General features: G+C 30.5%; 1 protein-coding gene across 1 annotated transcript; it reads left to right on the forward strand.

Moving 5' to 3' along the window:
* Window positions 1-4,177: 4,177 nt before the first annotated feature.
* Window positions 4,178-36,338, forward strand: LOC113550880 (homeobox protein abdominal-A homolog). Its single transcript, XM_026952823.1, has 3 exons — window positions 4,178-5,509; window positions 10,293-10,325; window positions 35,632-36,338. Exons 1-3 carry the CDS (start codon window positions 4,882-4,884, stop codon window positions 36,087-36,089), a joined length of 1,119 nt encoding a protein of 372 aa, XP_026808624.1. The 5' UTR covers window positions 4,178-4,881; the 3' UTR covers window positions 36,090-36,338.
* The last annotated feature ends 35,751 nt before the right edge of the window (window positions 36,339-72,089 follow it).

The following is a 72,089-nucleotide window of genomic DNA, read 5'->3' on the forward strand; positions in this document are numbered from 1 at the left end:
TGCAATAACCTACTCGTCGTGACTTTCTGTACATTCAGGCATAAATTAGTATAAAACTATAAAATATTATGTAGAATGTGCTTCCAATATAGTTTCTATAAATACCTATATCGACATTTAATATCTAAAAGTATTTATCAGTTCGTTTGTAATTTGTACGCTTAATTTAATTATTATTTGTATATATATAAACACATAAAATATAATATATATAGTAAATACCGTTTGTTATAGGTACCTATGTAATATGCGGTTTTTATTATACAACGCTTGATTATAAACTCGCGCATACTTAAAGGTCAAATTATATTAGTTAAAAGGACGTAATCTTCTGTATGAGTGACAAACAACAAATCTATATAATTGTATTTTCTATTTAATAATAGATTAAACTATATTTATATTTATACTTATTATCTACACTGTACATATCTATTTTTTAAGACTTTAAAATACGCTATTTCAATTTAATTTGATTAGTTATAAGTAATTATGCTGTATTATAAATTATAATATAACAAAAACACCTATAAAATTAAAGTATATTTAAAATAAAGCACACAATTAACATCAATAATGTGACTAACACGAGAAAATATAGGGTAATAATTAATGTGGATCATAAAATTAATTCTCTCAGGGGACAACGGGACATTATCATGACAATAATTGTTTGGTCCGGCGCATCCCAAACGTCTCCCGTCCATTGTTTGCTTATTCCGAAATGGCTCCCGTTGAAAAAGGTTTTACAGGTAAATTCCTAAACGGCTCCCATCGAAAAAAATTTACAAACAGGAAAATTCCCAAACTGCTAACGGTAATACCGGTATACTAATTTGAGCTTTTCTAAGTCTCTGGTATAATAGTAAACGAATTTTATGAAAATAAAAACAGGAGCCCATTACGCAAATACTCGACGAGTTTTCATTAAACAAAATAAAACGCATTGAGTTTATAAAAAAATTTTTCCAAAAAAATTTACCAATAATTTAAATTTTTGATTTTTTTTATATATTTATATATACATACGTTTTAAATTTTTTTAACTTGTTCTAAATTTAATTCACAATAACGCAATAATATAATATGCTTTTTTATATTTTTTTAACTTTAAAATGTAACTCATAATAATATGTTCTTTTTTATATAATTTGTATACATTTTTTTTATAATTTACTTAGTGTTCACCTATACATTTTTAACCACATCTCTTTTGAGACAGTCCTAAGTCTGTATGAAGTGGGAAAGAATTTGTGTTGTAAAAAACCGGAGTTGTTTAGGAATTTACCTTTTTTTAAAACGGGAGCCGAATGGGCTACGTACGTTTGGTCTTTATTGGATAAATTAAGAATTCCGGGTACAAAACTATAATCGAATAAATGTTTATAATTATTATTTACAAGGTAACTGCAGATATAATATATAAAGTATACAAATAAAAAAAAATATTATAATAAATAATTGTTGATGAAATTATTAGATTTACTGCTTAAACTTGTTTATTTTTTAAAAAAAATTTCTTGCGAGGATGGACCCTGGAGCCGCACGTTTCGCAAACACTCAACAGTAACCGTCTTAGTAATAGAGATGGGTTTCGATTTTTTCTATTAGGAAATGGAAAGGAATTTAGTGCGTGTAGGTGAGTCATTGAGGCATAATTAGTATGAGTAATACATGTTTGTAAACTATAAAATCGATAAAATTACACTAACTTTAAAAATGGCCAAGTGGCAAAGTAATAAGTAAAACGCTACAATAAATAATAACAGAATTGAGTTTCCTATAAAAATTATGTTCCATACATTTTACCATTTTTTCTTGCAATTTCTTACTGTAAATTATTTCAAAAATAATCTTTCGGTCCTCAAGTACACAATCTGTGATCATTTTCAAATCTATTGATAGAGCTACAGCGTGCGTTTTGGATTACTTATATGTATTGCCCAAAAAAGTGTACACACATATATTAATAAGAAAAAGAACTAAATGTAAACATTTTTCTTTAAAAATACAACATTGTATAACCAATAATATTAAATTAAATCACAAAAAATAACAGGCAGTCGAGGTCATGTTCTTTAAAGAACGATTTCCAAGAACGCGTCTTATCGACCGGATCTCTGTAACTCACATAGGTATGCCATATTTCCTTATTAAAATAAAAAAAAATCTGTTTACAATCAAATATTCATTCCTTTGTTCGTTGTACCGACAAGTGTACATACTAAACGGCCGGATTTACTGCATATTAAATAGATACGGAAATTAATCTCGTTCACATCTTATTTTTATATATTTATACAATGTAATGCGTTAATTATCAAAAGTTATTATATTATTTTTATAATTTTTCAATACAAAATAAATCGTTGATTAAATTATTTAAAAAACGTAAATTGGTTTACTCTTGATTTACACATTCATAGAATATCGATGTATTTGGTAATTGGTATACAATTTCCAATTAGTAGATTAGAAATGCAGTTTTAAGAATTTTTTACAGAAAAAAGTGTATTTTCATGAAACGATTAGCTCATTTGCTTCGCTCAGAAATTCAAGCTATGGTAGCTTTACATTATAAATATATAATATTAAAATATTAGTTTATAGTATTGTTGAAATATTGATTATAACATTTAAAGATATCAACTCTACACAATACTATTATGTTGTAGAAACACAATAAGAATAAGATTCAATAAACATTTATATGGATTTTGTCAATTCATCACTCAATTATGATCTATCATAGATAGTGAATAACTGTGGTTCATTATTGATAATTATTGTAAAGTACACGTAAATAAATAATTCAATGTACGATTCAAGGTATGGCAGGTAATATATATCTAGTAATTTAAACAAGTATATGATTTGACGCTTATACTCTGTGTCTCTATATAATATATGCGTATACTTTACAATAGTATAGTAATACAATTAATAATAATACCCAATCGTAAAGCGGGTGATGGTCCAAAAAATATTGTTTTCATTTTACATCTCAACAGTGGGTATGCTAACAGAACAAAAATAGTCAATTCAAAATGATGTTTTTAAGGTGACAATAACCGAATGGTTAAATTACTATTTATACAGTTATAATAATATGACGTCTATATCTCAGCCTTAGCCCATCAACTGAGATGAAATCATGAATGTAGGAGTATTGTGAAATTAAATGTTCGTACACGTTGTACTCATTAATAAACAGTACCTACTTACTAACATATACATTTATTATTATGCAAAATTATACTTCTATGTTGGTATAGTTGATATAACTATATAGACCATAATAATATTTAATTAATTATGTATTATTTGTGTAATTCCGTTTGAGCTGTTCAAATGTTCCCGTCTGGTAATAAATTTATATCTATAAAGGTTACCTATCATTGTACAGCAGACGGCGGCGGTGTGATAAATTATTATCGTTTCGCACCTACATTATTATATTAATGTAAAGGACACGCGTGTGGTTATGCATACAAGGCGACACGTTAAATATCCCAACGCGGCGATCACATAATAAGCTACGACAGGTGCGTGTTTATAGTTTTATATCGACGTAGTATCCCGACGACGATTATTTAATGTGTTGGCGAATAGAAATAAAGCACATATCTCCGGTGTGTGTAATTGGTCGCGGGCGATGAATTCGGGTCGAGTACTCGAGTAGTCGAGTGTACTAAATTTACGATTTATACGCGAAAAACATAACAACTACAAACGGAGCGAAAATAAAAAATCCAAACCGCGACGTATAATAACAAAAATAATGTTATATTATTGTTGGAAATCATTTATTATTAACACATTAAGTGCTATTATTGTTAATTATTATGATGACGATCATAGACCCGCGTGCGCGCGGCCAAAAGGAAAAGTAAAAAAAACGATCGGTCTTATGCCGCTTGAGTGCGCGGTCGCCGGCGGCGTTGCACACACGAGACCTGCGCGGTCGTGGATTGGCCGTTGCCGCGGAGGGGACAAGTCTCCGGCGACGGGGACGACGCCGCCGACCCGCGCGCCACACCCCACCCGTTCCAAGAGCCGGCCACCACGGCCGCCGCCGCCGCTGCGCGTGTGCACGCGGGTTCGCGCGCGCGCGCGCCCGTGTAAGTATTGCCGTGTGGTCGTGTGCGCGCGCGTGTGTGTGTGTGAGAGTGTGTGCGCGCGCGTCCGGAGAGAGGTAACGCGACGACTGCGACGCGGACGACGACTGCGACGAGACGACGACGGTCGACTGGGCCACGCCAATACCCTCCGCGCGCCGCCCGGGTCATAAACGATCTCACAAACAAGTGCTCAACGTTCGGGAAATTACCCGCGCCGCCATATAATATTATATCGCCAAAGGCCGCCGCCGTCGACAGTGATCGCGTCGCCGCCGCCGTCGCGCGGGTTCTTTTTATTTTTCCGCCGCTATTACACACGGTTTGAAAATATTATTTCGATTATACTGCAATATTGTCCCGTTCGTTTTTTTTTTTTCATACTGTATACTCTCGTCGATCCGCGGTTTTTATATCCACACGCATTGCCGTGTCGATCGTGCAGTGCCCGTACAGTGTGCGTGTAGTCGTCCGCGATATTTTCGGGCTCTGAATAAAAATACGTCGACAAAGTACGTTTTAAATATTTTAACGCCGTGCGTTTGGTTTAACGACGACGATACACGAACCGCGTCACGACAGCATAATGCGGTGGCGTTGACCGACTCTCGCACGTATACATAATATTTTTGAAGACCTCAAAAAAAAAAAAAAGGACTGGTTTTTATAAAACCGTGCGCAACACGACATTATACGGACGTGCGACCAATAATCGCACCGCTGTGTACCGATCCTGTTCCCGGTCGCAACTTACGCGCCCGTCATGAGTTCAAAGTTCATCATCGACAGTATGCTGCCCAAGTACCACCAACAGTACCACCACCAGCTCTTGAACCCCGTCATCACGTCCGGCGGCGGGCTGGACTCGTCGGCCGTCAACTACAGCTTGACGCCCAACAACTCGTCGTCGAGCAGCGCGGGCGGCTCGCCGCCGTCCACGTCGTCGCTGGTCTCGCCGGCCGCCAACCGCATGTACCCCGCGTACGCCGTCCACCATCACCAACAGCAGTTCGGCTCGGGCGCCGGTTCCATGGCGTTCACGTCGCCCGGTTCGGCCGCCCTGGCCGCTGCCGTCCAGGACGCCGCGGACAAGACATCGTCGTCGTGCCGGTACGGCGGTGGCGTCGGCGGCGTGAGCGTCGGTGGCGTGTCTGCAGCCGACACGATGGTCAACAGCTACGCCGCTTTGCACCATCACCACAACCAGAACGGCGCTGGCGGGACCGGCGCCGTGTCGTCCATGGCCGCGGCCGCTCAGTTCTATCACCAAGCGGCCGCCGCGTCCGCCGTGGCCGCTGACCCGCTCAACACCGCGTGCGCCGGACAGCCGGGCGCCCCCGGACCGCAACCCATGCCCGACATACCCCGGTATCCGTGGATGTCCATTACAGGTAAGCGCATCACTATTTTCAACGCTTACCGAAAAATTATCCAATTATGTCCCGTGTTTTACACCGTTTGTCGCTGTAGAAAACCTGTTGAGCGCGTAAAATTTTCATATATATATATATAGGGCCATACTCCGTTCTGTAGATTTGTGTTTAAACACTCCCCCGCCCGACCCCATTCGTAGTTTCCTATATGCTGAAATCCCGAATGCGTAAGGGTTTACGGTACAGAGAGACGTTAACGTAGGTATCATAGTAATACTCTATCGTATGATGAACCTGATGAGGTATTTTGTTTTTTGGAGTATAAAAAAAAAATAGGCTTTTCTTTCTGTTGCGTATAATTTTACGATTCCAAACTCGGCTTTTAATGGCTTCAGCGACTCTGTAATACGCTAACCGATTAATTGCCATCGAGAAAATCGTGTTTAATCTGCAACACTATTTTTCTAGCTTTATTATTTAGATTTGTGGTGATGAAACGCATAATCGGATAGTTCGATATCTTAATTACACGTATTGTTTTAATTTATATAAATTGTTTTAAATGTTCTATCGTTATACTTAGATGCCTGTAATAAACTAAAATTATGTTTTGGCACTGTGGTAGATATAACTAATATGTTGCTCAAATCAAATATCAACATTATGTGTATCTACGTAAAATAATGTAATTTAACATTTTAAAAAAACCGTAAACATAAGTATATGTACCTAACTATTATTATTCATATGAATTCATTATTTTTTACTATATTATGGTGTTCAAGTTGATAGTTCAAGTATGTGTTTATATTTATAAAACTAGGTTAAATAGAACACATGCTTCTTAAGTAATATTCTTCATATTGTATAATAATATGTAGGAATAGGTACTTATATAATAGACGTTTAACAGTTTAAATAAATATATCCTTTTTTTTTGTTCAAAATGTTTTCTTATTGAACGTGATATTTCATATTTTGATTGCATTACATTAGGTAGTTAATTTATTATTTAAACTACGGAAATTATATTAAATGAACAATTTTATATATTTACACTACCAAATAATATTATTTAAATATATTAATGTCCCCATCATAAAGTAAAGACCATTAAAATTTAATTACCCTATAAATTATATGTAAATAAGCAATAAACATATAAACTTAATTATGTGTACAGCAATTACCGTTATATTTATACTAATATAAATTAAATATTAATTATAGTGTAATGTATATACATATTTTATTAAATTAAACACTATCAAACAAATTATTTATTTAATCATTACAAAGACAATAAAAGTGTTTAAAATATTTTTAATTATCTTTTTTTGTAGTAAGTATAAAAAGGTAAACAAAGTTTGCATTTTGTACCAAAACTGTGTATCGTATATCTGAGTAACCTACTCTATCAAAAAATTGACTATTAAGTTAAATAATAATCTTCATACCTAACGTTTAGTCGATATTTGCCAAAAAAAATTTGCAAATACATAAAATTCAACTAGTGCCAATAAGTTGTGTGTATGTGTTGATGGCATTTTATAAATAATTTACTTGAATTATGTGCATATTTTCTTGGAATTCAACCAATTTATTATTGCCTAAATCTTATACTATCCATTACGTACGCTACGCACCCGCATCTAATTCTAAGACAAACCGCCTATTATTTACTACCCACACAAACTTGGTATTATTTTATTAGACTATTATTTCATCGCATATTTAAATTAATTGACCGGAATGTTTAAATAATATTTATTTTAATAGTGTTAGGTCATATTTTATATTGCATGTTTTCAAGTTTTTGTTTCTACATTTGTTTACGAAAAAAAAAAATAATAGCCGTTCGAAACCTAATTTTGTGAAATTAATTACTACAATTCTTAAAATTATTTGACCAATAGTTTAATAAGGTTTAAATATAGTTCATATTATAAATACCTACACTAAACAAAAATACCATATGTCTTGTCTACATGTACTCGTGTTTCGTGATAAATTTAATTAAAAATATTTGAATTACCGTGAATATTGTTTAATTAGTAATTAATAATTAAACCTAACCTATTGTATTATTCATATCTATAGACATAATAATAGTCTTAATACTTTTATTTTTACTTTTTGTTGAATAGGTCATAGATTTTAATATAGAAATCAAAGATTTTTAACTAAACCAAATTTTTATTTAATACTGTTCGTTTTAGATGATATTATTGTTAATTTTATTTTGATAATTAGTTACGTTAAATTCATATTAATAATAAATAATTACAATTAATCAGATCAATAATACGCTTTACACACATCTGTGCAGGCGTATGGTGAAGATTTAAATATACAAATCATGTGATAAAATAATAATGATATATCAATTTTATAATATCTAAATTAAAGCTAAAAAAACTGTACATACACGAGAAACTATACTGCAGTCGATGTAGTTCTATAGTTACAACTATAAATTATAATATCGAGGAAACAAACATAAAATAGCGACCACCAATCGTGGATACAAACATTTATTGCGAATTTAAATGTTCATATTGGTACTGAAATGACAAAATCTGTTAATTTAGATAAAAATATAGTATATTTATGCAGAACGAATGAATACGGTATATTGAGGGTCTTGCACGAATTTCTAATAAATACTGACATGGAAATTAAATAAGGAAAACTATTTATGTACAAAACGACTGTACAATTCATTTTTCATTATATATCTTGAATTGTCAATGATATCATTATATAGCAATCTAATAATATCTCTTTAGATTGGTTTTATAATTTTGCGAATTTTGTGCTTCGACGTAACAATGAAATCGTATATAGATACCAAACGGTAGATATTTTAAAATATACCCACGTTGGCTGTCCAATTTTAAAAATAAAATGTTATCAAAACCAATGATTTATAAATTATGAATTTATCTGTGGGTGGTCGGTCATGGCTCTAGTGGGGGACTTAGCGCGTCATGTGAATTTATACAGGATTAGCTTGAGCTTGTTGCAATCTTCAGAATAACTTCAATAACTAATTAGTAGTTACTCATCGACCGTATGAAAGAGCGTTCATAAATTCGCTTATGACTATTGTATAGTTACCGCAGCGTGAATCCATCATAATCAATTTTATATACGATCTTTAATATAAATCAATGAATAGTCGTATATCATTTCTAACGATAGTTTACATAAATAGGTAGACACACAGATAGCTAATAGTAATCCGCGACTGATATATGTTGTTTTAGACGTCGTTTATTCGTTTATGTGATCGACAATCGTTTGTTAAAAATATTTTTGGCGTGCACGTGAACCCACGAATATTAAAAAAAAAATGTATTATATTTTAGTTCACCTCTTGTGCGTCTGTTGGTGCGTGTACTCGATGGACGGCCATTTGCATAATTATTGAACAATAGACTACGAGCAGGCACTAGTAGGCGGGCGGGTACGGCCCATCGCTTATAATATGATACCTCTGAGAAGATCATTTAGCCGCCAAAACCGGTTCGAGCGCACGCCGAATTTTGGCACTAACTAGAAAAATAATTTAGCGTCCCGCCAATTGATCTTTTGAACACCTTTCGAATTCGTCGCCGACCGGTGGATACGGTGGTAGTCAAATAGGAACAAGTACTAACGGTTTGTCCAATTTTCTGAACACTTAACGACGCATACTATTTAGAAGTATCTGAAAGGGTGCGCTGACCAGATACCATATTATACCTTGAACCGCTGAACCTTGCAATGGCGTATAGTTGGGGAGTAGCTTTACCCTCGTGGGCAATTCTTTCACATAGGGTTTTTACCCTCCATCACTCGCTTCATCGCTATTTGGAATAGCATGGTAGCAATCGCATTTCCACTTGCACCGGGGCGCCAAGACGATACCGATTGCACACATAACAAATGATTTATGTACAAGTTTAACGAACATGGTGATATCGATGATATTTTAAAAATACAAAGCGACTAAAAACTACTTATGTGCGGTAGCGATTTACAAACAATCTGTCGCTCTTTTCCGTTTAAAACAGTTTTTTGTAATCAATAAAGGTATTAGTTATGTATTATGATTTATGATTGATAAACGGTTATAATAGTCATATTATTTACTAAACTCGGTATATTATTATAGATTGTTGTTCAGATTTTCATCGAGTGAAAATGTGTATAGAAAGTCCCAAAGGTCACTATTATTATGACGTACAATGTTGTTTACTATCCGAGTATAGTCGATACTTCACTCGTAGTGTAGACAATTCTAACTCGTTTGATGATCAATAAAATCCACACAATAATTAGCATATTAAAAATGTATAAATAATATTTAAATTTTCATGCACTCCGTTAGCGCCGCGACCACAGTCACACGAGACTGTTTGTCAATTAAAAATAAATAAATAAAAAAAAACTGTCAATAATAGATGCGATAAAACGCAATTTATATATTATATTTATTGATTTACACGCTGAGTCGACAGAATAATCAACGATAATACACACAAAAGCTTTTTCGTGTCTTCCCCGCGATTTTGATTTTTAATGTGAAATTATTGTATAGACTAATATCTACGGTCTTTTTATTAGGATATAATTCGTCGTAATAAACCGTAGTTTTAACTATATTTTTTAGGAAAAAAACTTTAAAAGTCTATCGAGCTCTCCCTACAAACGCGTGTACGAAATAATAATATAATATGTGTATACGTACAACTAATATCATGATATTATGTTCGTAATGTGACTTTAAAACGTTTTCTTGTTTTTTTTGTTTCAGATTGGATGAGTCCGTTCGACAGAGTTGTTTGTGGTGAGTACCAAACACGTTATTTATTCATTCATCTAAGTTTACACGTACTAACTATTAGCTATATTATTATTGTCGTTAATCTTATACTATAGTCGATAAAACGATTTTACAATCGCCTCCCACTAAACAGTCTATAAACTGTTAATATATTACGGCGATTGTATTTTCCGCCCCCCCCCCCCCAATATATACCAACACCGGGATGTTCGTGTAATTTTCATCTTCGTACCGGTACCGACGCGGTTTTCTCTCGTTTGCATACTCTGTATACGAGTGTCTACTCGAAAAGCTACCTCTCTGCGCGTAACACGTGCACGCAGCCGCATCAGAGCCGTCGCACACGGGTTACATTAAATATTTTTATGGGCACACACTCGCGGGCCGGCCAGTTAATAGGTTTTTATTGGACAACAATAAACGTTATAACAGCGTGGTATATATATATATATATATAAGCATATATCACTACTACTATCCCTCTACTCTCCTTTTCTCATTATTATTTCTCCGTCGCATTTCTAGTGGTATAAATTATGATTTATCGTCTTGTATGTGTGTGTGTGTGCTTGCACGTTGTTTGTGTATTGTACAGCCTACCGTCGTGCGGACGGGGCTGACTCCTCATTACCCTTTTTTTTTGTCGGCGTGAGATAATTTCACCCCTTTTTCAGGTATATCCCCGACTCCCCGCCATTTTAATATAACATATTATTTTCATAACTCGTCGCGTACATGCGCGTCGTGTACACATCATATCATTATAATATAATACATACCTTTATATATACCTAATATATACACCAGTGGCGGTGGCGGCGGAGGTATTTACCAATGGCGACGCCCGGAACGTAGGTATACATGTAATATTATATCGTAACGATAATACGAGCGGATTAATAATACTATAATAAACGCGAGTTAAAAGAATAAATAAATAAACGGACCGTGGGCGCGCGTCCGTGCAGATGGTGCAACGCGAAGAAACGATGAAAATCCTATTCATATCGCGTGAAAAAAAACCGTACGCGTGTGTAATCCTCTTCGTCCGAGTTTTATGCAAATCGCGCTTGACTATAGCGTCCATCATGGCGCGACGATCCATCGTCCCGATCGGAAGTGTAGAGGGGAGTGGTGGTGGTGGGTTTGGATCTATAGACACCATCCGCTCATTAGCATACCGTAATGTACGCTATGATATTATACGTACACTTTTCGCTCGTAGGGGTATTTATCATTTTATCGTATAGGCACGTCGCGATAAGCGTATAATAATATAATGTTATTATTGTAAGTCCGCGCGCCGCCATAACGCCGCGCGTTGTCAACGCGCGTGGGACGCATCCTAGCCGACCGATACGTTTAGTAGTAATGATATGTCGGTTGGTACCTATTTTATTGTGTATAGAGGTGCACACGCCGTCGGTCCTAGTGAATAAAATAACAATAAATGTATCAATTTACACCGCCGTCTAACCCATTATCGTAGGTATATAACATACTATTATTATTATAATAACCGCGTGCTATATGTATGCAAACTGTAAATGTTTCCGTTCGGAAATGTATTTTACACGCGTCGCGATCGCCGCCGACGCTGCTAGACTCTTCTCCCATGCTCTTCTACGCCTCTTAATATAATAATAGAATATTTTGTGATACCCATTATGTGCTTATTTACGACGTTAATAATATCGCTATCGTTATTCGTCGCGTTCGGATAGAATTTTTTCCCAATTCTGACGGACTGGGGAGAAAACGACAACGCCGCGGCCGTTCTCGGAAGGAAACGCACTTTTTTAATCCTGGACAATTTATTATTATTTTTATTCGAAAGTTGTACCGACTTACTATTGCTCGCGTCACCTATTGTTATTTATACATGGTTTCACCCAAAACGGGATAATGATTTAGAAACGACGGAATATTAGAATATTTATGTATGCTCACCCTATTGTAGTATTATATCCGTTATGTCAAACAGTTAAATATTTTATAATCCGAGAATGCGCCTGCTTGGCTGCGGTGTAAGTGGTAGAGGTATTATGTATCTATTATTTTAATAGACCCGTCATTTCCTCTCTCGTGGCTCGCGTAGCCCGAAGACACGAACAACAATGTCTTGACGACGAACGTTCATGATTTTTTTATTGTCCACCAGTAATGCGTTGAAAACAATAGTCTCAGTGGCGACTGTTCGTTATTTCAGTGGTAGCCGGTAGATACCGATATCATGCACGAGTCGTAATTTAAGAAGACAATAATATTGTCGTCGATAATGTTTGTAAATTAATTTACTTCACGCACGCCAATATTACACGTTTCAAGGTCTTCGTGGTGTATAATGTTGTATATATTTTATTTTATATGCATTTCGACGACAGTTGGTGTCGGGATAATGCGTATTAATTATATTAAACTGGTAAAATTGTGTTTTTTTCATATACACGGTAGTCATATTATATTTGAATTATTCCGTCGAAATTATTTTTAAAAAATTAACGATGTGTTGGATTAGTCATAAGCTTGTAATTTATTATGAAAAAAACAGCATCCAACTATCTTGATTGGTGCTCAAATATCGTGTATACAATAGTAACAACTAGCAACTAACAACTCGATTGTCGAAGTTTCCACTTTTCGATATCGAATAAAATATTATAATATTACTTGTGTTTTTTTCACCTAAAATATTACACGCTAACCACTACATCGGTAACCTTTAGTTGCATGTTAACCGCTATTCGTATTCTTGAAATAGTTTTTTCTTATAATAAAAGTTGTCTAGATACGATTAAAAAAAATATACTATCAATCGCGAACTCATAAAATTAAAAACTGAACTGAAAATAAATAACGTTTTTGTAGTGATGGGATGTTGGGAGATATTGTAGACTCGTGTGAACGTGGTAGCGCAATACGTACATAACTTATTAACCGGTGGCGCTATTTCTGCCATTGTTGCGATTTGTTTTTATTACATTATATGAGCCGTCGTCTCGAAAGGCGCGGGGGTAGCTGCTCCAAACAAAGGCGTTGTGGTTATAACAATAATAATAACATAAAAATATATTATAATTGTGTATTCGTTGAACAATTATAATAATAGACGTGTCAAAGACATTCAACAGCAGCAGCCCCGATGACGGGACAGGCCAACTAAAAAGTGACGTGGTAACGTGTCGAAGAGGGGCGGATAACTTACTACTTAGTATGTTAGGGCGGTGAGTAATCTTCGAGCACAACCCTATTATGGTGCTATGGTGGTGTAAATTGTTAAGTGTGTTATGGTCGTTTTTTCAGTAGTTCTGAGACATTTGTAATTATTATTTATTATTATGTCCTCTGTATAATAATATCCAATAGCGAGAGAAGTCGACAATTCTTGAGAGAGTGAGTGTGAGTGAGCAGTCACTTTAAATTAACTAAATTGAACCAACGCGCGCGCCGCAGTACCGACTATCGACTATTCTAATATTTCAAAGTCGGCCATAATAGACGTTTGAAGTTATATTATTATTATGTGGTGTGCTGCTGTCGGTTTATCGTTGGGTTGGCCTCGTAAAAACGGTCGGAAAATTGACAGGTTATATTGGTATTCCGGCCATTCGGGGTAATAACGCCGATTTTCGTTGCTGCACTTTCGACCGTGATGATTGAGTCTAGTGATGGTGCTTACACCGATACTGTGCCTTATTATCGTACGTTTTTAAATATAGTAAACACACGTAAATATTATCGCCCGACGACTATAGTTCCAATTGTTAAGTAGACATAATTACGATGTGTCATTGTTTCGCTATCTGCAGTTGATAGAATTATATACAGTGATTAGTTTATTCTCATCTCGCTTGAGCGTTATTCGGAAAATCGTCCAGCCGAACGCATTGGCGGCATCGTTTGTAGAGTGCCACAGACGTTTAAAATTAGTACTGATTAGTCTAAAATTTTCCCGGTATTTTTAAAATAACCAGCTACGTGATATTCAATATAATATTGTTTGATATTGTCCACACTACCTATTAATTAGCTACCACTTGACCGTTAGTTCGATTCAATATTTCGAGAGAAATTATATTTTATCTAAAACAAAAATAAATAATATTGTTTTACGGGATGTGTGCGCTATGCTAAAACTATTAAATATTAATACTTTAAGAAATATACAATAATAATTTTATTCTAAATACTTTTTTTCAAAATCCGTTCATTAATTATTTACAGTACATATAATTAATAGATTCTAAGTCTCTTGAATAGTGATTTTTCATTCTAATTTTATATTAGATTTAGTTAATCTTAAATTCTTGTTAACTTTTATGTGATAAAATTAAAAATAGTCCATATAAATTACTATATGAATTACTAATATTTTGGAGGCTGATTCCGTTACGGTGATACCGATTTGGTTGGAATTTTCACATTTCCCACCTGATTATGGACATCGTTATTCATACAGCCGTTTTTTCCTGATGGCGGTTGAGTGAGGGGAGGAGGCAAGAGGAGACGCGTATATTATCATAAGTATAATAACCCGTTCCGTGACATCGCTCGGTGAGACCGCACGCAAGTCTTCGGGTCGATCCGGTTTATCGTTATGATGGCGGCACACACATGTGTACACGTATTATTTAGTAGACGCGGATAAAAAGATATATGCGTGCGTGTAAAAAAAAGGGGAAAAAACGAGTATCCAAGATGAATAATAATAATGGTCGTTGTGTTTAATCGGAGGAGCGGCGGCACAAGAGGGAAAAAACAACCCGTGGACAATGGTGGCATGTTTATTATACATACACATATTATATATGGACGGACGGGTCGCTTCTTGTTATTGTAATACGTGTTTTATTGTGTTGTATGTATTATAGTATATATTTGTGCGCATTTTTTTTTAAAACATAAATAGACGCGCACACGTATCGAAAAGAAGAAACCTCTTCGGCGACGACTGAGAAAAAATCAGCCGTTGTCGGGCGTCGAGAAATGTATTTTACAGGAATGCAGCTGCACTGCTACAGTGTGTACAGCTATCGAGTAGTTGGACTATAATTATAGTGGTCGAGAGTAGTAAGGAAATGAAATGTGTTGAGATGGCTACAAATCCCGTTTACGTATTATTTATTCAACGTACATACATTGATGTATTTATTATAAATGTGTTCTATTCGTTTTTTATATATAAAAAAAAAATCATGGTTGTACTTTAAATTTTTGTCAAGAATAACATTTCTTTGTGTGCAGATGGTCAGGTGCATTATAATAATATAGGCATTGGCGGGCGGACGACATGCGTAATAATAATAATATAACTTATTATTAAACGCGTGCTCGTTGTTCTGTGTGCGTGTGCGTTTGTAAATCGCAATATTATTATAACGAGAAAAAAAAAACGTTTATTCGTATAATATCATAAACATAATTATATATTACACGATAACAGTACAGTAATACGCGTTGAGGTAGGTCGCAACTGCAACCGTACGCAATAATATAATGCTATATACGACTGTTGGATATAATATAATATTAATAATATGGTGTGTGTGTTTATTCCGGATACACGTCGTAGTGAACGCGTTAAGATAGGTAGGTAAATCCGCGTGTGAATTATTTACCGGGGTTGGGTATCATTACGACGGAGGCGGTGCCTACCATATCCGTGTATAATAATATTAATTAAACAAATTACATTCGCTATCTCTGTTTCGTTAAACACAATAATATGGTAATTTCGTATACACTAGAAAGTATCATACATTCTAGTGTATACAATTAAACGGTAGGCAAATTAATAATCAGCCGGATATATTGTTGTGAATACTGAATTGTTATCGACGCGCGACGTCGTCGATGCGCGACAGCCGAACGCATATTATTTTAATCTAAATTCACTTTTAAACGGCTTGGTGTTTGACTTCAATATTACAACATTTATGATGGATTATTCTTGATTTAATATTAATTATTACAGTTCGTCCGCTTCTACTATTATCTAATTTAGATACATATACCTAGTTATCAGCACTCAGCAACTATACGATGAGTATAAGCATAATATTATTCATCCGATATCCGATTTCTGATAAATGATTTTGAGGAAACGTCACTTTAGTGATCATGATATATATGTATGATATGTAACTAATACGTTATCTAACCTAACCTAAAAACTAATAAGTTTTTATTTTCATTGTAATTTTTTTTAAAAAAACGTCTCGACTTTATTTTGTTGTCTTCGTCTTCGAGTGCATAATAGAAAATTTATATGCTCTGATGTTCACGTTTTTAGTTTCTTTAGTAAATTGGTCAATTATATAAACACTTAGGTTTTTGTTACCTTAGCTTAACAATACATTAAAATTTAAAATAGAATAAATAGAATTGAGACGATTTGTACACTTTTTCTTTGTATTAAAAAAAATTTAAATACAAATTATGTTAGAAAAACATAAGTATTTTGCTAGCCTCAATTTTTCATCTTGAATAAATAGCTTGAAATGATTATTGTATACAATGACAATTTTATCAGTCAAAAGAACAAAAAGTAGCTTTAACAAATCAAAATCATTCTCTAGATAAGAATTATTTAAATTATTAAAAGTACTAATTAATAAAAAATAACACAAAATAACAAGCATTATGCTTTAATTCATAATAATAATTTATTTAAAACTAAAAATCAAACTTATAGTTTTTGAAGAAAAGGTTGAAATACCATTTATTAGTACCAAAAAGTTTTGTCATAATCAAGTTTAGGTATTAATTTTAAAAAAAGGATGTCTCATTCTAAAGGAAAATAAATACGTTATTGTTCAAACTATTTATATTTTAAATATAAATAAAAAAATTTGCTCCAAAATTCATAAATTTCTGTAACAAAATTAGAAAGGTAGTGATTTTAGAGTAGAATCGTTTAAAACTAGCCGTCGTTAGTCTAGAATAATCTCTAGAGCCTTTTTATTTAAATAACGGTTTCACAGTGTCAGTGTTGTCCTTTTAAACAGGAAAAAAATACTAATTGTGTAGGATAATGGCTCTGTATTGACTTTTCTAACAACGGTAGTTTTTTACGATTTATTATCATTAATCCTTGGGTTGTTGAGTTTCCTTAGTATTCGTTTTTACGATTAATAAAATTGAACGTCGTCTTATTTTATATCATTGCGCTATTATTGTTACTACTCGTAGAATAATATTATTATACATAATATATACTTTGTGGATAATCGGGTGCTATCCGTATTTTCGTATTATATATTATATGCAAAATAATAAATATGTATATCATGTGTTGGAATAAAATAATTTTAGTAATACTGCGTAGAAAGGAAATTGTACAATTATTCAATTATTGTGTATAGATTACCTAAACGATATTTTATGTAATGTTACGTACGACTACCCCATGTTTTGTATTATTATATAGGTATATCTAAAAACGATGTACTTTTTTTATTAATAAATCTTATAACTTGTAGTTCAAAATAGTTTGTCAATGCAAATGTAACTCTGTTTTTAAAATGAAATTTGTTTGAATTTGCTATTATTATTTGTTTTTGTTTTTTTCACAACTCCGATTTTTACGATGTCCCTTCTGAATAAGCATACTAGCTTATCTCTATCGACAATCGTTGCAGAGATGTTGTATAAACCGCGTATAAGCATATTATTTTGTGCAGCTGATAACGAGATGCGAACAAACGGAAGGTCAAAATCGATATCGAAAAAATATCGCTGCTGCAAAATGTACCAATGAATTATGAAACGAATATCCAAAGTCGAATAAATAAACCTATTTTTCGAATTCTATGTTATTTTTTCCGTTTATAATTATACCAAATAATATTGTAGATAAATCGTGATCGTTCATGACATATTATATTTTTATTCTAATCTCAATAAATATTGTTCCTGCAATATATTACACGAGTATTAAGCTACGATTTTTGTAAAATAAAATACAATTATGTTTTTGGTGTTTTTTTATTTCCATTCTAATTTTGAGGCAATTATTTTAACATATTTATGTTTAGTCTAATTTTTTTCCCGTTCTAACAATGCGGACGTTTGTTCGTAGTTGTACATGTTGGCGCCATGATAATGGCTGTTAGTGGCGTGTTGTTTATGTACTCGATTCAACATCAATTATTATAATCGATATTTGTGCGTAGGACTGAGAAGTTTTTTTTGATTGCTGCTAAAAAAAAAAAAAAAAAAAAAAAAAAAAAAAGAGGACAAGAGTACAAAAGTATGGTTTATACCAGTGTTAAAACTATATAATATGGTCTGAAAAGGTTCTAATAAATAACAGGTTCACCTTGGCGAGAATTAACAAAGACAATTGGCAAAAATTTCGAAACTCCTTTATTTTATTATACATTTTACTAATATTTTAGGTCATATGAATGTTAATATATTATCGATATTATTATTATTTTAATGACCACTTTGCGATGTGTTTTTATGGTACAAGTGGATTCAGTGAATACCGGCGTGTATATGTAGAAATAAAATAAAACTAATAGACTAATATATCGGCGAAATATCAAAGACTGGAAAAGAACGGTGTAATTTAAATATTGATAAACGCACAATTCAATTAACACAGATTAAATTACAAATATTGCAGTTATACAAGTTAAAACACACGTATAATTACATTATAACGGGTTATAACGTTTAATGATAACTGATTAAAATGAATTATCTCAAATTGTGTGGTCCGTTATATTTTAACATTTAACCCTTTTTTAAATATCAGTTGTTAAACATATAATCATCTATTTTTAATATTGCACACTTCAATAGCGTATGTATGTACCGCTATTATATTATTCGATAAACTCACCACTAAATCGCGCAATATCATAATAATATTGTATAGTTCGAAAACATACCTTATTATAATAAGAACGCGCATATAATACACATATTATAATCGAGACGTAGCTACTATGGCAAAAATATAGTTTGTGGGTACGTCGATCGATATGTCGAGGAGGAGAGATCAAACGCGTTTTAATTATTTACATTTATATCGTACATGTTGCGTGCTAATGGTTAATCACGTGCTCGTTCCATTTGTATGGAAGTAATATAATAGATACCCAAGGTATAGTTTGACTATACTATATCAATTTACAATTGTTTTTCATGGCCAATATTAGAATCATCAGCTTCAATAAAACACGTTATACACATATTATATTTAGTTGTATTATATTCTAAACGTTTATGTACGACAATTGAAGTTAATATGTCTAGTAATTTTGTGTGTGTGGGTGTGTGCATGTCCGTTTATTAACATAGAGAACCGATTATATCTTACTGCTGATTCACACAGTGTGATGCTTTTATATTCTGTATAGATATTTGAAGTATTCAAAGTATATCTATTTTATCAAAAGTCTGTATACCTTTAACATCTATTTTGATGCAAGTAAAAACAGCGATTTATTTTTAAAATTTTTTTTCTTGTATATTAGCGCGTAATTATTATGTTAATTATGTGTATAATATGTATCCAATACATATATTTAAATGTTGCGTGTACGGTAAATCTCTTATTAGTCTACCAGAAATCGTTTTCAAAAACCGTTTCAACGATCTTGTATTTCAAAATCACCCGACGGCTCTATATTTTTAAAGTCTATACCGCGCCCTCCCTGGTTTCTAAATATTTTATTCGCTGATCGCGCCATACGATTGCTATATGCAGGTAGTAGCAGTATGTGCGTGTGTGGTTTAATGACTGATAATTAATATACTATTAGCTATAGCTATACCCTCTTTTTCTGGGTGATCCATTTCTCCTTATCGTTAAAAACTGTGTTAAGTTTGTGTACACAACCTACTTCTTAGCTCCGGCGCGCGTGTGCCCCCAAAATCGTATTGTTTATGCACACGCGAATGGAAGGTGCAGCGAGAGTTAGCGATTTTACTGCCCGCCTGTCATGTCGAAACGAAATAATGTTCAAAAACACTTGCAACAGTCCAGGACGTAAACTACCGCCACGATTTTTCGTGGTGTAAATGATGCAGGAGGAAAGTCGTGCGGAAAAAAATAATACATACCGCGAGGAAGAAAATAAAACATCGTGTTATTTATATACATATTATATAATATATAGGTAGGTTTATCCGAACCGGTCTGGCATTATTCTGGGTGTGTGTTGTTTGCGAATCCGCCCATCTCCCTCGGTTTTTGTCGTTTACAAAAACGACAAAAATAAAATAAAATAAGATACAAGGTATCTTTTTATACGACTTTTGTCAAATACAAAATTAATACAACGTCCAACGTATACTAATATGAAATAATATAATTTCGAGGGTCCAAGTCAGTCATTTCTTTATGACGAATGTATTGATTTCACTATGCAGTAGTGGATCAAACAATGTAATCTTTAGGTCAGAAAGTATATTATGGTAGTAGCTGTTGATTTGGTACTCGTATTAATTGTCGGTGTCGATACTTACAGTTGATACTCATATGAAAACAATCTGCACTGCGTATCGGACGTTACGAGTTATACATATAATTACATAACTGCAAAGATTTTGAAATTATTTTGTTTGGAATATTTCACTATATTATATTTATTCATACACCAACTGGAATAGATTGTTATCATTTTGCTTAATTTCATAACATTTTATTTCGTTGAAACTTGGAATATCATAGATTTCTAAAACAATTTGATAAAATCTTTTTTTAAATAAATATCTTGTACATCACATACCTACAAGTTTTATTTTTTGAAAATTTTTCATTCCTGAATATATAGTGCAATGTTAAATTAAAATATATACGAACATCACTGTACGAGTGTTGTTTGAGTTATAGTCATGTTTTTTTGTGTATTGACTATGTTAGCAGTAATTTAATGACACAATAATTTTTTTTTCGTTTTTAATACAAACAAATTTTAAAACACATTTATCGTGCATTTAGCATGAGTTATATTATTTTTAGAGTTTCAGTCTAGCAAACTGTGCGTAAATATTGTAATTTAAAGTCTAAATAGTGTTTTACTACTCGTATTATAAATTTTATAGATCATAACTGTCCCATTACACATAACTTACTGCTTACACATTTTTAGCATATAATTTTAGTACAATATTAAAAAATTTAAAAACCTGTTCACAAAATAATTACAGTCTTGCGGATTGTGGACTGTGGTAAATGTCCGTTGTATGATTTTCTTTCAATTGAAATTGTACTCTACTTGTGTTATTTGTATACAAACATATAGTTTTTGTCTTAAAGAGTTGTATTGTTAAAAATGATGGAAACTATTTTGAATGGCTTATTTTTGTATTGTATGAAGTTATTTATAAATATTTTTCACACCGGCTGTTTTGCCAGGTATATTAGTGAATTTACATGCAGAACCTCGCGTAGTTCTTCCGTTGTATCAACAACATACAGAACGAGAATTCAATCCAGGAGTCGTGTCGTAAGTCGTAACTCGTTTCAGTTCATAACTTATCCCATGTACGTTTACGATGCTTGGCAGTTATACACGCATAATGTATAACGATTATTATCATTATTACTATACTTACTAGCTAGTGCCAGGCTGCTTTGCAAGAATTCAAAACGCACACGAGTATAACATAATAATATAATAGACTCATAACAGTTATAACTTATAAGTTATAATAACAACAATAAATCGTAAGAATTTTTCTTTACTACTGGATCGTTGCTGTTCAATTTTTTTATTATTCGTCGCCGACGACTGGATTACACAGTCTTTTGCGAGTTTTGCGGATGATCGAGTGATTTTTGTTGAACACCCAAACATAATATTTATTATTATTATTATTATTATTATTGTCATCGATGTGGTTTGTCCGAGACGATTTTTTCTATGTAGGCGCGCGAGTGCGTGACCGTTACTATTACGGACGACATACTATTATCCCATACGGTTTTCGGTGTAGGATCAATAAAACGCATTAGTATGTACACATACGACGTCTATACACAATATACATTAGTGCTGCAGCGTGACGTCTTTATCCCCTGCAACCCTTGCTCACTCACACTTATCACGATAGTAACAATAATAATACGTCGACCCGTAGTGAAATATACGTACAAATATATCGTATATTATATTATTATAATACATCCGTGAAGTCATTCTCGACCCTTTTCTGTTGTTGTGACAATTAGTCTCGAACTCTCGTCTTTCAAACGTCATTTGTCGCGTTTGGCCTGTATAATAAATCTGTACAACGCATTCTATAGATAGGTAGGTACTGCATAATTTATAACGTGCTCGCGAGTCTGTGGCGTTGTATACATAAAATCATAAATCGTCTAATGACCTCGCCTTGCTTTTTTTTTATTTCTCGGGGCTTAAACTCGCACAAAAAAGTCCTTTCCGTAACGGTTCTTTTTCGGCGTTCTAGTGTGTGTACCATAGGTTTTTTTCGTTTTTATATTTATTATTGTTGATTTTAGTGCTGTACATTATATTTATATCGTCTTGTGACACCACGTCTTTGATAGTTTTTCAATGCCAGCGCGCATTATTATTATAAATACTCGAAGCGCGCATATACGATGAATAGCTTTCAATTTTCAGCCGGTATGTTGGCGTGCACAGAAATGTTTTTGAAAACGAACATGCGCGTTCGATATGCATTGGCGTGATACCATTATAATAATACCCGTGCTGCACACGAATTTCGATATTACTGTTCTTTCTGAAGTAAATATAATGCGCGATACAATTCTACGCACAATATATTATAAAACGTGCAACGTATGGGGGACATCGATTTTTAAATCGAATGGTTTCGTTCGACGTACATTGTGATACAGCTTGCTCTGCCAAGACAAACGTTTATTTTACAATATGACAATATATTATTATGTTTTGGTACGTTCGAAATATTATTATATAATCGGGATCCAAACGTGGTCACATTATGAGAAAATTGAGAAAAGCTTTTGTTTAAAAATAGACCAAAACACCAAGAGAGAGTGAAAAAAAAGTCATATTTTATTGTTTTGTAAGTTACGGTGTACATAATATGATGCGTGTAAGTGTCTGATTGGAATATGTGTCTTTACTAGGTATGCAAGTCCAATTTGGTATTATCCTTACTGAAACATACGATATGTGTGTCTATTATATTATTATGTGAATATATTTTGTGGGGTGAATTATAATTTACTTTATTTACTTTGATTAGGATTCGTGTAATACCATAAGTACGTGAAAAGCACATAAAACTATCGATTTTGGAAAAAATATTTACGCCAAGCAGTTACTGTAAGGTCTTTTGTGTACCTACGTATAATATAATGCTAAAAAAAAACACCGATCACGGTGCGCCAATAAAATGCTTTGTCGGCAATCTCCTTGCGCCAGGCCGCACCCCGCGGGAGATGGCTTATTGGTGCTATGTATATAATGTGTGCGGGCGGCAAGACGAGGGAAAAATTAAAAATCTTCTGAACCCTCTTATTGTGTATGAGAAAAAAAACGAAAACTAAAAAATAATATAAACGAAGAATTATGGTTATTGCGCCATGAAGATGACTGTAGCGTTTGCCGCGCCGTTATCTTTGGCGGGGGCGCGGCTCCCGTGGTCTCTCATCCCGCTTGTAGTCCTTTGTAACCCTCCGCAAAGAAAATATATTACACTCTGCGCATATATAATATATACATACAACATCCCCCGTATAAATTTCTGCTGTTCAAAAGATCGTTGCGTAAAAGTAATGTCTCGGGGTCTTGGCGAAATGTCTTTTGAAAAATATATCTATACATTATGCGTGTATATTTATATATTATGTATATATGCATTATGATATACTATACCCTCTTGTGCTCGTAAATTTGTCGATAAATGCGTGTACTGTAAAGAAAATAGAAGGGGTGAAAGACTGCGTTGTACATTTTGTTCGCCAATCGTATAATATAACTTGTGTGCACATACTGCACACTGTATGCACGTAAACTGTATATTCTTCTGTACAGATTATATTTATATTACTCTGTACAATTGCTACGGAATTTGTGTTTATTTCTGTATAATATATATATATATTATATAAATACGATATTATATCTTTTTCTATCTCTCTCTCTCTTGACCGCTTCTCGCGTTCACAATGAAACTAGAATATGTGATCGAATTAAAGGGTTTTGTGTGCATATATAATATATGTGTTTATATCTGTGTGGTTTTGTGGCCGCCGTCTTTATTACCTGTTATTATATGCTATACGGGGTGACCTGATTTTGATGGGAAAAAAATAAGAGTTTGGTAATAATTCGATACGGTAAGTTTTTTCTATTATATTATGATACCTATTTATATAAAGAGTTAAAATTTGTTATTTAGGTCAAACGATTTGTACATACGCACTACCTGCCACAATAGGTATTTTTGGACGGATTAAAGAGAATTTTGGTACCCCGTAGACACGCCATGTATATTATAGGTCACGTTATTCGTTTATTAGGTGTAGCGATTCAAACCTTTCGAACTATATATTCAATAATATAGGTTTTGGAAGTGTGATATCGTTTTAGGTTTAAAACTAAACAAGTTTAGTAAATATAACATCCGAACTACAATTTCGATCGACATATATAATATGTAGGTACAGTATAGGTAATAATTTTGATAAAATTTCTATATACCTATGTTTACGTGAAGACGGATTGAAATGATAGAAACGTGCATATCAAATAGTTTTTTTCGCATATTGAAATGTTATGTTCCTTATGAACTAGAGGTAGGCTCTCACTATATTTTGAAATATATTATATGTCGTATGTATAAATGACAGTATTTCTATATTGATATTCGGCTTCGGGGTTGTTGGATCTCGTTTTCCATACAAACGAAGATAAAAAATATATATACACACTCGTATACGCGTAAATATCAGAAAAAAGTAGTCGTTTTCTCGAGAAACGTATATTAGACGCGTATAGTACAAGATCGCAGGTGCTCTGTAGGCGATGTGAGTATATATATATGTGTATACACATATGCGTTTATATATAAGGTGTCGTAGAGCAGGGGAACTGCGAAAAATACGAGTTCATTTCATTTTCCACTCAGCTCGGTTCGTGTAATACAATATAACTGCAGTATGCGTAGGGAAACCCTAGCTCGATATTTCCCTTAGGTGTTATTCTCACCCCTTGTACCACCGTCGTATACGCATTTCCTATGTTGTGCACACATATATTTACACACACATGCCGATGGAGGGAAGAATTGTGTAATATACACCAAATACGCCATCTGTTCGCGACCATTGTTCCCCGACGTCGTTGGGTTGAGAGGTGAGACTGTAGTAGCATCAGAGAATGAGAGCGAAAAAAACGGTAGCGGTCCCAAGTACCGCTCCGAAAAGGGCCAAGAAAGGTTATGGCAATAATTCGAAAGACGAACTTCGCATTTCTTTTTGGCGTGTGCATGGAGGAGAGATGGTATTGGTTAAGGCAGCTTGTCGTGTGGGGGGTGACAGGGAATAGAATTGTTTATAGCGTTGCAAATTGATATTGCCGTTTCCAAGCCGTTTGCCGAATTCTTGATGAAAACGTATGACGAGAGGAGGGTCTTTTCATTATATGTATATATACGATCACCCGTTGACTGATATATGTACCATTTCGCAGTCTGATGCCAATACGTGTGTATGTAATATGTATACACACAACGGATGGGCAATTTTCAATAGCAACACTCAAAAGGATGACGTTAAATTGCGTGTGTATATATATGTTGGTACGCATATTATATTATATCGTTTTTCATTTTCATACACCTCGTGTATAGCAGTGCCCAAATCGTACACATTTGGGGGATTGCGTTTTGAAGCCACGAGGCGAGCTACATAATGACACATGTACTTACATGTTGACAGTTATTTTCCTGTGTATGTGTGCGTGTGTGTAATATAATGTGAAAACGATCGTTTCTCTGCTGCGCTGCGTTAAATTTGAAGGACTCGTGGAGGGCAGCACAGTCATTGAAATATGAGGTGCGAAAAATGTAAAGAAAAAAAGCCCCACGATGGCGTTAGGTATAGATACTTCTAAGAATAATAGTCGATATATATTATATCACACGGATACATATATTCTGCACTACAATAATATACAATAACCAAAGGTGCTTTTGTAGTATAAATCGAGTATTTATTTACCGGGAGCAACTACTGAATATAATTTTCTAAAATCGTAATTTTTTCGAATAACGTTAATCTAATACCCTAACCGTTAAAATGAACATAATATAATATTATAGTTGTTTGCTTATTGCTAAATCTTTGCTGTCCTAAACGTACATTATCGAACAAAACCAAATTAAACCAAGATTCAAAATAGCTCCTGTCATCGTGACAAAGCCTAATATTATATAATGATAACAATAGGTTTAATATTGTCAACAAAAAATGTATCTTATCTAATGTCTACCTATGTATTTATTGTATTTTAAATAAATAGTAATAAAAAAAAAATTAAATTAAATAATATACATAATAATAATATGTAGCTTTGTATGATAAATCTTTGTCGCGTAAGCTGAAAGATTTAGGATCTAGATGAGTGTCGTCTTAATTTTATTTTGAAGATATATGGTTTAGATCCCGTGATATATATATTATGTACGTTTTAACTTGCGACCTTCAAGTATATGTATATATAATAGGAAAAAACATGTAGTTTGAACACTCGGCGTGCCATCTAAATTAAAGCACTCAAACGTGGTCGCATATTATATATACAATGTATACTATGGGTAGGGTGTATATGGGACACATGGGTGGTACTGCAACACTGTAACGTCTGTAACACTTTGTTTGACCAGAATACCTCGACCGCATGGGATTATTTTCGTTTAACATATTTCGATTTTTAACTAATTTACATTTTTTTTTTTATCGAAAGAAAACATATTTCAAATACAAATTTAAACATAAAAAAAAAATAAACTTCATGCCAGCTCATCAGTATTGTGAGATGATTTATGTAGTCGATATTATCATCATGTTCAGGTAGGTAGATATGTTAAGCCCCTGTGATAAATTCGTTTTAGCCCCTTACCTCTGCGACCGAAATTCACTACACTATAATATATTATTATTTATCATACATAGTTGATAGTTTAAACTGTATATCTATTAGTCCGCGTAGACGTGCTGCTCCTGAATACGAATAATATTATTAATATACCCTTTTTAACATATTTTTTGATGTGAATTGGCAGCGGCGTTGCGTTCACGGTAAAATATTAATAATAATAATATAGAGTAAGCTGCTGGCAAAGGCCAAAGGAGGAGAGTTACCGCTGTATCTTCAACCGAGGGCGGTGCAAACAGACCGAAGAATGGACGGGTTCTCTTGGGTGGTCGGAACTGAGCAGGAGAGCGGTGGTAATATTGTAATGGCAACGACGTAGGCGAAACCGGCGTGGGGTAATTTCATCAGAAACATCGGCGGTGGCGACGTCACATGCACGCTCGCCCGCGCAAGGGTGCGTTTTATTGTTAAATGCAATTAAATGACGCGCGTCCTCCCCCTTTTTCCCCCTTTTTTCCGAGATATCTTCTATGCACGGTACTATCCTTACGCCCTAACCTTCTATTCCACCTATTCGCATTCACCAACCCCTTTTCGCGTGTACTTATATACTTATACACCCTCACAACAGTAGGTATATATATAATTGCTTCTTTTTCTCCAATTCGTTTTTCTTCATTCTCCTTCTTCTATATTTCTTCTCGTGAACGGGGTCGTTAGTTTTAATTAAAAAAATAATAATAATAATAATAACGATGAATAAAAGTACACGAGAGAATATAATATAAGGTAAAATATATAATAATGATATCGTATTTGAGAAAACGCCGGCGGTTGCTTCTTATCGCGTTCTCTTTGCCAAGCGCATCTGCCGCCACCGTGCCGTTGCGACTAAATTATTATTATTATTATTTTTATCATCATTATTATCATCATTGCAGCGGTTAAATTTAATGGCACCAAAATATAATAATTGCGTGCGTGTACTGTACTTACGCGGACGTGACTCCACTGTAAAGTCGTATATACTTGTAAATGCGTGGTCTTAAATATATATCTAATATAGAAACGACAACACTTGGCGTGTATTATTTATTTGTACAACGAGTTTTCGCCTGGCAGTAAATCGAATAATTTTGATCACATACGGTAAAAAAATATCGTTACCAGAAAATCGCGATATTAACATATGATAATATATATGGTAATATAAGACACAGTCAGATTTGATTTGTTATTAATTATCAACAGTTGGCTACTGTTTTTTTCAGATTGTCACGAGTGTTAAAGTTTTTTGTTTTAAGATTCGTGTTTGGATGAAGTCACAATTATTTTTATACACATCTGATGATGTATTTTCCGCGACTATATAAAAGGTAAACGGATAATATTTTGACCTAAAACAACGCATAGAGGTTATTGGTCGTTTGGCATTCGTTGAACTCTGTATAACATTGCAACTATGTTGTTAAATTACTATATTCGTATGATATATCGACCATCAGTTATTATCGTTTACTGCCATTACATAATTATAATATAATGTATCGTTCGTTTATAAAATGTTACCTAAAGTTAATTTATATTACGGTCTCAAATAGACATTTGACGTGTTTACGTTTATTGAGACACGACGTTACCCGACCATGAAATTTGACTTTTAATCGACATATTAAGTACTTACGCTCCGAGTGATTGCTATTTTTAATCGTTTTTTTAGTAAAGTCGTCAGTAACTAAATGTCAATATACCGTTAACGTTGGAGAATAATGTGCTATCGGAATTAATGCGGTCGGTACTATAATATTCGCAGAATGTAAATTTATATTTTTTAATACCTAATCACATATTTACTTACAACTGTAGAAAATTACGATCATCGAAATAATCCAACTCGTTGGTAATTTTAATTAAAAAAACAATGCAGTTCGATAACGACTAATGATCACTACATTAACATGTATTAATTAAAAAAAAATTCTTAACGACTTAACTTGACGTCAAAATTTCACCATCTGCATGCACACAGCGCTCAATGTTTATGTTACAATAATTTATCAAATATTTTAATTTTATAGGCATTTTTTATTTACTATTAAATTAATTTACAGATATACATTATATCATTATATTATTTTTATCATTTGTTATACTGCGCATTCCACCTATATATACTCGTATACACATACGTGACACAATTTAGTATTTTTTTTGGCAACAGTCGTTTACATAGCATCTACGAATAGCTTATAAGAACATTTGTCATAGTAGAGTAAAGATTTTTATGCACTAAAAAATCATCAAGTATTCTTTTAAAAATATGTACTTATACCTACACAAAAAAATAAAAAATATGCAATTAAATATGCTCTAAAAAAATTACATGCCCATGTTACACCAAATATTATGATTTTTTCTTTTAATTTTTTATTCTTTATATTAATTAATTATTTTACTTAATTCAATTGTCTATGTACCATTAATATGTATAAAAAAACAATAATAAAGCCAGTACAGATCTAATCTTATTTAGCACAAACGTTGTGACATGTTTTCTGGTTAACGATAAAGTTAACCAGAAAAAAAAAGCAAATGCACGAAAATTTTTACTTTAGTCATAGTATATAGCCATTTAGGTATGTCTTTATGATTTACCCGTTTATAACCCATCTAATTTTCGAATTTGGAACACTTTTTTATTAATGGTCTACCTACTATATTCGATTTAAATATATTATTTTTACGTCAGTAATAATAATAATCATTATTACTATACTTTATAATAGTATCTTCCAACATGTGGATTTATGTAAAATTATTGAATCTAAATTTTGGTTATGACCGTATATTAAATATATAAACATCGGCTATATACGCATTACGCACAAGTTGGTCATTTTATAGATGTAAAAATAAAAATAAAATAAACTCATGTAACGTAGCAGTAACAATTCGCAAATAACATTCGCACGCTATAAACGCTACTTTTTGTTTGGTTATCGTCGTCGAATGACTTTTGAGAATAATAATTATTTTTATCTTCATGTTGCTATTATTATTTATTATTATTATCCGTCGTTTTTATAATAGAACGTAATAAGTAGGTAATAGGTACACCGTACACGCATTTCGGGAACGTCTTTCTACACTTTTCTGGACTACGTGCGCCAAGTCAATTTCAACGTAGTTACGATTTTCATTCGTACGCCGCTACGCGCTATCATCTCAAAATATAGCTGGTTGCACGACGGCCGTTTAAAATACGATTGTCGCTTTAGTCATATTGTGCTGACATATGTAATAAAATTCGCTTAATAAATCCCATCCGAACTAACTGACGTCGGCACGCTCACTTTCTTCGTCGAGTTAAAACGTTATTATATTTTATGGTTAGGTATATTATTACCATTATTATAATATTAGATATCAAAAGTGTAGTTTGGTTCTTTGCGCGCGGATTGTTCAAATTTTATTTCGGACGACAGATCGTTATCTTTCCGTCGTTCCAAATCTTTGATCAACCCAATTCACTGTGTCTATCGTTTTACGACCCCCTCGCCGAAGTCCTGTAGCGCGCTTAAATACATATGTTATTATATTCGTGTATTATATACATAGAAAACCTTCGGAAAAAAAATTTATTATGTAAATAGAGTTCTTGTTTCGTTTGGTCCGCATCGTATTATATGTGTTAACTGTGCTAAGATTAGCCAGGTGGGTGGGAAACATAATATGATATAAATATCATATTATTTACATAATGTGCGGTGTGATGTTGCCAGTATATTTCATAGGAACGTTAAAATAATCTGACGACAGAAGATGTCCGACGTGCAAACAAATCGACTTATTTTTCGTTCAAATCGGTCGAACTGACCGAACTACACGCGTATACTTAATACGCATTGCGTGCGTTGTAATAATAATGTACTCTGTTTGTGTATTATTATATATCTATAAGGTCGTGTTTTCTGTTCGATCGCGAACAGCGGATAATAAATATTTAAAAATACTAAAATAAAATTTAATTTCGTTGAAATCTGTTTGTTTTATAAACAAATTAGTATATAAAATACCATAATGAATTAAATACTTAAATGGAGGTTAATACGCGTTATAAAGGTTTGAACTTTATTGGACGTCTGTGATTGTGTTGTTGTTTCTTTTTGCTTGATGAGACGGCATGCCGAGCGATGCATGCTGTGGTGAGGCATGTGGTTTTACGTCGTGATTTGAATTAATTCAACTGTTTCATACTGTTATAATATAGTTCGTAAAAAAAAAATATTATATTTGTAATAACAATGACAGCGACTGTAAATGAAATTATCGTTTCAGAATCATCTAGGAAAACATTGTACTATTTCGCATTTATGAAAAATATTATAATATTAATAATAATTAATCTTGTGTAACCTGTTCTGTGGTGTGTTCGTTGTACCTTCTACAAGTGAGACCAATAATTATCATATGTGTTCGTGGTATTTTTGTTACATAAATACAACTGTCATTGTGTCTCTATAAAGTATTTAACATTCACAGAATAATATTATGTGTATGCTAATAAAATAATTCTTCCAAAAGATGTCCTCAAACGAAAATGTGGTTTAAATACGTGCTCTAGGTCATGTGACATTAAGTAACGATATTCCTAAAAACAAAAGATAATCGTTCAAAAAGTTATCAATTCGAAAATTTCTCAAACCAATTATAGTTGGTTTCTAAAAATGGGATTATGTTTGACTCGTAAAATTAGGTCTGCTAATATACATTTTCTATAATATTAAATATTAGGTGTATTTTATGAGTTTGTATATTATGTTTTTTATGATATATTCTAATTGTTGAGCGTGTTATGTTTATTTCAAAATTAATATATTGTAAAAACTTACATTCGAACAAAAATTATGATTTTAACTTTTAAATTAAGTAAATTTGTAAATTAAATTTCAAATTATTACGCTAATAACATGAAGTTGGGTTTGCTAAATGCAAATATAAGTTTTTTTTGTCTGTAAGACTACGCGTGAAGATGACTGCATACGCGGTTGAGACATCCTCTTAAAGGCAGGAGGTTTGATAATATATTGTTATATTTTATATTTTTATATAATCAATAAGAAAATGATTTCCTATTTATCAAAGGTAGGTTTTAGATATACTTTCTCATTTACCTATAACTGTATCGCCGCAACAACGCAGACTGGTGTCATGCCGTAGTTTCATTTAAACAATAACCCGTGTGCGTCGTTGATAAATAATATATTATGTTCTATTATAATAAATGTTTTTAATATATTCTTAAAACGTGCTCGGGCGTCGAAAATTTAACTGCGATAAAATAACATTATACGACGACCAAACGTATATAGGTACCTACATATAATTTAATCGCGTTTATGATTCAGAGCGTATTATATATATTTTTTTTTACACAGGTCTGTTAATATTATTACGCGTGCGGGACAACGTATGTATAAAATGGTAAAATACATTTTAAATAGAATTTTCGGACTCGTTTAATTGGGTGACCAGGCTGAAAATTATCTGCAAAAAGACATTATTATAATGCCTATACGACAACGATTGCGTTGCTATAGGTATAAAAATATAATACAGGTAGACACAACGAAAACGCAGAACATGCCACAAACGATAAATCGACGATAAAATCGAATCGAAATAAAATTATACGCTCAACAGGGCTGTCGTGTACATAACACGCGCGTAATGATATACAAAATCGTATTTTATTTATTATTAGATACTTTTATGGAGTCGTATAGCTGCGTGTTACGATATTTTATCGGGCTTTGGGTGGTGTTGTCCACGGTCGATCGGCGGGGTTATAGCACTCGGTATATTTTATTTGGTGATCTCCAATACAGTGAGTTATTTGCGGCGTTTCCCACAATAATAAAAGGTATAATAATAATAATATTAAACATTATTATTTGGGCGCTATATTGTATACAAGTATCTATACGTTAGGTTAGGTTATCTGCGTGTGGAAAAAAAGGCGACCTCGGTTCGTCTCGAAAGACTCGGTGGTGGTGGCGGCGGCGGTCGTCGTCGTCGTCGTGTACGAGAATATACTCTTATGCGGGAGCTGACTGAGATGAGAATATGAGCGAGAGAAAATAAGACAGAGAGAGAGGCTTTTTGTGAGTGGGTGGGTGAGAGAGAGAGAGAAATAGGACCCTCTCGGCGGTCTACCCAGCGTAACCATGGCGACCGCCGCAGTCTCCGCCCTTGGTGGTGGCGCCATTAAAGAGCGCGCGGTGAATTCCCGGCACGGCCATCCGCGGTGGCGGTGCAGGGACACAGTGTCGGTGTATTTTAATATTATTGCCGCCGTCGCACACCTTTCGCGAATTCCTCAACACAAATACAATATAACACAGTGAATGTCTTAAATACGCTCGTACCTATTTATATATATATATATCATGTATAATATCGTAATGTTGGTAAATCGTATTTATGAAACGTACAAGTGCATTTAGGAACGGGTCATTCTCTCTATATTGTATGTGTATAGTTAACGTTATTTTACGAAATGTAATGGATACGTACATGAGCCCCTTCGCTCTCATCCACGCCAAAGGGGTTAGCTGAGCTCTGCCATGTCGGTGTCTGTTGCACCGTATTCGATCGATCGCCATTCGCGTACGCCACTATCCTTTAGTCATCTAATCCAGTGCGCAGCGTTCGTAGACTTGAGCAACGCGCGCGTAACTTTTTATTACCCAAAGTCGACATTTTGAGTTTTAATCACTATAATAAACGGCAGTTCTACGATAAACTTCTCTGTTGTTTCCCCAAAAATCATACAGACGCCCGAAATTGATCGAACCCTTCGCGTTCAACATTTTTTACTACCCATTCGGGCTCCAAACTAATATAGGGGTATAAACGATTTTTCGCAACCTTGACGACAATGAAGTCCTCCTGGTCCATATCGTTCTCGTGTCCATTCGACCACCTACGACGATGTCGCAGCACAATTTCCGACCACATGCACTTAATGTGTCTTATTATTTGTACCGTGAAACAATAGCTAATAAATATATGTATAAATAGGTTAGGCTGTAAAGAACGGCTGTGTGTTATTTCTACGACTATAGTTCGTTTATTAATTGTTGCACTGTAAACTTTCTGCTGATTCACATACGCTACTATATAAGGGTACTGCGACTGACAGATATATTATAGGGATTTTATATAACTGTGTGTATAATAATAGTCAATAGGTATTTCGTTTGCTGAGTAAAACGCATATAAACCGTATAAAAAAATGTCCGTATAAATAAATGAAAACATAAATACATAATACTCGTATTGTACAATTATACACGTATCAGAGTGGTTACATTATAGCCTAAACAACGCATTAAACAAAATAGCAATTTATAACCTTTTTCGGCTTTTTATCAATTTTGTTTTTCCGTTTCTCCGGAAAGAACCTATGTAGTTACGAACATAGAATATACTCTAAGGTTACGAGTTATACATAATTATATTATCGTGAACCAATCTTTCTATACCTCTATATTTTTAACGAGTATTTTTCATGTTTATTGTTTGAAGTCTGTAGATTAACCGTGCGTAACATTGTTATACGAAAAACCAGCGATCGTCTGGTATTCAAACCCGATATATTTACATGTATTTTGTAAAACGTGTGTATATATTTGGGCGTAATAATGATAGATTTTTACACTGTTTCCGGTAAAAATTGATGATGGTGTATCTAACCTAACCTATTGCCTCGATAGTCAGCTTATATAGTATTTTCGTATGTTATTCATACAGAATGATGTGTCAAGAGGACTTAAAACTTCTACGTTCGAATTCCACGCACATCGTGTATATCGATTATTGTCGCGCATGTATTTGGACTCGCAATCAGTCGCACTGTATTGTTAACAACTTATTATTCAGTAACCACATGTGCAGTTATAATGTGATGTATGAAATGATGTATACGAAAAAAAGCGACAACCCGATGGCGACACTTTATTAATTAATTAGTCTAAATTATATTCCCTCCGTATGAGACGGGTCAGTTAAGATTTAAGCTTTTGCACCACTTTCTATTCGATATCCTAGAAGGATTGCCCGAGACGGTACCGTAGTCCAGGAGTTGATATTGTTCTATATAATGTATAAGCCCACGACAACTCTTTCAAAGAACCTTTAACGAGCGTCTGTTTGATTATTTTTGTCCACAGGTCCGAACGGATGCCCGCGTCGTCGCGGTCGACAGACATACACCAGATTCCAGACGCTAGAGCTGGAAAAGGAATTCCATTTCAATCACTATTTGACCCGGAGGCGGAGGATTGAGATCGCGCACGCCTTGTGCCTGACCGAGCGACAGATCAAGATTTGGTTCCAAAACAGGCGGATGAAACTCAAGAAGGAGTTGCGGGCTGTCAAGGAGATCAACGAGCAGGCCCGCAGGGAACGGGACGAACAGGCCAAAAAGCAAGATCATACGAAAATGGACGTAGTAGGCGGTGGCGGCGGTATGCACCAACAGCAACAACAACAGCAGCAGCAGCAACAGCAACAGCAGCAGCAGCAGCAAATGTCGCACCATCAGATGTCTCACGAACAGCAGCAGCACAAGCTGCAGATGGGCGGTCTGGACAAAGGATCCGCCGACATGCTCAAAGCCAAAACGTAAACGCCGTGGGCTAGCCAGCGATGACGTTTCGCGCACAGTAATAGAGTAATGATAATAATAATGATAAATTATAATTACATGTCGCATGATTATTATTGTTATTGTTTTGATAATAACGTTGTATAGAATTTCTCTTTCGATTCGAAAAATACGTAAATAATTTATAAATATATATAATATATTTATTCTCTCTCTCTCTCTCTATATATATTTATATATATACAAACTATTCTTACATAATATTTATACATATTATATATTACATTCATATAGACAGTTAATTTAAATAATAACTAATTATAATATTAGCATTAAGGACTAGAAAAAGAAAAAAAACGGAAAAAAAATATTTTACTAATATATAAGAAACGTTTTGTCAAGAAAATATTTTTCTCGATAAACGTTTCGGCACGAGAATTGACGCGATTTTCGCATTCGTAGGCCTACATTTCTCTGTCCGTTTTTTACTAGTACTATAAATATTTGAGAAAAAAAATACTGACTGTCCCAGAGAATAAAAATGGCTTCCCTCGGTCGCCGCGAAGGTCTACGACTCCGTAATTATTATTATTAATATAATATTAATAACCAATATTGCGGCCGTTGTTTGATCAGCGCGGCGATCGCCTCTTTATGTATTCTTCTATAAACTATAATGATAATATTATAATATGATGTTTATTACTTAATTTTTTTTCGTCTTGATTCTTCGTCTTACGACTCATATTATTGTTTGATATATATTTTGATAATATTATTTATATATATGTACGCATTTCGCGCCCACAAAAGTATAAAAATTCCGTTCGTAAATATACGTAAAAACCCTAGTATCCGGTATCCGGAAACCTGTGCGGAATCGCTGGTCGGACCCGCCATAATATTATTAATTTGGCTGTCGGTCGATTTCTCAGTGTTTTTACCTGTACCTATACTGTACCCCTAACAGCGCATGGGGTTTTCATTCCTACACTCTCACTCCACATTAAATACATTTGTACAGTTGTCACGACAATGGCAGAGGAGAAGATTGTTCTGATTTTTTTTCGTCCGCACCCGGTGTGTTTAGGTCACGCTGTGCAGCGACGGGTACAGGTATCGTTCGGGACTCGCGGATATCATGCCGGGGTCCGTTTTTTAGATACATTATTCCGAGGTATTTTCAAACGGCGGCCAACGTTGTTCCTACTTCGCAAGTATTATTATTATAATAATATTATATTATACATGATACGATATTGTTTCGTTTGTAACGATACGATTTTTTTATTAATTTATGTTTGTTTGTTATGTTTAATTCGGGCGCGTAAACCGTGTACGACTTTCCTTTTTATTTTTTCCTGTTCCATATCATTTTTGTTTCGTTTCGTTTAAGTTTCCGAACGGCGGAGTTACGTTTTAGCCGATTTCTTCTGGTTCAAGTTTGTATACGTTTTTTTCACTGACGTTTTCGTTCAAATCTATTACGTTTTTATTTTATCATTTTTCTTTCCTCGTATGTTGTGATCAATATTTTTTTTATTTTTATTTTTTTTAGTTTTTATTACATTTACCACGATAATATCGTTTAGCTGGTTCTTTTTATGTTCATATTCCTAGATAAATATTGTTTCTTTACTTCTATCATTAAGCGTAATATATTATAATATAATTTGTTTGTTTATACTTTTCGTCGTGTAGGGTTTATTTAACGAGATAAATACATAAAAGAAAATGACCAAATACATCCTGATGTTTACCAAGTAAAGTATTTTCCCCCGACTTTTATGTAAATATATATAGATTAATGCTTTATTAATATTAATTTATTTTTACAATCTTTCTTACGATTAAACATAATAATAAACTATTCAATTAATATATATTTCATTATTTTTTTGTATACTGAAGTTTTTTTTATTTTTATTATTAATATTATTATTATTATTATTTTGTTTTGTTTTCATTTGTATGATATATCTCTATATATATTTTTTTTATTACGCCTATATATAAATCGGTCGTAATTCCGACAATCTAAAACATATATTTTAGGCCTATCCAAAATTCAAAATTTGTAAACAGCTTCTATATAGATATTAAGATGTTTATCGCGAGCGTTTAGACTATTATTTAGATTGATTGAATAATTTTAAAAATTATATACGTATTAAAATATTGTAATTTAACATAATATATAGGTACCTAATAAGCGTTTATGCATATTATATTTTTAAGGCCATCCGAGACATACATTGGAAATGATTTTTGTTTATATCCACATATATACGTAATTATAGATTCAGGGTAGGTTTTTTAAATTGTACTATTCGACTGTCAAAAGTTTATCGAAACGACATAGAATTCCTATAATAATTTTAAAAAAATAATTTCAGCAAAAACATTTTGTTGTCAGATTTAATACATGGAAATATGATATTAATATTCTTATATCGTCATTATTGTTAAAAAATAATATATTTTGTTGTTTTACACCAATTTAAACCGTAAAGCTAAGTGAAAGTTATTAAAACGAAAGACAAATACGTAAATAGCATTAATGAATATATTTATATATATTATAAATTATAATATAATGTGTGAAAAGTCGATCTGCTAAGACTAATATTTTTTAACTATATTTATTACTTATATATAATAATGATACGTTGACTTTTTTTCTCTGTCTAGTGTATGCAGTTTTTAGCGTAGTGTGTTTACGATAATATATAAATACGTTTACATATGCGTATATATATATATTTATTATAATACACGCATATATAGCGTAAATTATTTTAATGGATGTACTTAATCTGTAAATACATATATAAGAGTAGTGCAACACTGTAGGCTATTGTTCATTTTTTTTTTTTTTTTTTTTGTAATGAAATGTTAGTTTTAAACAATAATAATGTTTTGTTTTTCAAGTGTACAATTTATTTTTATTTTTTGACAATTAAACAAGCTTAAATTCAGTGCAATATAATACGTATATTTTTTGAAATTCATCTATTTTAACGATGATTTTATTATATTATTATACTTTATTTTATCGATAATTTGGATAAATCTTGAACATTTTTATGAAAACGATTTCATTGGAGCAAGTACGCTACGCGCGCCATCGCTGCGTTTGGTCAAAAAACACGTCCTGGAAAACAACAAATTGTTCATTAAATTGAAATCACACGGAATCGATACCGGATTGGATTTAATTAAATAATAGTAGCTTTTATTTTTTTTATTTTTTTTCATAGTTAACCTACGTGCTATATGGAGACGAAATATTTTTGTCGTGTTTAATACGAGTACCGCCTACCAATAATACTTAATAGTCTACGTTCATTCTTGAAGTATCAGAACTCTTAGAAAAAAATACTATGTGGCGCCGCTATAAACAATATTATATTATATTATACGTAAACATTAAATTAAAAAACGCTTGTGTAATAATATATTGTAGTGCGTTATTAAACCTACTTAAATAATAGAGGTACCTTGTGTGTTGTTCTTGAGTATATTATAAGAGCGTGTTCGTAAAAAATGGTCTTGGCTCGTGCAGTAAATATTCATATTCCGACACTAACACATAGAGTTGTGTTGTATATGCGTGTCTCCATAGTCCATAGGTACATGACGCGCGTCAGTAGGTATTTATAAATGCTGCATACTTATAAGTTATACGTTATTTAAGATTCAACACAAATTAACGGTTAGTTATAGAAATCTATATAGCTGTTGGTTTACGTCGTTTCAGCATATTAAGGCCAGAACACAATGTTTTAAATATCGCGAGGTATAAAAAAAAATTACAATAACAAATATCACTATATATAATAAATCTTATAGTGCTAAATGAAAACCAAGTCGGCGAACTTATTAAGTATTTATAATTTTTACCCTGTGTACTTGTAGCGGTAAATTGTGTTCTTTATCAAACGAGTTAAGTTCCGTACAAGAACAAGTACTTTATAATTGTGTGTATGTTTAAAACGTATTTTAATTTCAATGTGAAATGAGGTCACGGAGTTAAACTTGAATAAAATATTATAATCCCGTTTATCGAAACCTTAGGGTTTGTTAAGACTCTCGAAAATTTAATTTTTCGATGAATATTAACGAATTGTACTATATTTTTATTATCCATACGCGTATTATAAAAATAATTATATTGTCTATGAATGTATTTTAATAAAAAATTGTACGCATAAAAAAAATTATTTAATGAAATAATTCGAGATTAAAATATTTTATTGGTTTCTGTGTCTTAATAGAAATCTATTTTCCTTGCAATTATGGTATGAAAATATTTTTAAAATACTGTATAATTACTAAACGTTTCAAACGTCAAAAACTAGTTTGCTACAACCTACTCTCACTGTAGAAAACCGCGATTCGAAATGTTTGACTGCGCCTCTGCGTTTTCCATGTTTCTGTTGACATTTCATGAACTACACGACTCGATTGACGACCCGGTTGACGGTTATAAACCAATACATTTCCACAATCTGTGAAATGTCATAGCGTTATGGGTGTGTCAGAGTGAACAGTGCAGCGGGGAGTTTAAAGATACTAGTATAAAAGTTTCCGTTTTGTCGGTCGTAGAAATGATCTAAGTTCTAAATAATAAGTCAATATAGTTTATCCTCTGTTTGAAAAATGGATCTTAGGGTCCACAAAAATTGTGTTTAAAATAAATAATAATTATATTTTTACAATATTATCATCAACATTTTGAATTACTTTTTAACAAAAAAATGTTGGACTTGTAAAAATTTTAAAATACATCTATACTAAATAATATAAATTATAATATTTATTATGACAATTTTATAGTTTAACAGTTGAATTTGATGTATTATATTATACCACATATTATCTATAGTAAATATTTTTTTTATCAGCTATAAAATTATGGGGTAGTATATCACGCACAGACTGTTTGAATGAACGTTAACGCGGGCTTCTGAATGTTATTTGCCCCGGATTTACACAGGTTCTGCACGAATTCTAGGAATCACTGCGAGCTATAATCGAAGAGTTTTGTAGATTTTTTTTTTACTTAGCTCACACCGACATCTGACTACGTTATCTTCGTAATAACTTCCCGGGTTCGTAGATACTCATTTCGAGGAATTTTGTTAATATCATCATTTACATACGTGATAACGACGGTATATGGTATACTGCAGACATTGTCGTCATTCGTGTAGCGAATCAACGTGTACCGATATACACATACGCGTGTGACCATGTGCTTGGTGTGATCGGCGTATATATATATATAGTTTCATATATTCGAGGAGAAGGTTCTCCGTGGCTTATATTTTTTATACATAAGTGCCTACAAGTTTATACGTTTATATAATATACACGCTATAGGTTTAGACGCTTTTTTGTCCTATACAGCAGCGTGCCAGTGTGAGTGTGTGTGTATGTGCGTCTCGTATAATACTGAGTAAATCACGCGATATCACGTTAAAGTTTTGTTGGTTTTTTTTTCTTTTTATTCCGACGTAGTACCCAATATACTTTACGCTGTCGTGTGTACACACAAACCGTCGTCTTCGTCGTCGTGTAATGCTCGAATATATACGAGTATTTGGCGTGCGTGGGTTTATAATAAACCGTAAGAACCGCCGCCGCGTGTACCGACGATAATATTATTATTAATACCCACATTATTGGTGTAAAACAAATAAAATGCCGTAAAAGTCGTTTCGTTTCCGCACATGCCGGCACGCTAATTCTTCGTATATACTTGCGCGGGCGACGTATTATACCACGGACGTAGTTGCACGCCGTTTTTATACATTCTTTGCGACGCCGTGTTCGATTTTCGGATACGAAACGCGTTAAGGAAAAACGCCGACCGGCGGTAGCCCTCTTTTTAGCCCGGCGGGGTAAAATCCATATAAAAACCTTGTACATGGTATACGCTCGCGTCTTGTGCGTGTGTTCGATATAAAATTACAGGAGAATATTGAGGAGGGGTCGTCAGCCGGTGCTTACACAGAATCCGGGTAGGTGAGGTACGTATATATCGGCGTACGATGGGGTCCGGGCGGCGTGCGAGGGTAAAAACGTCGGCGACGATCAATAGTGTGTATAGCGTGTGTAGTAGTGGCGGCGGCTGTATGTACATATGCGGGGGCGGCGGGTGGCTAAACTTTTATGGAAAACGGTTACGCCCTGCGGAATGTGCACATAACCTGCGGACCCCGGGGCGGTAAAACGTAATTTTATCATTCCGAATTGATCGTATTCCCCGGGAAAATGTTCCAGACATCGGTTTCCAAATGGTCGTCGTTGTCGTGTGCGCGAGTAAAAACGAAAAGTATAAAACATTATGTATGTGTGGTACACGAACGACGATGGCCGGGGAATAAAATAATAAAAATAAGCGCATAATATGAAACAATGGCATAATATTATTGTAAGACAAATGACGCTGGCCGCCGGATAAATGTACGTGTACTGGATTTTGGATGTTTATCGTGGACGAACTTTTAGTGACCGACAATGTCGTCGACAGACTGCTTTTTGCACAGATCCGTACGGTACGTAGGTATATTGTGATATGGGTATGCGATTAATATATTATGTATACCTATGCGGGTGCAGTTTATCGCCAACCAATTTATAGCACACCAATTGTAAACCATTTGGAAATACATTTTTATCCCAAAATCTTGTTTTTTTTTTTACTGTATAATATAACGCTGACTAAAATATTATTCCCGGGTAACTCGGGCACGATTCTTGTAAAATATTATGAATTAAATTGCAAATGTTATTGGTAATGGAAAAACCGAGGAGTACACATATAAAAAAGCAGAATGCCGTACTCTATATCACGTACAGTAGGTTTATATACTAAAATATTAATGCAGACGTTCAAATAAATACATATCTACTCGGCACACCAATAAAAATAAATATGTATTTTAATTCCATATCACAAAAAATATACCAAATAAATGATTATATTATTCGATAACATTCCCCCTTTAACTTCTCATATGTCATCCCCAATTTTCCGAATAATCTTAAACGTCATGGGTGATGAATCTGAAAATTTATTTTGGCAAGAAGTATAAAATTGTATTTATATTATACTATAACTATACACACTAAGTTTTTTTTACGTTTGAACATGCTTATATTTTTCTACTATTTAAATAATATTTTATAAACATGAAATATTTTATCAAATATACTTGAAATTATATTGGATATGTTGTAAATATATTGAAGTATCAAATATAATATAGATATTTATTTATATTTTATGAAAAAAAAAGTAAACCATTTCCGTTATTTATTTGGACAAAAGGGAATAAATATTTTATACGCATGAGTAAAAACATTCTTTAAATGTACAGTATAAAGATGATTGCAATAAATTATTATTATAATAAATATTGACTGATACAGAACAATATTTTTTACTCAGGACGCTATTTGTATGGTTTATATAAATTATAGTTAGTAGCTATAATAAGTAACGTTTAAAGTGCCCTTATTTACGAGTATTTAAGTCTTGGGGCACATATTTATATTTCATATATTGTTATCATCCGTACACAGTTTGTTAAAAGAAATTTAAGAGACGCAACTTATCGTCCGAAGATAAATCGATTTCTATCATATTACAGTAATCCACCAAAATATAAAATATTCTATTCATCTATGTAACACTGCACTACTGTATTAAAGGTGCCTTGTGAAGTGACTTAAATAATACAATACTCTTAAATTCTTAAATATTTGTATTTAATTTGTCATTGAGCTTTGTCGTGAAATATTTTTTTATAAGAAGTATATAGGTATACAAAGTTAGTTAATCTATTTATTTTTAAAAGTTTTCATATAATTTTCAAATCTTATAATCATAACTAATTTATAATTACCAACTAGTATCATAAATTCATAAAGTTTACTATTTTGTTAACAATGGGTTATTAATATTTAATTATTATACGTAATTTTGTCGAAATCTGAGCTACAAATAATTATAAAAAATAATTTTTTTGTACATTTTTAATATTATTTAGTGCCAGTAGTTCCACTGAAATATTTACGAGAGGGACTTTAAATAGAGTAGTTGCTATAATTGATAAAATAACAAATTATGAGTAACCTTGTATTATATTTTCACGATTTGAAAATTTCAAATCAAATGCCTATACAACACAGATAGACTCAAAATATTTTTACGAATAATTTAAAGTTTATTTACAGTTATTTTTAATGATTATTCATTTTAAAATTACAACCAAAGAGCAAAACCGATTTTGTTAAAACTGTTTTGCTCACAATTTCCCGTTTTTCCTTTTGAACGGAGCAATGAATGTTTATAGATTTAAAAAAAAATTTGAAAATGTAATACAATATGTTTCATCTGTACACAGTTCATATTGGAACTGAAAAATCTAAAATTTATACACTGGATTATTTTTATGAACATTGGTCGGAATTTAATTTTTACGTATGTATAACTATATCAATTCATTCATCACTTCGTTTATAATCTAAACATTTTTAGTGGTGCAATTTTGTTTGTGCAAATCTAACAGCACGTATGTAGGTAAATACTAAATAGTCAATGTAAATTAATAGTTGTAGTTATTAATTATTAACAAAACATCATTAAAAAAAATAAATAAATAAATAAATAATATGTTATAAAACCATATTTTGTATACCTAAAAATAAATAATAAAACAGGTGATCTTGTTTAATAATTTCTATTTCAGGTCACGTAGGAGCTGTATATTATTAAAAATAAAATACAATATTACCACAGATTAAATAAAACTTAATTTAAACTTAAATTTAATCCGTTATATTAATACTATGTGGTTATGTTAAAAATAGTAAACAATATAATCAACAAAGTGTCATGAATTTCAAATATTTTCGAAGAAACGATGAAATAATTTACTGTTAGTTTTAATTTATAATAACTTCTCGGAATCATCTCTAAAAATGGAACACAAAACTTACGCGACCATTTTCACAGAAAACCAATATTCCATAATTCTAATTATATAATTTCGTCGTTTACATAATATAAATATATTATACAAAAATTGAAAAATATGTTTTTCCGAATAGTTTTATGGAAATTTAGACTTAGTTTAGTAGCCAGTGTAGCCACTGAGGCAGTACTTTTACTAATTATGCAGTAGATTAGGTAGCTCTTTGGTTTTCTATGGTTACGTTAGTGCAGTTTAACCGCAGTTTTACGATTCATACCGCAAAATCAAAAAAGGAAAAATATTACAAATAGTTAGAACTGTTGCTTGTAAAATTAGTAGTTGTTTTTCTACCGTCTCAACGTCTCGTCATCGCGTTACATATTTTAATATTGTTTCTTTTTTCATCATCACGATCATTTGGTTTCGAGCGTTTTTGAGGGGCGCGTGTGCGTGTACACGTTTTTTCCGCGTTCTTTATCGAAAGTCAAAGCAGACCCGTCGCCCGGATCGCCATTACGCACCGCACTATACATGTTTTAAAGTTTTCACTAACCCTCTGTGCTCTAAACGAAAATCAATATAGCTGACTCGTCCGATTCGAAGTGTTTACTATAACATCGACGACAACCCGATGATAATTAAAGTAAGAAGTACCTCATTATATAGTACCTACTGCCGTACGTCGTTTGCACATCACTATTGTTAAATTTGACCTATTTTGTAAGACAGTTGAACATTGCTTTACTTCATGTCGAATTATCGTTCATAATCTGCGTATCTGCATATTAAGCGATATAATTGAAACAGTTAATCAAAAGCTCGAATTTAACGCTTGTAATATTACATTTTCAAATATTGTACCAACTCATATAATATATATATATATACATACATATATTTATTGACTTATGTGTATGTTTAATAATATTATGACTATTATTTAAAATGTGTGGATTATAACATATATTAAACTTGCAAGTTCATCTAGAATTTGGTATTAAAATTTTTTGAATACGTAATATTATGTTGATACGCAAACTATACACGATATTTTAATGTTAAATACAGGCAATAAATTAGGCGATGCGCAAATGATGGATGACCGACAATATTCATACAGACATACGTATTCCACAGTAGTCGTTACTTCTCATAAATTCACAAGTTTTTTTTTATTCTTACATGGCACTTTATTATTGGTGAACCTTAATTTCGTTGAAAATTCGAATATTATTTTAAGATAAATTAAATTAAAGATTTTAAATAATGTAATACCTAATATAAATTATAAATAACATACACACAAATACACAATATACATTTTTCAATACTTTGGTACTATAATATAAATTATAGTGCATATTTTTCCACATTTATTTTATACTTTATAATAATATTTAACAGTTTTTTTAATGCGTTGAATCTACAGTTCTGTTAATTAGTTACTGAACAAACTACAATCAATACAACGACTAGATTATTAATTTGTATGTAATAGATATAACATAATATTATTATTCTGTTAGGTACGTTTATTAATTAAATAAATATCAATGATTAATGTTTATAATTTTAAGATATTATATTGTATGTCTAATCTAAATTTTTTTTTTTAATTATCAATTAAACAAAAATGTTTTGCTTTGGTTGTAAAAATAAGTTGTTTTTCAAGTGTATTACATTTAAATATTTAATTTTCTTATAAAAACCAGATAAGAAATACTAAATAAAACAAAAACGTTATTAAATTAAATGTCGTCTTCATACACAAATTTACACATTATTTAAAAATCTACACAGATTTTAGGTATCTGGTTTATATTTTATAATTAATATCTAACTAAATGTAATTTGTTTGCAGGTATATATTATTTATAAGTTTTAGTATAATATTATATTAAAAAAGTAGTTATTTTATTAATTTTAATAATTATCAAATAATTACATTTTATTATATAATTATGTTTAATATTGGTTGTATTTTTTGTATACATTATTATTAGGTTATGCATGTTTTTTATTTTTTAGATAAAAAATATACATTTTAGAAGTTTCATTTACAAATATTGCAATCGATTGAAAATTATGTGAAGATGAACATGATGAGGTAAGTTCACATTTTTAAAACTTTTTACTGTAGTTAATTTAAGATTTGATGGATAATAATAATGAATCTGCATTTACTAAAAATATTTTAGTGTGTAGTGTGTGTGTTAATTCATATAGAATTTACTAATTTATTTGGATATTTAAATTTTATATAATGGTGATTTATTCTATAATAAAATATATAAATTGGATACAAATTAAATATTATGATTTAGTCTTAACATTAGCAAGTTACTATAAGCCTACACATATATAAATTATAATAAGTGGGTACTGTACAAAATAAGAAGTTTTCGTTTTAAAATCGATAATATTTTGTTTTGCTAATCTTGTAAAAACAATTATGATCTTCATGCACGACATTAGTTTAGTTTTAGTTATAAATACAGTTGTAATATTTTATAGTTGTTGGATGTAGATATTGAGTAAATAATAGAAAATGTTGTTGCTTGTACAAATAATTTAGACTAATAAAATATTTTGTATAACGTCGTAATCTTTGTATAAAACTTAGGAAACAGTCATTTCGTAATAAAATTATTAGAGTTTTACATTTTTATATACGAAACTGTTTAGGTTTATAACGCAGTTTAGATAACGGTCCGAGTTATAAACATTCGTTCCGAACAATTTATAATATTGTGATCTTATTAAGTTGATTATCGTAAATTAATTTCTCGCGACGTAAAGTAAAGATAATCAAGAAATACATAGAGTGATGTGTTGTGTGACAATATTTATTACTATGAAATACGATGTTTTTTCGAATTAGTCAGGCATTCAGGCATAGAATAATTGTATAAATTATTGATCACGAATTTTGTAAAAAAGAAATGCGATTGTTAATACCATTAGTGGTATCTAGTCGTGTATTTTATTTACTATTCAGTTTTATACACCCTGTTACCCAAATGTATGTCCTCTGTTTCCACTAAGGGGTTGAACTTAATCATTAATTTGATTTTTGGAAAATAAGAAACTATATCCATCATGTATACTTTTACAAACCTATGTATCTATACTGGTGTTTATGACCGCGTGGTAAATGCAGTTGTGGACGTACGCACGACATTATATTTTATTTTCTCCTCTGCTGTGATGACATCCGCCGTCGACATAATAAACGTTATTTTTATTAAAATTATGTGCTTTTTTTATCCACATCATTGTCGTTGTTTTGTGCCGTTAGGATTATCATTATTATCATCATCTTCATCATCGTCATCATCGTGATTATTATATTATTATTCTCGTGATTATTGCTATCATGCGTGTATATAACAGCCGTTCGCTGACCATTGCGACCAAGATCCGCTTTAAACCGCCGCCGTGTGCATTTCGTACTTTACGACGACATTTATCACGTTTACGGCCGGTTTGGCTCGTAAAAAAAAAAAATAATGCGCCGGCCGACGAAAATATTACGCGCGTAATTATTCCGACACGTAATATAATAATAATGATATTGTTATAACTATATATATTATACATTTTTTTGTTTTGTATATATTTCAAAAATGCGCTTTCGTTAACATACACACCGCCGTCAGACGCGGCGCCCGTTTGAGGTCGGGCTTATGGCTTTAACGTTTACAAACTGCTTTGGTTGAATTTTTTTTTTTCCATTTTGCATCTTGTATTTTTATATTTATTATAGACATTTCGGGTTTGTTCAAGTGATGCCGACTGGTCCAAATTCAAAAATCTCATTAGATATTTACTAATACATAATAGATATTTGTATTACGCTAGCCCGTCTCATCTACATATTATATTGCATTTAAATAGTCGCTTATACTATCACAATATATATTATTATAATATGCACATACGATGTACATATCGTAGTCTCATAGTTTTACTTTTTATCGGTCAACCAGTTTGGTTGATGGATATATTGTTTACCTTTAATTATTTATTATATATTTAATAATACGCAAGTATATAGTATATAAGTATGTAGTATATATATATATATATATACCTTCAGTTCTAACTTTTAATTTTATACTCTATTGTTTTTAATCGTTAGCTTTTCTAACATGAGTAATATGTTTGTGAAATAATTTTTCTATGGATGAAAATAATTATAAAATAATATCACCAAACTTATGTATATTGTCTTCGTCTTACAATTGTTCAACAGTTAATGGGATACATTTTGTTTTATTCAAATGATCATATTCTTATTTAAGTTTGATGATTGATCAAATTATTATAATATTAAGGAAAAAACTGCGAGGACGTCCAGCCAAAGATGTGTTAATGTGTTTAGGAAAAATCTGGAGGAGTTAAAGCTGGATTGGAATGGACGTTTGGACCTGTATACAATATTAAAAATGTACGTTTAGAAGAACCAATTTTGTGTACTTATCTTTGCTATTGATATTATTATATATTTAAAAGTTAAATTTAAGAATATTATTCAAAGTTTTTATTAATATTTAAATTTTTTAACAATTGATGAATACTTTTAAGCTTTTTAAAAATGAATTACAATTATTGTTATATTTAATTTAGTTGTAACTCACATGAAGTAAGAAAACAAAGACTACTATGCTATATCTTAGATAATAATTAATGATAAGTTTAAATAGCTTGATAACACACTGTAATATTAAAACTAACAACACAGAAATGGTTCTGCTGAACGCTAATTCGCTATCTCATACATATACACTTGTACGTTTATATAATATGGAGATAACTAACGAGGGTTCGGCATCCTTTTCAATTAATACATTCACTGTAGCTGAGTAATTTGGTTGAATAGTAGGACAGCTGCTCAGTATACAGGAGTTGTATACAATTATTAAAATCCAATCCGGTTTATTAAATTTATAATTATCAAAGTGTAATGTATTTTATGTATAAGGATTCCACAGTCAATGAGAAGTATAAAAGATGATTTTTTTTAAATAGGTTAGTGTTCTAATAATGTCGTATGATACGCATATTTATATCACTTTTAGTTATTTCTAATTAAATCTATTAGCATTGTAGGATACTATAGGATTGTATAATATAGAGTTTAATATTATGGATATGGATAACGGATCACTCTAATTAGTGAAAACTATGTTACTATATCTGACAGGGTTATAGCATTAACAATGTTATTTAATGAAACTCTTACCAATCAATAAGAGCAATAATATAATCTTGTTCAAGTTATCGAAAAACACAAAAATTTTTCCAACTCAAAAATAAATTACTGCTACAATTAATATGATTGATTGTAAACCATATGGTTTTTTACTTTTTATCAATACAATAGTAATATAATGTAATAATCAAGTTTGTATTTTCTTTTTATTGTTCCAATATAATTTAAAACTGAAATTGTTTGATTGGAAAACAAAAAGTTTTGGCAGACACGTGTGTGTACAATTTCCAGGATTAGGCAAGTATTTTTGTATCAGATTATTCAAGAATTATTTATCGCCTTAAATAAAAATCAGATTTATTAAATTTTATAGGTAAGTAGGTAGTATAGCCAGTATAGATACGGTCTAGGGTCTTCTATAATGTCGTTAACTACAACGCCAATGGCCACAGTCTATGAAAAATACAAAGTATGTCTAAATGGATGCGATGAAAACAATTTTGTCACCCTTTGTGTACACACGAATGTACAATAAAATAAAGTATCGGTGATTTTGTAAACCCTATTTCCGACTAGGAAAAATATTGAAAATTAGCATATTTTTGCTTTATTTTTATTAACTACATACTTTTATAGTTATATTATGTCATGTTAACGCAGTGTTGTAATAATTTATTATGTATTTTTAAACACCCCATTGTGGTCGTTTATATCTGAATCTGAAACAGACCTTTATGCTATACTATCAGTCTATTATGTATTATATGAGCAATATAATATGTTTTCCCTTGTTTTTTCACATATATCAAATACACACTAAACACCTTCCCCGGAGCTGTCGTATAATATTTTATAGCCCGAGTATTGTTGAGAACGCGACAAACCATCTTTACGAATGAACCTACTGTATATTTTCATTGAAGTCTCCCCAATTGTTCAAACTTTATAGATGTTTTACAAACGTTTAAATATTATGATTCCTCTCGGATCTTAAACCATAATATTTATTATGTATATAAAATGCATAAAAAAAAATTATGTATAACTAATAAACATAATAATTTTAAGATCTTTTGATTGAACAGGGAATAAAAAACTATATAATTAAATTAAGTTACTACGTTTTTTATGCAATATTTTAAACAAAAATAGATGAGTAATAATAATTATAATATGTATATAGGTACCTAAAATAATATATTTGACATATAAAATACAAATCTTTGATGTCTCAATCATTTTCTAGTTATTTAATAACTAATGAAATTAGTTTAACAGTCAGTTGTTATAGTTAGGTACTATAAATGTTTATGGTTTTCATTTTATATATGAAGTATTTTATATACTCATATCGTTGTGTTAAAATATACTATAATATTTTATTTTGATGATACATTTTCAGTATTTTATTGTATATTTATTGTATTTGAATGTTCTTAAATTTACATATCCTATACTTAGTGAATTTAATTGTCAATTAATATTAATGATATATATATATTTATTATGTATTAATTGATGACACGGAATTTTAATAGTAAAAATATTGAAAAATGAAATATTATATATCATTATAATATTGTACAATTATTTAAACATCATCATGATATATTATCTAACTTTTTTCATTTCATATAATTTTTTATTTATATGATACTTACACATAATTTAATGTATTTTATTGATGTTATAATATTTATATATTGATTCGTCTAATGTAGGTTTATGTTTAGTGTGCAATTAAGATAACCACAAAAATGTTAAAAAAAAAAATTTTAAATTCTTATTACATTAAGAATTTTTTTGTAGAAAGAATCTTTAAAATAACATTAACCCTTACATAATTTTTAAGTCTCATGAACTTATTACATTTTAAATTACCATAAGACGTAAGTAATATAAAATTGATAACATTTTTTGTTTACTATACCTACACATACAATTTGATTAATCGCATCCGTGAATATTACATTCACATTATCATTATTTTGTTTCTGAAATCGTATATAAGATTTCTAATATTTGTCACGACATATAACCTAAGGTCCAACCTACATTGCAATTTGCAACCGTTTCTTTATATGTGTAGCTGTGATATTTGTTATTTTATTTTCACTATATAAACCTACCTACATATTATTATCTTAGTTACATATAAAATATATTATATATAAACAGATAGTAGTTAAATACAAATCAGAATCTCATTTCACGAGATTCTGTTCACACACATTTTTTTTTTTGCTTTATATTATAAATGTGACTTTAGAGCATTCATTTAATTGTGATACACTGGGCGACTAATTTACTATTATATTAATTGATAAATTTAAAAATCTTTGGTAATAACCGAAACGATTAAATGCATTTGTATCAAGTGTGAACAACACCATCACTCAAATTATTTGAACTATTTAAACTTGTAATAAATTGAGTTATAAATAATATTGTTCACAATAAGTATATGGTAATCGTATACATAAATTTAAAATTATGCGTTTTTAATGATTCAATTATATCATTATTTTATATGTTAAAATGTATACTCAATATATTTTTGTTTATTAAACAGTGAATACATAACGCAACGGCTGTATTCATTGAATCGAACTGAAATTTTTTTAGTACCGTGCAAGTCTTTGTCATCATCGATATACACACGCCTTTACAGCCAGCACCTTCCCCTCTGCTGTTGCCAAGGGTTACCCCGTAGTTCTTGTATTCTAATTTACAAGACCCTTGTACCGAATTATTATAGGTACTATACACAGGCGTATGGGCATAGTTTATTTAGTGATGGAGTCAGGAAAACTGGTTTCAAGCAAATTTACATAATATTAAACAACTCGTATTGTACACTGTATTTATGTGTAATTTCTATAATGTACAATACCGGCAGAACATCAGTTTAGGTTCATCAAAAACATAAACTACAAAGTATATATATTATATTGTGTGCATGCATATATATTAAACTGCACGCATGGACAATACGGATTATGGCTTGGTAAACGTTCCGACAAAATGGTACCGTGGAAAATAGTTGAATTAAATGTATTCTGCATTCACATGAACATTTATTTTCGCGTTTCATTCATCCCGGGACCTTAACGAATCGACATTGAACGCGATCCGATCCGTAACCAGCCACATAGTCGACGATAAGCAACCGCATCGACTGCGGTGTAGGTGTTGGGGTATATGTCCAAGGGGACGGTCAAGGAATGTATACGGGTGGTAAATGCGGCGTGTCTGATGGCGAGTCAAAATGCCAAGTGGGAAAAAATAATCCCAACGGTGCGCTTTTGAATCCCAATAAAAAAATCATAGTTTAAAAGACCGTGTAACAATATATATATATATATATATATTATTTATTGTATGTATCTTCACTTGTGTATTACACGATAATAAATCGTGAAAAGACGATGTTCGACTATCGAAACTCAAATAAAATAACGGAGCAGATTGATTCAGATAACGGTAGACAATAAATTTGATTCCTATAAAACGTGTTTGATATTGTACCGGTATTTTTAGTGATATAATCACTGTTTAATTACGATTTTTGCAAATTATTAACGAAACATTTTCTGAAAAAAAATTTTATTTTGGAAATTATTTACATTTTGTGTATGTATGCTATGTTCCTTATATACATTTCAAAGTAGGTATTGTTGAAATGTACAGCCTATAATGATTTATATTTCTGTTTATTTAATAGTTAATTATAAAAAATGATTATGAAATTGTATATAAACAATGAAATATTTAAATTGTAAATATACGTAGAAAATAACAGATGTCTGAAATTGAATGATATTATGTATAGTTAGTATTATTTATGTAATTCACTACTTATATTTAGGCTAATATTGTATTGAAATATAAATTATCTGTATTATAAAATGATTTAAAGTTTTACATAGGTATATTCATATTTTTATCACTGGCGAGGCGGTACTAAAAAAATAATAAAATAAAAATTTTTTTTTGAACTTTTATCTCAATTTTCAAAATACTTAAATGCGTATAGTCTTTCGTATCCATTTTAAATTTACTCGTATTCTTATATAATATACTCTTAGAGTTTGGTATTTACTCTTCTTTTTTTACCTTGTACATTGTATTATCACGACAAAATATATTGTTGCAGATATTCTAGGGGTTGGAATTTAATATGCTTGGAGGTCTTAAACGAAATCTTGAGTTTCTAAATTAAATGGTAATATAATATAAAATGAAGGTACTTATAGCATAATATTGAGTTCGTACCTTCTTAAAAAAATCGGATTAGTGATCATCATTGACTGATCTATAATCTATACATGTTTGTTCGTCGTCTGTGTCGTATGCTATAGACTCTGTAGTATATATACAGTGTTACACAAGTTATAGTTGTTAGAAATAATACTTATTACTATATTTACTATATTATACAATAAGCCATTCTTAAAAAATAATTTGTACTTATATTATCTTATATAGAAGCAGATGCTTACATATTATTATATTTATAAGTTGACATTTTATGAATAATATATATTCATATATTTATGACTTATGTATATACAATTTTGAACCATTCAAGTAGGTTAAATATATATAATATAAATAGGAGCTCAGTAATATTTAAAGTTATTTAATTTCTGCTACCGATTAAAATAATTTTATACCTATAGTTTATAAATTAAATATTATTACGCTAGTAAACACGATTAAGACAACACATTGGTCGTATAAAATAATAATTTTTTTTTTATCTAAGCATATATTATACAAACCACATTCGTAATAAAATATTGTACTTAAAACTATTAATGAAATATGTTATGGCTTATATCATTGTGCTCAATGCGTTTACCGAATTGACCTACAGAAATAATAAACTGGAATTTTTGAGTAAAATCATTTTTATGTGACAGTGTGACATTATGTGTGAAAATTGAAAATGATAAAAAATATTAGTGTTAAATGTAGTATTATGAGTTATAGTCAATGCTATCCTATATTAGTTATTATAATGATATGTCAACGATACAATAACGTACGTTATTAGTAACGTTACTACCTATATACTTAATATTAAGTTTCAATAACAATTTTACAGTAGTGTTACTCTAAAATCTTAATCGAATATTAGTATACTGGGATTATACACGGGTTAGTGCAGTGCCAGTGTGATGTGTATTCTACGTATTATTCTACGGATATATCGATTTAAATAGTCGCACATTTTAGTTCACCGGCGGCTCGCGATGGTTCATCATCATAATTCAACGAGCGTTTTCGAACCAACGTAATACGTGGCGGGTCCCCGCCATTCGACATTTTTACGATTTACCTCGAAATATTCAAATGGATTTATTTACGTGTACGCGAGACATTAAATTTCGTTAAATCGCCGTGTTGTGTGTCGGGATATCATAGCGGATAATAATTTACAGGTGCCCATAAAAACGAAGATTTTTAACGACTCTGGTGGCACGCACCCAGCTCCTTTGAATACACGACGACTACACGTATCCGCGCGTATATAATGTGTGTACGTGCACCTCATGCCGGTCCGAGAGTAGGGATTTTTTATTCTCATTTTTTTACGACTGATTAGATTTTTTTTAAAAATTTTTTCTTTCTTTTTAATGGTTTTCGACGTGTATAGGACTGATGCGAACGCATGGTTGGCGGGGATGGTGTGCGGGAAACCGTTAATCATGTGCATTTGTCATTTACGACCCGGTTTGAAAATAAAAATCCAGAAATAACGACTATAGTCATCAGTTTAAGGTGTTTCTAATTAATCATGTGCAAGTTTTTGTGGAATGTGCATTATAAAAAAATCAAACTTTAGGTACTTATATAAATATAAAGTATATTATATTTAGTACATCAAATTATTGGTATGATATATAATACAATATCGCAACCACAATGAAATTACAAATACGTTGTTTGTATATTGATAAATAATATAATTTATAATTCAGAAAATACTTGACGCTATAACAATAATAATATATAAATATATTTTATAAAACGCATAATATTATGTTTTATAATTCTATATATATTACGTTTGTACAGTCGTTACTACACAATAATATATGAGCGATGGGTCGAAGATCATTTATATTTTGTTTTTCAGAGTTCGCAACATAATTGTGTTCTTTATATTAAATGTATTCCACATGAGTAAAATTAAACAGCATATATATTATAATAAAATACGACTTATTTGAACACTTTGTCTTTTACGATAAACCAGCTATATAATATAGTGTCTTACGACAGTCTTAGTGTCGTTTTAAGTTTGGTTTATATAGTTGTATGATTTTCTTTGGTAGTATAAAATCTCGTTTATACGAGCAATAAAGTAAAATGCGCATGGACCACGGACTTGTTTAAATGTAGGTAAACCACGTTTTTCTTCGTGATCAATAGTTTAACTATTCTGCGTCGATTCCGTCAACAGCAATCAACGTGCGAACATAACTTAGACATTTACCATAATTATATAGGTATTATTATTATTGTTATTTTCTGAAATTGATGAACATTATTATTTTTATTTCAAATAAGTACTTTAAATTACATTCATTTAATTTTTTTTAAATATATGCATGCTTCTTAATAATTAATATAATGATTATATTATTAATTATTACTAATCCTAATCTTCTAATCTTAATAACTACAACAATTCAACTATAATGTAGACATACATTACACTAATTTGTTTAAATCAAATATGAATAATTAAGGTAAATGTTAATGTTAATATCGCCTATTATTGATACATAGGTACTTATATTTATATTTTATATGATTCTATTCTATATCTTAAATAATAAGACTTGTGGTCAACATTATTACAAAATAATTAAATATACTAAAAAACAAATTTAAACGTATATAGCAGATGTATTTGATAAAGAATTAAAAATTGTTGTTATTAAAAATTGATGTTTTTATCAATTGTTTTTATTATGTAAATTATTTCGAAGGAATTAATCTATATCTTAATGACACCGCCTTTATAGTTCGGTCAAATATAATTATATACACATGATTTCATTCAGTTAATATGTATAATAGGGACAGTGATTATTTACAGGTATGTTTTAAAAAGTGGTGATGTTCAAAGTACCTACTTATAGTTTATCCGAATACGATCGTTACTCATCAGTATTGCATAGATTAATTACATAATTATTTACAGTTATATGTACTGATGTACTTTATTTATACTTATATTATATTATATTATAGGTAGATATAGTGAGGTAGATGCCTGCAATTTTTCGTGTTTTTAAGAAAGTAATGACCACACTTATTGAATCGATGTATAAATTAATAAATTAATTTGAAAATTAATTTAATAGTTACCTATATACTAAAATGGGTATCTACCTATATTATTATTAATATTTATATATAAAAGTAATATTATGCAATAAATGCTGTGGTATAATAATAGTTTCTATAGTTGGCAATAGCACGTATAGAAAAAAAGATTTTATTTCAAACTTGTGTTAAAAACGAGCTTGCAGGGTCATCGTTTATCGATCGATCTTCGCGTTCGGTTCACGGGCTGCGCACCGGCGGCGTTTGTAAGATGGCCGCGCACGCGCGCGCGCTGTTCTCACCGATGTCGCCGAACGTTTCGAAACGGTACGAAACGGATGAGGTTTTTCCATCGTCTCGGTGTTCAATGAGCCCGGGAAAATCGTCTGCGTTTCAATTGTTTATTAATATCGTCCAGGCCGTAAACAAAATATAAATACGTCGTATAGTATGTATCGAACAAAATACTAAAAATTAAAATACTTAAATAAATACTTTTTGTCACTTTATACCTAAGTAAGGTACTTAAATGCTAGTTCGTGTATTAAATGTTTTTTAAATTAAAATGCATTTGAATGTTTTTTGTGCGTAGAAATTGAATTCAGTAAAAATGTGTATAGCATAATATAATTATCTTACTTTCCTTTATTCTTTTATGTAATAATAATTTTCCAACGTAGTCATATAACTTATACCGTATATTAATTTCATATATTATAAGCACCTACAGCAAGATTAATAAAAATTATGTTATTTGCTGTAGCACTTTTATAAAAGCTGAAAATAAGTATCTATACCTATTATACAATAAAAATTCATTTAAAATATTTTCTTTATCATTAATCATTATTTATCAATAGTTTAAAATAGTATTGGCAAAAAATATAGCTTTTATTCTTTATATTCTATTGCACTACAGTTTCCAAAGTTTTCAAACGTTTACATCATATTTTGCCAATTTTCATTGCATGTATAAGTTTATTGTAATAATTTAGTGCACGTTTATGAATCAGTTTTTAGTACATTAAATTCACAGAGAGAATAATATGTAGACATGTAGTACTTACCTATATTATATTTTATAATAAATAATAAAATAATGAATATATGTATAAAATATAATTTAGAACTTAACAAATATTTTTATTGTCGAGAGGTTTATCATTGCTTGATAAAAAACTTTTTTTTCGTAATAATTTAATATTATTTTCATTTTTTAAACTCAAATCAATAATTTTTCTCGTCCATCATTTTAAAGAAGTGTTTCGGTTGAATACGAAATATTTTATAACGTTTTCCGGTGTCCGAGAGATCTCGTCGTTGCCGTACCGTCAATAACCGCGCGCACGCCATCTGTTTGCAGGCTTCACCTCTCCGCCATGCCCGTGTGACTGGATCGGTGTTCCATAGCTGGCGCTGCTGTTATGACCTCCGCGCCTATCGCGATTAATAGTTTTTTATTCGTGACGATGACGAGACGGTGGTAATCTTCGTCAATTTCGTAGATAGACGATAATAATAATATTATTATTATTCGATAGTTCATTATTATAGTGATATGAGCAGAGAATATTTTTGAATGGTTATTATTGGAGTTAATATTTTCATTTTATAGATATGTATATCATTTTTTTCTACCAGTTTTTTATTCTTTTCTCAGGCGTAGTCTCATTTGAGGAGATGTTGGGCTTTTGTACATTTAAACTATGTAACTGTGAATGTATTACAACAATGGACAACATTATTATAATTCTATGTTTTCATTTATGTAAAAATAAAGCTTATTTTATTACAGTGTACCGATATAAATCATTAGACTTTATAGTCTTTTAAATGTGCTTTAATTAGGTATCAAAATACTTTTATTTTGAAATTTATTCTTTTTTGGTTTAACTAATAGGTATTTCTGTAAAATATTATTTTCGTCATTTTTATATCATCAATATGTAATTACTAATTACATATCTTTGTGGTTTTTTCATTAAATATGATTTCATTTAATAAGATCAAGTTCTCGAAAAATGTGTCGTATTATAATTTCAGTATTACAACAACATACATTTTTTATAAATATTTTTCACGTTTCTCTTTCCATATGCCGTGGATTCCGTGATATTATTTCTTTGGTGCAGTATAATTGCGAGAAGGTGTGTAGTGCTGCATACATTGTATTCACGTTTTTATTTCGTCCGCCAGTCGTATAACAAAATTGCATCTATTCACCAGTGATTTTAATGCATAATAAACGCTTATAACCTATTTAAACGCATATGTTTATGTTATACGTGTCAAAACAACAGTAAAAAAAAAACCAATAAAACTATATTGTAGCACCTATATACGACAGATAAATAACGGACATAAAACTCCTTTTACGATGTCGAGATTTTATTTATTATTATTTTCGAACAATTACAAACTCTACTATATTGTGTAGGGGCAGCTTAAATTTTATATCTACTGCAGATATATTTTACCTACCAAAGACTTAGCAGATTAAACGCATTTTTAAGATTTTTTTTAATCGGTTGGTTTGCGAAAAGTTTTGAATATAAACGAAAACAAGGATATATAGGTATAGTTATATGACTTAAGATAATAATACTTTTTTAACTATTGATTATTTTTATTAAAATATATTTTAATTTCAAGTCACACAAGATGCAGGATTTATTATTATTGTATTCGAAAATAATTAAATTAATAATAAATATCATTATTTGATAAACACAGTGTTTACTTACATAAATTAAATACTACCTGTACGGATTTTTTTTTGTATTTTACACATTAAAAGCAGTCGTAATAATTTTGACTAAAGATGCCCATACTTTATTGTATTGTCTATAATTTATTGTGTTGTATTATTTGATTATGGTATACTTAGGTAGGCCATATTTAGAACCTGGTTAAATAGTGTAACTTTTCATGTTTTTAACATTTATTTATAGAAATTATTAATAATCATTTGATCACTGTAACCAGATGTCGTCAAGTTAAATATTTTTTAAAGTTACCATAACACGTGGTAAAGTAATGGTAATATAGTATATTAAAAAGAACTATGCCATACAACTAATTAAAATATAGGAATTTTATCACGACGTGTTTAGTTTTGGACAACACGATAGAATATAAAACACCTAAATAATAATTTATTTTTATTTTGTTAAAAGTCTTCCTAAAAATATACTTAGGTACAGTGATTTTCTATTTTTCTATTAGTTCTATAAACAAATATTTTTGATAATATAGCTATTACAAGACGCTCATGCGTGGTTTCCTGCGATAACTTTTTAGGTACATTTTCTATAAACACAAATCTTTTATATTTAATAATAATACACAAACAAATAGTGCAGTAATATATTTTAAACGTCAAGTATCATATAATTAATATTTAATATTATATCTTATTAAAACGTGATGCTTATTTACTTTAAAAATTATACTCCCGTTAATTTATTTTAGTATAGTTTAGTGGTAGGCAACCTTTTTGGACTCACGGGCCATATTCACAAACTAAAGAGTACAAGGGCTAGAAAAAAATAAAAATTTTACACCCTTAAATTATTTACTATAAAAAAAAATTATGTCTATAGATAATGAAAATAAATGTATAAAAAAAATTCGTCGTTCTAGAATTTAAAGAGGGTTGCCCGTTGCCGACCTCTGATATAGTCTATTAATTAATAAATACTAATAGTATTCATAATGTTATAATAGTCATTATAGTGTATTATTATATACCAATAAATAAATATATTATTTAATAATAAACATAAGCATAATATACATTTATGTTAATAATACATTTTATACCATAACATTAACGTGGTGTTACATTGTTTTATTTATAGTAATACTCGTTCATCTTTATGTGTTTTAAATGCATTAGAATGTCTTGAGTTTTTTTTGGATTATTTACTCCCAAGCGTGTTGTCCTTTTTTCTGCCCATTCTACATAATGCTTATATTTAAATATTGTTTATGTACTTATACGCCGTATATCTAGTGTTTAAAATAAATAAACGTTGTGAAAGTTATATCACATACTTTTCGTTCCCGAGGAGATTATTTTTCTAATAGAAATTAATGCATGTTATGTCTATGATATAATGATATATGCCTATATTATGTATTCTATGTATAAGTACCTACATATAATAAAGTTGCATTCAAATTAAATAGGTACTTGATTTTATCTCTATGTTAATGTATTAAATCAATTTGGGTTTTTTATAATAAAATTACTTTGTCTGTCACACATTATTAACATGTAATTTTTTCATGTTTTGGTTTATTTGTTATTATATTTAACCGTAAAAGCACCTACATGGCTTACGCCTATATAAACGATGGATTGTGTTTTTGATATTCTTTCAAATAGTTTAAATGTTTGTTTGTTCGCTGTTTTATTGACTCGTTCATCGATGAGAATAGTTTTTGAGTCCACTCATTATATACTTTACCAAAAATAATTTAATAAGATTATAAGAATTAAATGTAATTTTTTGTGTATCAAGTTATAATTCTTATGTCGACACTATATTATATCTACTTATAAGTTCACAATATATATTTTATACACTATACCCTCTTCACACATATTTAATTAAATCTATAAACAAAAAATTAGATAATAATTGATAAATAACAATTAATCAACTTCATTCGGCGTTATCTGTTTATGAATAATGAAGAGAGTATTATGATTAACGATAACCTTGATGTATCATTATTATTTATCAAATAATATTGTAGTTCAGTTTGAAAATAATGAGGATTTAGGGTAAATACTCACTATACTTACATATATGATATTATATCCTTATTAAAATCAAATTGCAAATTTAGCTATCCCGGATTTAACTTAATGTTGCAATAATTTTTAACCATTAACATAATTTTTATTATTTATATAAATTCTGTTTATTAAATTTTATTATACTCTATAATATTATAATATATTATAAACATATAAATTGGGATTACGTTTGTTATTTATTTGTTAATAAATAAATCTTTTTAGTATTCTTACTATCTTATTAATGTCTTAATATTATTTTATGTCATTATAAATATTATATAACGATAATTTTACACATTAAATAATTACTATATTTTTACATAATATATTAAATAAATTTAATTATTTTGCTTAAAATGTCAAACTGACATATTAACATTTATATGTTTTCTGGTAGGATAAAACCGAATTTTTCATAGCTAATCAATAACTAAAATTATATAGATTAATCACATCAGGTTATATATTGATTATATTTTTTTAACAATTTTGCGTTAAATTTACAATGACTATCAAACATTAAGTATAAATACTATTTTTATAATCGTTACATTATTAACCTTTTTTTTAACTTTATTAGATTTATTATTTTTACTATATTTTTTTAACAGTGACCACCAAAAACATATACCTATAATTATACGTTTTACTATTTTATTAATATTATTTATACTCATATTACTATGCTTCAATGCTTTTCCGTAAAGTGGAGGAAATAAATATTTTTTTTTATCAGAAATAAGTATTTTTGACTTGCTAGTTGATAAGGTTCAAAGTTAGTATAGGATTTTATAAAATTATATCTATCGTAATACATTATGGAATATTGTAACATGAAATTTAATGTAAATTTATCATTTGATTTCTAGAAAGCGATTAATATCTCTTTAATATTTAATATGACTGAATACTTATAGATTACTTACATCTCCACGTTTAGAATAAGCCAATTACGAAATTATCTGTCAAAAGTTTCCGAATATATAGGTATACCTATTTGTTGTTAAACAAAAATCATTTAAAGTAATAATTAATATGTATCACGCATGATTTATATAGTAAGATTTATAAGGTTATATTATGTTACCGTTTATCTTAGTATTATTTCCAATTGAAATTGATGGTTAGGTACATTTAATAGATAGGTTACGTTGTATTATATTATAGTTTATAAATACTTTAAACAATCATCAGAATAAAGATTAATTACTCGTACTATCATGTACTGTATAGAATACTATAGATACTATAGACACTATGTCTATGTTCGTTACTTTTATGTTTGCGATAAGTAAATTATTTAAATTAATTAGCCAAGTGTTTAAATTATTTTAATTAACACGAATGGATTAACATCAAACAATCATATATGCTTGTAAATCGAAAGCTTTATTATAATATGTTGAAGAAAAAATGTTATTTATAATTTTACGTATTAATGAAAGCAAATAAAATGCAATGTCAGTTACATGTAGTTTTTTAAGTTTTTTGCATAAAAACTAACTTACTGGAAAAATCATACTTAACTGTCCACGCCATATAATAACGTTTACCATTTTAATCTCTCCTTCTATCGCTGTATAATAATGTGTATTTAGTTGCCATTATAATGTAAAATTTGTTGTAGACCTATAATTATAATTTTTTCAAATAATATACTTACTGATTTTTACAGTTTAGAGGTAGTATACAAGTTACTTACAACACGTGCATGAACTAGTAGGATGGATGTTTTATAATATTTTATCACTTTAAATTCGCTAGATCGCACATTTTAATGCGTATTTCAACTGCAGTACGTATACGTATTATATTGACATTCTTACGAAAATACAGTCGTTATGACTCGATTTTGTTATTGAGATCCGTACCTATATGACTAAGTTATTAATAATAATTTATTATTTATATTCAAAAATCGCTACGCTTGGCTATTGCCTATTAATGTAACAAAGCGAACGCGTCCGGTGGGTATTAATTTTTTTGGTCGTCCGCACGTGCATATTTTATTACCATCCGAGCATTACGACTATATAACGGCCGAGTAAATTGCAACGAACGAGGTGCGAATACGACGGTTTTAAAGTCTCTCGATTTTCCCTTTTCGGTAAAACAGAATTTACTGCTGACGCTTATTGTCGCTATGCGGGTATAAAGACCTATATAATATAATAATATATATATCATATGTAATATTGTGATCTCATATTATATTTAGGTACTTATTGCTTGTACGTATTATATAACAGCAGATACCTATAAGCTGTAAGCAAAGAAAAAATCGAGTTATCATAATATTATATTTTATAGAGCGATAATAAGTATTTATATCCACATACTTATATATAAAAATTATCATATATTTATATTATTGTATACTACGATTAGTAAAATTATATAGATATATTTTACCCTGCAATACTGCAAGACGAATATGAATTTAAAAAAAAACTAAGACCAATAAAGGTTGTTCTGTTTATATTTATATGGTCATTGGACATGCCAGTATATATATATGGTCTTGTGTCTTAACTGTTTCCAAAAGAGGGGTATAAACTCCTGTTTTTCGTAGTTTTATAATATTTTAATCTTGTTTAATTTTGTTTTTGATTTTCAATGGACTTAAATCATTGTAAAATATTGTTTTCTTTAAAATATCCTTAAAATCATAAATCTAGAAGTTTTACGAATCTATTTTATGACTAAGTTTACGAATAGGTACACCGAGAAGTACAGTTCTGTAGTGCTTCATTAGCATCATATCGATCAAATTTGGTAAAAATTATACTTTTGTTATCTCAAAAAATAAATATTTTTCATTGATTTATTAATCTAAAATTTATTATAAAAAATTTAACACTTTTTTAATATTTTAAAATTATATTTGCAATTTTACATTACCCAGAAGTCGATATTAAAAAAATATATGACTATAGATTCTGATATAAAATTTTTAAAAATGTATTGTGATTTATAGAATAGTATGAAAATTATGTACGTATGGGTTTTAATTTTTAGAATAACTATAGTAAAATTGTTCGCAGGTTAGTGCTGGGGCCTATCGATAAATAATAACGATACATTATTATAATTGTGGTACTTATATCATAAAATATAATATCATAATTTTCGCATAAATTATAGTTATGGAAAAAATCTTTTTAATGTATATATACAGTTCAAAATAATTTTTCAGAACTAATTAAGTTATAAAAATAAATTGTGTAAAATATATTTTTAATGGCAAAAAGAATGTTACCTTTCATCTCAATATTTTTTACGTTTAAAATTGAAATATAAATATTAAGTGCGTGAATATATTTTTACATATATACACCGTTATTCTGTTTATTATTCATTTTTTACAGCCATAATTATGTCTTATTTGAAAAAAATGTATTTCCTAAGCACTTATTTTGATTTGAAGTAATCTCACAATCATGCTGTGATATAATAAATAATTTAAAACATGCCATGATTGTTACGTACATTGTTGTGTGTGTATACATAAAATGTACCTAATTCTTGTATAGTGATATAATAAGTCATAAGAGGTCATTTATCCACTTGTTATATGGTGTATAATATATATATAATCATAGAATAATAAGTGGTCTAAACGACAAGTTTCAGTACCGCGTCTCATATGCATATCGTGTAAACTATATATAATATTAAAAGTGTATATACAAATAATCTGTGTCTGTATATTTATGGATAACATCTCAAAGAAATTGTTTCTGTTTTGGTCGAGGTATAAAGCTAGTATTTACAGATACTAGCTATGGGCAATCTTTGCAGATTACAGTTTAAAATAGATATATCGTACTGTTAAAATTATATGTTTAAAATCAACCACGGAATGGTCCCGAGTATGATACGAATTTTGAAAACAATCGTTTTTTTTCAAACTTTATTAAAACATTTTTAAACAAAGCAGTTTATGGAAAAATATCGATGTTTTTGTGACCTGATGCGTCATTGTTGTCGATGGACGTACGTTTTCGTTTGTTCTATTAATCATTTACATGTTACTCGGTAAATATGTATAAAAACAAATCTGTAATACCATAGTTACCAATGGAATTGTGTTAATACTTTAAAGTAATAAATTAATATAAGCAAGATAAAAAAAATGTCTTCTCGTAAATAGGTTACATTATGGTATACTATATAATTGTTTATGCATATTTGTTCTGTTTGCGGAATTGTTTATTTCTTTCGAGTGGTATGCATCCAAAAAATGTGCATTTGTACAGAATAAGATAACATCGGAAAAAATAAAGTAGGAAAATATATGTTACTATACATAAAGGTTCGTGTGATAAGGCACGTGATCGTGAAGAATATTTATTATATCATCATTATTTCTCTTCGATAAGAGTATATAACATAATATATTATGTTTAGCCTGTGGAAAAATTGTTGAGAAATAGTGATTCTTTTTGCAGGAATGAATCACGCATTCACGCAATCATTATATTCATGTATAATATACAAATATATTTTAATCCTTGTAAATTGCAATACTTAGTAATTTGCAATAATATTTTATATACAGTTATTAATTTCGTGGATCTCTTATACATAGATTACTATATATTAGTAATAATTTATTGCAATATATATTTGTCTGATCGTTTGAATTGATTTTCAACAAAAATCTAATCAACCTCTTTATTATATAAGATAATTTTTGAACAGTTATATTTTTAGATCTTAGACTGCTAGCAGATTATTTTAAATGTCCAACTTAATAATATGTAGAGGTTGCAGATACTTACATCAATATTATATGGATATTTGATTTAAATTTATATATTGAATACAAGGAAAAAAACAATAAATTAATCATCATTAAACACCATCATTTATATGATTGAATATATTTAAATGGTTATTTATTATACATCCATTAAACTTGTGTTAAAAAATAGGAAAAATAAATGCAATACGAATTATAATAAAAGTATAATGTATTAATGTAATGCTAGTCAAGGTTTTTCAAATATATTTTATATAGCATTTCAATTTGATTAGTAATAGAATTTTACATTTTAAGGAATTTTAATTACTTTGACCATTTATGATTTTAACTCTAAGACATTCGGAAAGACAGTTCAAATGCGTTGTAGACTGTAGTTTTGCCTCTTTTCTTCTTTTTATTTTTAACATTAATATTTTATCATGAATTATACCTATATAATAAACAGAAATATTATGAAAATGTGTATAAAAAGTGATATATCTACTCGCTTATTTGTAAAATGCTAAATATTTATTCATGTTATATAATATGTTCTGTGTGCTTTCTACGTGGACGTTTCGTGATATTTTTTACTGAAGGTAAAATATGTTCGTCATCTAATATTACATTTATAATTGTCATTATATACGTACCAAAATGTATGGTTTACGTGTTATTTATAATTATTTTAATTAAATTATATTTTATAGTAATAAAATACGTGCCCTTATAGGTATAGTTAAATGATACGGTCATAATAATAATGTTAAGGGTTATTGTACGCGTAAGTTTTGGAGAATATACCTAGGGAGTTTATTGTTAATAACCGATTTCTGAATGACGCCCCCATGATTATCAAATTCTTGCGCTTTGTATAACATCATATATATCGATATATTTATATATAAATTGTGGCGCTTCAGTGAAATTAAGTCCTTAAATGCAGCGTATACTTTAATACCTACAATAAACGAGACTGACGACGATTATAAAATTGTATATTATAAAGACCAATGAGCACAATCGTGGGGTGGTGTATATAGCTAGGTTATCGCTTAATTTTTTTCCAAGTAAGACGCGTACAGGTAAATATATAATAGGCACTTCGGTCGCCCATTAAAAACGATTTATGCGTACGAAAATGGCCTCCACATAAATATATATATATCTGCGCGGGACCTCCGCGGAGAACCCCGCACACTGCTGCACATCATGAATTATGCGCGCGAAGACGATAGAAATAACGACGATAATAATAATAATAATAATAATGACAACGATATAATAGCTCGTTCATAATCGGTAGGTCTACTATGTCATTTTTTACGTCTTGCTCACAGCAGTCTCGTACAAGCACCCTGTTGGCACCCCGCACTGAAACCGGTAAATCGTATGTGTATAGCGCCGCCGTGGCGTACGTATAGGTAATATATATTATATTATTGTGTATAATGGTAGATAGACGGGCGGGGCAGACATACCTAATATTTATTACAATATAATGCGTATACAGTGGAGCGTATTGTGGACAACCAGTTTTTGATTTTCTCAATAGCGAAGAACGCGATTAGCATAAGCCAGGATATCTGTTGTAGTGCTTTGTACTGCTGCGCGTTGTAGTGTCGGTGGTGGTGGCGATGGTGATAAGGTGGAGGAAATTTGTGCCCGGTGACGTTCGGACACGGATTCCGCGTGGATAAAATTATGAGTTGAAGAGAATGAGAAAAAATTATGCGATCTCGCGAGGTAAAGGAAAAAAATCTTCGTATTTATTATCCTAGTCGTCTCCCGTGATATTTATTAAAATATAATATATATTACCTACGCTTATATTATACGGGAATAATTCACGGCCGACTGGACGCGTATATTATACACACACGCGCTAGCGACCGATTGCGTAATCCTGTATATAAATATACACATATATAGGTATATTCTATGTATGGGTCATTTACACACACATATATAAGGATATATAAAAAAACCCGAAAACGACCGCAAAGGAGATTTATCGGACGACTAATCGGATTGTTGTTCGACGCCGCCGCAAATACAATTTTATCATGTTATTATCATCTATATATCGTATTTTTCCGAAGACGCAGTGTGGAACAAGTCGAATTAATAATGTGTTGTCGAATCTGCACTTAATTAGAATTTTTTTTCCACACAATAGTTTATTATTCATTTTTTTCCACCCAAGAGTTATTGTCACGCTTTAAACGTGAATCATCGTACGCATCATTGGTTAATTAAATACACCAAATAAGCTGTTACATTCATTTGGTTAGTCGCGTTTTGTGCGGATGTATTTGTAGGCATCGAAAAAGGAAAGCATATTATTTCGTCCATGTATAACGTAAAAACTATTTTAAAATATTGATTTTTACAATATATTATTAAAGAATACGGCTGCAGATGGTCTGAATGTGCTGCGGGACTTAAGACTCCTTTATTTGTTTTGTATCTTTCTCATAAGTCTGATAAAGGCACACGTTCAAACATATGTTTCCTATTTATGTTAGTTTTTTTTTTTTGATAATAAATTAATCTTAATAAACAATAGTGAAGAATTATTAATTAATAAATAACTAAATTGTTTTAAATATTTAATTTTCAAATTATTCGTTATATTAATAACAATAGTTAAACAATTAAAACAGTAAAACGTTTTAACAAGCAGGAGATTAAAAATTTATGTTATATCCATTTTTTCATCATATGGATATAAAATATTCATAATAATGAAATATTTTCAATACGAAAGTCGTTTTATTTAAAAATGTTTAAAATAATTAGTAATTCTTATATATTTTTACAATATTATTGTAGAGAGGATTTTTGGGATCGATTTTGGAAATTCAAATAAAAACCTATACTTTTATACAATAATAATGTGAAGGTTTTATTTTGGAATAATCATTTTAGATATTTCTAGATAAAAAAAATTTAGTATAAACATTTTTCTCTATTGTGAATATTTATTTGATAAAATAACTGTAACATACATTTTAAATCACCATCAGTGTACATTTATATTTTTATAAACATATTATACAATATATATGTTCATTTATTGTTAAATTCTGTATATAGTATTCGTCGTTGACATGATCTAATTTTTTTTTCTTAAGTACGCTTTTATATTATATGTTATGTTTTAGATGGTTTACAATGTTTACATTATATTTAAAAATGTTAAACAATTCGTATAAAATATACTGTACAGCATAATATACAATAAAAATACATTTACTGAAGAAACTAGAAGTTTCTAGAACAACTAGTTAGAATGTAGGACATAGATAACATTTATTGTTTGTTGAACATTAACTTTAGATAGATAATGACGCACATGGAGAAACTAGAAATACTAAAAGATAGTTCTCAAAAAATAATAATACAAATGTGTTATGATTATGGTTATTACTAAACTTTATAACTTATTATATTATTATAATTATTATAATATTATCATATGATTATATAATTAAATTTAAATAATTAATCTTTATAATTAGTTAGTCTTGTTATATCAATTTTTTTTTTTTTTATAAAAATATAAAATGATTATGTTTTAATGAACTGTTGTTGTGAAACTATATTATAATGTAAATATGTTAAAGTCTAATTTTACAAAATTCAATAATTGCAAGTATACAAAATTATAGTATATTATAATTTATAGTATCCACGTGGAAAATATAAAATATGAAATCGAGGTCAATGAACCATATTTGCTTCAGGACTATTGTATATTACGTAGTACCGAGATTTTTAAAGTTATTTGTATTTATTTTAATTTAATAAAAACTTATTTTGTAAAACGACTAAAACTTATATTTAACAATTTAGAACATGTAATAAAAAACATTTAATTCAATTAAACATGCATAATATGTACATAATTCAACGGTTGTATGTATTGGTTCATTATAAAATATTTAAGGCGTAAGAAAACTGAGCAGCGTATAATGAAAAATCGAATGTGTTTATTGTTAATATAAATACTGAGATACAATCATTGTAGTTTAAATTTAAGTCAATGATGCATAAAAATTACTGTTTATACATTGCCTATACAACAGTTGGCGTACGGAGTTAATGTAAATTGGTTGACCTCGAATACATTTAACATTATATAGGTACATATTATTTAGTTATCTATATACTTATATAGAGAACTGTTGTTAAGATAGTATTGGTGCAGTAAGGTATAAAATACATTAAATATAAAACATCAGACGTTAATAAGTCAATAAAGCATAACATGTTATTATACTTATGTTTATGTATTATATAATATTATGATATAAAATTGTTTGTATACCTACTGTTTTGTTTCTTACAAGAAAGGGCTCCAAATTATAAAATGTGTTATGTATATTAAATATTCACTATTTGTAAAATAGCTTTAAAAACTGAACGTCGAGTGTATAAATAATCTTATTTATAGACATCGTTTCAAAAAAACTGTGACAATAAAAGCTGACTAAACTGTTATGATCGCTTTTAAATTTAAGACAACAATAAATATTTAATAAAATTTAATAAACATTTGTTTACCTAACCTAACCGTACCTAAATCATGATACAGGATGCACTTATATAGACCATTCTTGCATTTGACAACGATGCGTTTCCGGTGATTTCTAACGCAAATGTCATTATTCATCATTAGCGGTCACTCATTAGTAATGAGTCATTACTGACCAAATGTCAAGTTGAATATGTACCAAATACTTTAACATTTGGTAACAGTTTTGAATAGTACCCCGTATTCGTTCATCAATACAGTATCGCCTATTATGTTATATTGTGTGTACACTGATAGAGCGTTTGGGACTGGTCCATATATATAGGATATTCATGTTCATATCTTTTTTCCACTCCTATTAAAATATATACAGGCCAC

This window comes from Rhopalosiphum maidis, chromosome 2 (assembly GCF_003676215.2).
Source record: "Rhopalosiphum maidis isolate BTI-1 chromosome 2, ASM367621v3, whole genome shotgun sequence".
Lineage (NCBI taxonomy): Eukaryota > Metazoa > Arthropoda > Insecta > Hemiptera > Aphididae > Rhopalosiphum > Rhopalosiphum maidis.

What these genes read in the sequence shown, in the direction of transcription:
- LOC113550880 (XM_026952823.1), top strand. Translation starts at nt 4,882, where the DNA reads ATGAGTTCAAAGTTCATCATCGACAGTATGCTGCCCAAGTACCACCAA. An exon ending in TCCGTGGATGTCCATTACAG is followed by an intron (nt 5,510 to 10,292) that starts GTAAGCGCATCA and finishes TTTTTGTTTCAG; the next exon opens with ATTGGATGAGTCCGTTCGAC. An exon ending in GTTCGACAGAGTTGTTTGTG is followed by an intron (nt 10,326 to 35,631) that starts GTGAGTACCAAA and finishes TTTTGTCCACAG; the next exon opens with GTCCGAACGGATGCCCGCGT.